This window comes from Rana temporaria, chromosome 3 (genome assembly GCF_905171775.1).
Source record: "Rana temporaria chromosome 3, aRanTem1.1, whole genome shotgun sequence".
Lineage (NCBI taxonomy): Eukaryota > Metazoa > Chordata > Amphibia > Anura > Ranidae > Rana > Rana temporaria.
Window position 1 is genome coordinate 464,036,532 of NC_053491.1, and position 69,245 is coordinate 464,105,776.

Here is a 69,245-nt window from a genome sequence, read left to right on the forward strand (position 1 = left end):
GTCCACATCTTTTTCTTCCCCGGACGCAGCGCTTGAAATTGAATTTGCCGTCATGTGCCGCTCCTGGGACCCGCCCCCTCTGACGCCACAATTAAACTCATTAGAAAGTCATGTGCATCAGAGGGGGCGGGGTCACAGAGCGTCACACGGCGGGGGAATTCAATTTCAAGCGCGCCGTCCGGAGAAGAAGAAGCCGCCGCACTATGCGGACGAGCTTCCAATTGAAGTTCCCGCCGTGTGACGCTCATGTGACCCCTCCCCCCTCTGATGCACATATACCACACGCGGACTTTCATATGAGTTTACCTGTGGTGTCAGAGGGGGGCGGGGTCCCAGGAGCGGCACATGGCGGGGTCTTCAATTTCAAGCGCAGCGCCCAGAAGAACAAGAAGATGTGGACGAGAAGGCCGACGGATGGAGAAGAAGATGGGAGAAGACGTCGGGCAAGATGTGGATGAGAAGACCCAAGAAAGAAGCAGAGGAAGAAACCCGAATGAAAGAAGAAGAACCGCGGAAAGAAGATATTATTAAAAGATTTGTCAAAAACCGGCTACTGTCATTTTTAACACTTTTGACACTTTTTTTTGGTGAAATGGTAGGGGTACAATGTACCCCATTACCATTTCACATAGGGGGGGCCGGGATCTGGGGGTCCCCTTTGTTAAAGGGGTCTTCCAGATTTTGATAAGCCCCCCGCCCGCAGACCCCCACAACCACCGGGCAAGGGTTGTGGGGATGAGGCCCTTGTCCCCATCAACATGGGGACATCCTCCCCATGTTGAGGGCATGTGGCCTGGTTCGGTTCAGGAGAGGGGGGGGCGCACTCTGTCCCCCCCTTTTTTCTGCAGCTGGCCAGGTTAACGTGCTCGGATAAGGGTCTGGTGTGGATTTTTGGGGGAACTCCACAACATTTTTTTTTTAAATTTGGGGTGGAGTTCCCCTTAAAATCCACACCAGACCTGAAGGGTCTGGTATGGATATTTGGGGGAACCCCACGTCATTTTTTTTTTAAATTGACGGCGGGGTTCCCCTTAATATCCATATCAGACCTGAAGGGCCTGTTAATGGAATTTGGGGGGACCCCCAGCTTTTTTATTTTTTATGAATGAATCATCTCTGAATTGCCAGAGCCGACAATTCATTAGAGCCGCAAAGCCGGTTTTAAATGCCTTTTTTTCTTTCAGAAATGACACTTTGTGCAGGGACAGTTCTATGTACGGGAAACATGCGCTTTTTCACATGCTGACTTTACACCCCCCCCTAGGTACGAAATTTAAAGTAATATTACACTTTTATTGTTTCACTTTTAGCATTATTAAATTCACTGCTCCTGAAAAAACGGCAGTTTTTAAAACTTTTTTTTTGCATTGATACATGTTTCCTAGGACAGGACCCAGGTCCCCAAACACTTTTTAGGACAATAAATTGCATATAAGCCTTTAAAATTAACACTTTCGGTTTCTCCCATAGACTTTAACAGGGTGTTCTGCGGCTTTTAGAATTTGCCACGAACACCCCTAATTGTTCGTTGTTCGCCGAACAGGCGAACAGGCAATGTTCGAGTCGAACATGTGTTCGACTCGAACTCGAAGCTCATCCCTATTGAAGATGATCAGGGTCTTTCTGCTGGATCAGGTCCCACTCATCCAGGGTGTGGATCTCGTGGCTCCTGACTGGGAGCTTGGTTGTTGCTCCTGGAGGGGGAATGTTGAAGCGCCTGAAGGCAAAACTGAAGTCACCCCCACGTCTTCCTGATCTAGATCTATATCCTCACCCGGGCGCTCCACTGGTTAGCGAGAGAGAGCATTCAAATGTCCATTAAACTTCCCAGTCTTGTAATGTATTTTGTACTTTAAGTGGGCCAGGTGGGTGACCCATCTCTGTTCTAACACCCCCCCAGTAATTTCTAGTAAGTGAGAGGGTTGTTGTCCGCGTAAACTTAAATTTCCACTCCGCCGAGATACTCAGTAAACTTTTTGTGATAGCCCACACCAGAGCTAAAAGTTCAAGCTTAAAAGAGCTATAATTGTTGGGATTACACTCGCTGGGGCACAGGCTGCAGCTAGCGTTGGCAATCACTATTTTGCATACATTTTGATCTTGAGAAAGGACGGTCTTGCAAACTCCCATCCGTATATACCTGAAAAGGTTTTGAGGACTCAACTGAAACTAGGAGGGGAGCAGATGTGAGATTCTGCTGAACTGCCTGTAGTACCTGACCAGTCCAAGGAAGGGGTGTAACTCTGTGATGGTTTTAGGGAAAGGCCATTCCTGAACCACCTGCCCATTGGCCGTGTCTAGGGAGGCCCCCCAGCCTCCACAACTTCCCCTAGATATTACATTTTCTGTTGTATTAGGCAGCACTTGCTGGGCTTCTTTAGCATACTGGGTCAATTGGGTGAATAATTGATCCAGGTGCTGTATATGGTCCTCAAATGATTTGCAGAAAATAAAGATGTCATCTAGATAGATTAACACAGTCTCAATGTTGTAGTACCCCAAAAACCTCTCTATTAGTAGATGAAAGGTGCTAGGGGTATTGCTTGGCCCAAAGGGCATGCAATTGAATTTAAACAGTCCCAATGGGGTTATAAAAGCAGCTTTCTCCTGGTCCTGTTGTCTCACCTGGGCTTGTCATGTCCAGCATAGAAAAGTATCAAGCCTGGCCCATGATTCAAGCTAGGCCTGTTTGTTTTTGATCTGGAGGCAGGGGAGTGGTTTTAGTGTAGCAGTAGGTTACTGAGATGTACTTCAGCTCCTGGGCACCTCCCCTATTTCCAGTGGAGAATGTTCTGAAAAAAGGGGCAAGGCTGATTGCTGAAGTGACATGGGGTACATGTGAGGAGCTCTGACCAATCCCCATCAAGGATTGGCAGGGGGCAGGCCTACCCATGGTCTGCTAGGGGAGGAGTTGTCAGCTGGGTGAACTGAAGGATAGAGTGCTAGACTGTCGTGCTGGAGGAACACCCCCACCTGGAGGGGTGTGGAATCCAGCGGAGGAGCTCTCTTACACCGTCATGGAGAGGTATCCTGGAAGCACAGTCCAGAATAAGTCCTTCAGGAAGGATCCAGGGCAGGAGTCGGTGAGTAAAAGCACAGTGGAGATCTGGAAGAGGCACACCAGGGTAGCTGGGTGCAGAGCCAGAGGAGAGACTTTGGAGTTTATGTCAAATCGATGCAGCCATGAGGGCAGGCAGGATTTGCACGTCGGGCTTGCTGGGATCAGTAGTCCATCATCAAATATCCTCTTCAAATAATGTTTCTGGCCATTAAAGGGGTACTGCAGGCCTTTGGCCTATCCAGGAACATCAATTGAAACTACTAGGACTTATCCAGAGCGAGGCCTAGTCAGCTAAAGATGGCGGGACAGGAGTAATAATGCTGTGACAGGAAAGTGATGTTCAGGAGGAGAAGTGTCCTGAGGTAAAAGTCTGCAGGGAGAGTGCAGAGGCGGGAAATGTTTTGAGGTGAAGTCAAGATTATTGTCCTCCATTTTGTCCTATCTGAGGAAGTGTAACGCATGAACCGCTAAAACATTTCCGATACTAATTTATCCTATGGGCATCCTATGTCCCTATTTCCCATCCCAGTTAATCCCCTAAAACAAAACAAAAAACAAGCAAAATACTTTTCATTGACTGAAAGAGTGTGTCAAATGGATGTCTGGCAGCAGGGTGATATCAGTGGATGTAGTAACTCATAGCAACCACCCGCTACATAATAATTACATTTTAGGACCAGCTTTCTCCAGATCTATATATTCTTATCTCTGAAAGTTTATTATTTAATCCTTTTTGCTGTGTAAGACTAAATAAATGGTGTATTTTTTCTAGCACCACTGGGCGTGGTGTTATATTGGTTATACAGGCAGGATACATGTATCTATAAACCAGCAAAATGTCTGTATGTATTAAATACATATTAGTCATCTACTGGGAATTATACATATACATGATAATTGATCCTGCTCTCCCCAGATTTGCTCCCTCCAGAACACCGTTTATCACATTAGTGGAGTAGAGGGAAATTATTATTACTGGTCCGCTGTGCAGACCTACAAGATGCAGAAGGTTTATAAGACTCTTTAATAGCTGATGAGGATCCTAGTAATTGCTACTAGAAAAGAGAAGGAAGTAACTGGCACTGTATGCAGCTCCTCACTCAAGGTTTAGAATGCACACACTCTTATCCTGCATTTTCTGCTAATCCTTGGATGTAATGGTTGCATTCATTTTCCTTTTCCAGACTTTTTTCCCCCTTTATCTTTACCTGGTAATCCTGAGAATAACACACTTTCTGTCCTACAGTGGTGTCCTACGGTGGCAATGCTTCACTGTATCTATGGAGGGAGCTGTGGTTGTCAGCCTTTCATTTTCATCTGCATCATACTGTATGGGGGCTAATGGGATTTGTAGTTTAGAGAGGAATGATAAGATTGCTTTTGCTTCCTGATTAGCTCGGGAAGTGACAAGGACATGGCATTTTTGTCAACATCAACATTTGTACTTGCTGAAAATGTTCTTGGCCTGAAAAATAAATATGAATCACATTTGTCAGCCCACGTTTATTAAAAACAAAATTAAAGTTCCATAAAAAGTAGTTCCTCTCGCAGGGGTTTCAACTAAAATGTCAAGCCACCTGGCTCGCTGGTCAGCAGCACTCTTTGTTGCTCTCTTTGTTCTCCTTTCACTTTCCAGTGAGCACAAAATGCCAGCTTGGCTGTATAGGCTTCTGCATTGAGACACCCCATCTCACAGAATCCAAGCTATTTATTTCTCCTCCTCAGTGGTGGCTCATCCATTATGGGCGCAGTCCCCTCTCTCCGTGCCACCCCCTATATGCAATGGAAAGATTCATGCATAGCGTGAACCTATCCACGGCTGCTGCAGCCACCCCCTATTCATGCGTGCGGCCCCTTTCATGGCGCATGAATTACAGCAGCCAGGTTTTTTTTAAGCCCCTAAATAGAGCCAGAGGGTCTAATATGCTTCAAAATAGGGTGGGCTCGGGTCGCGGAGAATGCGCTCCATTCCCACCCAGGTGTGTTACATCAGTTAATAAATCTTCACTGTTGAAACACCGATCCTCAATCCGGCCAATCAGAAGCGGGCTTGAGACCCATTTTCCAATTGGCCAAAAAGAGAAGACTCCCGTCGCCGAGCAGGGGAAGCCGCCAGTGATGGGGTAAGTGCTACCGATCGGGGAGGGGAGGGTTGGAATACTGTTTGCCACCCCCCACCCCAAATCCCCCCCAAAAAATTACACTGACCACCACTGCTCTTACTGCTTCCCTGGTTCCATATTGCACAGGTCCACACTCTCCTTATAGGAGGCCACCTGACTCTTGGCTGGAGCACCTTTGACTCTTGGCTGCAGCCCTGTCTCCAAAATGGGAGCCCTGAGCTAATATTAGGCCGTGCCTATAATGGCCCTGCACACCTGTGTACTTGCACAGGCTACAGGCATCCAGCAAAATCTGGACACTAGATTGAGGGTTCCGTCCCACCCAATATACCTTGGAACCTTTAAGGCTCCAGTCCCCAATCCAGAACTACCAACCCCGGAGAAAACATCCAACATGCCAGAGATTCACAAACTGAAACTTTGAGAATCCTGTGTCAGCTTTAAATCCCTTTCCTAATTTTGAATTGTGGCAGGGCCTCACACTGTCACAATATAGAAAATACAGTAAATACAGTTGTGCTCATATGTTTACATACCCTTGCAGAATTTATGATTTCTTGGCCATTTTTCAGAGAATATGAATGATAACACAAAAACTTTGCTTTCACTCATAGTTAGTGTATGGCTGAAGCCATTTATTACCAATCAACTGTGTTTACTTTTTTTAAATCTTAATGGCAACAGAAACTACCCAAATTACCCTGATCAAAAGTTTACATACCCCAGTTCTTAATATCGTGTATTGCCCCCTTTAACATCAATGACGGCTTGAAGTCTTTTGTGGTATTTGTGGATGAGGCTCCTTATCTTCTCAGATGGTAAAGCTGCCCATTCCTCTTGGCAAAAATCCTCCAGTTCCTGTAAATTCTTGGGCTGTCTTGCATGAACGGCATGTTTGAGATCTCCCCAGAGATTTATTCTGCTGTAGCCAAAGACAGGTCAATTTGGCCTTGTGTTTTGGATCATGGTCATGTTGGAATGTCCAAGTACCTCCCATGTGCAGTATATTTTGATACATACTGCATTCATCTTGCCAACAATTTTGACCAAATTTCCTGTGCCTGTGTAGCTCACACATCCCCAAAACATCAGCGATCCACCTCAGTGTTTCATCAAAGGTCTTGTTGACTCCTCTTCAAATGTAGTGTTTATGGTTGTGGCCAAAAAGCTCAATTTTGGTCACATCACTCCAAATGACTTTGTGCCAGAAGGTTTGTTGCTTGTCTCTGTGCTATTTGGTGTATTGTAAGCAGGATACATTGTGGCATTTGCATAGTAATGACTTTCTTCTATTGACTCGACCATGCAGCCCATCTTTCTTCAAGTGCCTCCTTATTGTGCATCTTGAAACAGCCTTACCACATGTTTTCAGAGAGTCCTGTGGTTCACCTGAAGTTATTTGTGGGTTTTTCTTTGCATCCCAAACAATTTTCCTGGCAGTTGTGGCTGAAATTTTAGTTGGTCTACCTGACCATGGTTAGGTTTCAACAGAACCCCTAATTTTCCACTTCTTGATTAGAGTTTGAACACTGCTGATTGGCATTCTCAATTCCTTGGATATCTTTTTATATCCCTTTCTTGTTTAATACAGTTCAACTACCTTTTCCCGCAGATCCTTTGACAATTCTTTTGCTTTCCCCATGACTCAGAATCCAGAAACGTCAGTGCAGCACAGGATGAAAGATGCAAGGGTCTGTCAGGAGTCCAGAAAGTCATCGACCTTTTATACACACACTAAATACAAGCAAACATATCACAGGTGAGGATGGTTACCTTTAATAGCCATTCAAGCCCCTTTGTGTCAACTTGTGTGCATGTTATCAGGCCAAAACATGATCTCAAACATGCTGTTCATGCAAGACAGCCCAACAATTTACAGGAACTGGAGGATTTTTACCAAGAGGAAGGTGCAGCTTTACCATCTGAGAAGATAAAGAGCCTCATCCACAAATACCACAAAAGACTTCAAGCTGTCATTGATGATAAAGGGGGCAATACACGATATTAAGAACTGGGGTATGTGAACTTTTGATCAGGGTCATTTGGGTAGTTTCTGTTCCCATTATGATTTAAAAAAAGTAAACACAGTTGATTGATAATAAATGACTTCAAACACTAACCATGAGTGAAAGAAACGTTTTTGTGTTATCATTCATATTCTCTGAAAAATGGCCAATAAATGCTGACAGGGTATGTAAACTTATGAGCACAACTGTATATGTAATTTTTTAGTGGAAGGCCATAGTTCTATTTTAAAATGGAGTGTTATGGCACAGTTGTTCTTCTATGTTATATAGATATTTTTCCTTTTTCTCTCCAGGTGTTCACGCTACTATTCAGTGCATAATGACTAATTTGCATGCAGTAGTCGGTGCCATCATTTTATTCCAGCTTATACCCATTATATATGCCATGGATGGAAGGTGCAGACTGGATATTACAGAGATGGAAGGTTTATCACAGCCTGGGGATATCATGATTGGAGCCGTGTTCCCACTTCACTTAGATAAGGTCTACCACCATATCTCCTTCACCGAGAAACCCAACAAAGCCACGTGTACAATGTAATTTACTGTTCTTGTGCTTGAAATATGAAGTACAATAAAAATGATTATTATATTATTATTATACAGGATTTATATAGTGCCAACACTTTGTGCAGTGCTTTACAACATGGGGGCAGAGAACACAGTTTTAATACAATTTAATACAGGAAGAATCAGAGGCTCTTGCTCATTAGAGCTTACAATCTAGGAGGAAGAGAAATGAGAAATAGTTCAGTATTCAATAATATGCTTTGCGTTTAATGGGTTGAAAATAGTTGGTGCTCTTTCACACCGCTCCATTGCAAAAATGTGTCAAAATCCATTTGCAATAATGCCACATTTTTTTCTGTGGTCCGTCAAATTTAACACAATGCATGATGCGTTTTTGATACATTTTGACATATTTTCTGCTCATTTCAATGGAGAGGTGTGTTTTTGGTGCAGTTTTTTTTTCACTGCACCAAACATGCACCAAACAGGCAGCAAGCAGGACTTTTAGGGATGCAACTGAAATGCAACAGACCAGTGTGAAGCGGTCCATAGGGTTTAAAGGGATGTATTTTTCATGCCTTTTTCTTCCACTTTTTTTTAACCACTTAAGGACCGAGCCTCTTTCTGAGAATTTGTGTTTACAAGTTAAAAACTGTTTTTTTTTGCTAGAAAATTACTTAGAACCCCCAAACATTATATATTTTTTTCTAAAACCCTAGAGAATAAAATGGCGACCATTGCAAAACTGTATTGTCACACTGTATTTGCGCAGCGGTCTTACAAGCGCACTTTTTTTGGGAAAAAAAACACTTTTTTGAATAAAAAAAATAAGACAGTAAAGTTATGACTTTGCCTTTAGTTGTGCGATCCACCACCTTATGGTAAAATTGGCACACTTACCAGACAGTGTGGACTCACATACCAATAAGTATTGAGTCAAACGAGTGTTTGTGAGGTATACCACAACATAATCCGGCTGTAGCAGATGGATGGTATGAAGATCACCCCGTCATGGTATGGATCGAGAAGTTTCACTTGAAGCAAACAGACTCCCAATATCAGTAGACATCAATGAGGAAGGCAGCTCCAGGACATATATGTTTGTAAGTGTACTCCTGTTTTTTTATATTAAAATATTTTATGCAGTTCTACACTGTGTGTGGCCGTTTATTCCCTGTATATATGTCCGGGAGTGGCCTTCCTCATTGATGTCTACCAATATTGTGAGTCTGTTTTCTTCAAGTGAAATTTCTCCATCCATATCATGACAGCGTGATCCACTTCATACATCCATCTGCTACAGCCGGATAATGTTGCGGTATACCTCACAAATGCTCGTTTGACTCAATACTTATTGGTATGTGAGTCTACACTCTCTGGTAAGTGTGACAATTTTAACATAAGGTGGTGAATCGCACAACTAAAGGCAGCGTTTTAACTCTACTGTGGTTTCACACAGGTGTCCTTCCTTCTACCTCAATAATTCCATTTCCATGGTGGACAATTTCCCTAATGAGCATGAATTCAGAGTGTCACTGATTATAGTAAGTTTTTTTCACTACTTATCATGGTTTCCAACTTTTGTTGATGGACATTATTATTTGATATATTCAATTTTTAATTATTTATTGGCCTTGTTGCCATTTTGTTTATTTCACCACCTTGTTTTAATATATAATTTGCTTTTATATATAGATATGTATATATACAGTATTGAGCGCGGCACTATTTATTTGTTATATGTTTGCACTAAACGTCTAGTAAGTGTTAGCTGCAGTCTCTGAGTGCAGTTTTTAGCTTTCCTTTATTACATTATACACTGTACAAGCAAATTATTAAGGCTAGCTCACAATTTACAGCATTGTATGAAAGATAACACAAGGTAGTAAGAGTTTAACTGTTTTTCCACCTCTTATTTGTAGTTAAATTAAACCTTGATACTTTGCTTCACTACATTTTGCTTTCTTGTGTTTTTGTGTTTTATGTGTGTCACATTACAGTTTTTGAGGGCTTTTGTAAGATTTTTAATTCTTTCTGTGACCCCCCTCGTTCGGAAGATTTTCTTTCAACCTCAGACCCTGTGACACTAGGGAAAGAAATGGAGGAACGGTGGTTAGTGGGACCACTTACTGTGATTTCATTACACACTGTATGCTTCTTAACAATGTGCACTAAAAGCTAGAGAAAGTCAAATAGAGCTACCTCATTTCCTGGTTGGAGGACATCCAGTAGCATCTAGTTCTTTCCTGCACAGTCTGACTGTCCCTTGCCCACCTTTAAAATTGATCACATTTCAGTTCCTTAAAGGGGTTGTAAAGCTAAACGTTTTTTCACCTTAAAGCGGAGGTTCACCCAAAAATCAACTTTCTGCCATTAGATCCAGCATACTGGATTGCAGTATGATGTTTTTTTTTTTTGTACTTATCGTTTATCAGCCGTTGTTATCCGGCTCCGACTGGGGATTTCTGTGGGGAATAGGCGTTCCTAAGCCAAGCGGATTTGATTGACGGGCTGCTAAAGTGCACCACGCCTTCCGAAAATACCCAAAGTCATACTCGGGTGTTTACGGCGCCTGCGCCTGCCGTGTTGATCTGACTGCGCAGGCGCCGTAAACACTCGAGTGTCACTTTGAGTATTTTCGGAAGGCGTGACGCGCTTTAGCAGCCCGTCAATCAACTCCGCTTGGCTTAGGAACGCCTATACCCGGAAGGAATCCCCGCTCAGAGCCGGATAACAAAGGCTGATAAAACGATAAGTACAAAAAAAAAAAAAACCAGCATACTGCAGATGTCAGCAGTATCCTGGATCTAATGGCAGAAAGTTGATTTTTGGGTGAACCCCCACTTTAATGCATCCTATGCATTAAGGTGAAAAAACATCCGACGGTACCACCCCCCCCCCCCCCGAACCCCTGTTTTACTTAGCTCACCCCTCGAAAGTCCTGCGGTCCTGCGCGCGTCCCCGTGATCCTCTTCGGTTCCCAGCCTGGCCGTTGATTGGCTAGGCTGGATGGATTGATAGCAGCGCAGCCTTTGGCTGGCGCTGCTGTCAATCACATCCGATGACGCGGCGCGCCGGGGGTGGGGCTGAGTGATACAGTCGGTGGCTATGCCCGCCGCTGTATCACGGGAGCGTGCCAGCAAACGTTTTTCACCATGCGAGCTCGCTCGCATGAAGGTGGAAAGCTCTTGCGAGGAGGAGCCGAGACAGCCTACGAGGGATCCCAGAAGACAGGGTTTGGGGACACTCTGTGCAAACAAACTGCACAGTGGAGGTAAGTATAACATGTTTGTTATTTTTCCCCACATTTTTTTTTAACTCTAGTGTTCATTTAAATCATAGAGGCTCAGCATTCACATGTGGGTCTTACCTAAGTCCGGCCATCTGTGGTTCGAATGTTAGACAGATCAGCAGGAACAGGTTGAGATTCAAACCATTAATGGGCAGGCTGAATGTACCAAGTTGATCAATCAACTTGCGTACAACCAGCCTGCCGCATTCTCTTACGATTATCGCTACTGGCTGCTAAAGTCACCAACAATAATCACTGTCTTTTACCCTGCCTGCCCCCCTGCCAGGAGCAGACAATGGCTTGGCAGGAGGGATTCCCCTGTCAGCATTGTCTGTGTTGATGGGGGAATCGTGCAAATTTCTTTCCTACAACCAGTGATGCAGCCTAAGTCAGTCTGCCTGCTAATGTGGCCTGCCAAGGAACACCCTAGAGACTGACATCTTCCATGAACATGAGAACACAACATCATAAAATCTTTTGGGATGTGATCAGACCCAATAACATATAGTGGAGCCCCATTTACTGTTCAGGGACCATAGGATGTTTTATTTATTTTTTGTTATTGTAGCTACTAGTTTTTCCTACAGCATCCTGAGCTGTGCGCAGTAAGTAAATTTCAAACATTGACCCGATCACCAAACCAATTTTAAATTTCTGGAACAAATAAGCTTGTTCTACCTCCTTCCCACATACCTAACTCCACTTTCTTTAAAATGTTATGGTGGGAATAGGAAGTTCTCCTGCTATGACTTTCATTGTTAAGGAAACATTTGACCTAGAATTTATAATGAGAAAAGCTTCTCAATATAAAGGGAATGTACAAAAAAGAGGGTGCTATTCCCCAGTTATAGTTAAAAAATGTGTTCAGGCCACCGAAAATCAAAACGATAAGTGAACAGTTGTTAACCCTAGGAAAATACCACCATTAGCATAGTTGTGGCTATACTTTTTTAATTCTTCTTGATTCTGTAGGTTCCATTTTGAGAGTTATCAGCATCTCCATGCTTTGATATTTGCACTGGGGGAAATTAACAAGGATATCACCGTTCTTCCCAATATCTCCATTGGTTTTCAAACGTATGACTCTTGCACTTTACTTCATCATGACCTAAAAGGAACTTTTCAGATATTGACAGGATCTGGTGGGGTCATCCCAAATTACCGTTGTTTAAGTGGTGTTCCGTTGAGTTCAGTCATTGGACATTCAATTTCCACACACTCAATTTCAATTGCCCATATTCTTGGCCTCTACAGATACACCCAGGTAAGAAGTATCAAAGTATATATTTTAGTGATCCTGGTCTCAGTTGTATATGCTCTAAGATCAATATAGAAATTTCATCATGGGAACTGTCCCAACAGATCAGCCACTTCTCCACCAGTGCCCTTCTGAGTGACCGGACAAAATTCCCCTCGTTCTTCAGAACTGTACCCAGTGACATCTATCAGTCACAAGGTCTAGCTCAGCTAACTATACATTTTAATTGGACTTGGGTGGGACTGTTGGCTGTGGACAACGACTATGGTCAACAGGGGATACAACTCATTAAGAAAGAGCTGCTTAAGGCTGGAGCTTGTGTGGCCTTCTCAGAGACCATTCTTAGAAATCAGGCTGACCGCAATGCTCTGTATATTGTAAATGTCATAAAAAAGTCAACAGCCAACGCCATTATAATCATCTCCAATGATATTGACCTTGTGCCAGTCCTGAATGAGATGCTGAGGCAGAATGTCACAAGTAAAATATTTATAGCTAGTGAAGCTTGGTCCACGTCGACCCTTGGTCCTATGGCAAGATTTTCACAACTTCTGTTAGGAACTGTTGGCTTTGCCCTCTACAGTGGAACAATTCCTGAATTTCAAGCCTTTCTAAACAAGATACATCCTTCAATACCTTTAGGCAAGTGGATGAAAATATTTTGGGAACAAACATTTAGCTGCCAATTTTCCAATGCAATGAACATCAGCGGGTCTTCAGAGACTGCTACTAAAGTATGTACTGGAGAAGAAAACCTGGAAAATGTTCAGAACAGCTTCAATGATGCTTCTGTCTTGAGAGTCACGTATAATGTATACACAGCTGTCCATGCAGTAGGCAAAGCTTTGGAAGATCTGAACAACTGTAGAAGAAGAAAAGGCCCTCAAGAGAGATGTGCTGACATCTGGAATTTCAAACCCTGGCAGGTAACGTGACAGAGAAGAACACTACAGTATGGGGGAAGGGGATTTACTAAAACTGTTGTACACAGAGGGCCAAATCCACAAAGAAGTTACGTCGGCGTATCTATTTATACGCCGCGTAACTTCTAGGATGCCCTGTCGTATCTTTATTTTGTATCCACAAAACAAGATACGACTGAATGGGGGCTAGATCTGACTGACGTACGTCTTAGTACGCCGTCGGATCTTAGGTGCATATTTACGCTGGCCGCTAGGTGGCGCTTCCGTTGTTTTCTGCGTAGAGCATGCAAATTAGCTAGATACGCCGATTCTCAGAACGTACGTCCAGCCAGCGCATTTTTTTACGTCGTTTACGTAAGGCTTTTGTCGGCGTAAAGTTACCCCTGCTCTATGAGGCGTATGCAATGTTAAGTATGGACGTCGGCCCAGCGTAATTTTTTCCGTTCGCCAATAGGGCTTAGCGTAAATTCACATCAAAATGTAGCAGAGCAAAGTAGGATGAAAGTAGGGTAGTAGTGTGAACCCAGCCTGAGGCTGGGTTCACACTACTACCCTACTTTCATCCTACTTTGCTCTGCTACATTGGTCCTACATTTATCCTACATTGGTCCTACATCCATCCTACTTTCATGAACAGGATACTACTTTGGTCTGACTTCAATGATATTCAATGGGTTGAAGTAGGATCAATGTAGGACCAAAAGTAGTACAGGGAGCATTTTCAAAGTCGGACCGACTTCTGTAGGACCAGTTAAGACAGCTCTCATAGGGAAACATTGATTTTCACACGTCATGCTACATGAGGCTCCCAATGTAGGACGGTTTGTCGGACAAGTGTGTGCATCAGTTTTAGTAAATCACCCCCATATGTTGCTATACTAAAATAATTGAGAAAGCAATGCAAAATGTTACTTAAAATAATTGTTGAAAATAAAAAATAAACCTTTAAAAACTATTTCCTTATCTTGAAAATTTTTAAGGCTAGAATTCATCTAAGTGTGTTTACACGACATGTTTTAAATGTTTGTTAGAATGTGGAAGAGTTAAACCTTTTGTCAAGTTTTTATTACTGTCTGTATCTCCACTGGAGACAATCACACTAATTGTCCTGATGACCATTGTCACAGGCAGAAAGTAATGCCGCGTACACACGGTCAGAATTTCCGACAAGAAAAGTTTGTTGTGAGCTTTTCGTCGGAAATTCCGACCATGTGTAGGCTCCATCGGACTTTTGCTGTCAGAATTTTCGACAGGAAAAATTTGAGAGCTGGTTCTCAATTTTTCCAACAAGAAAAGTTCTTGTCGGAAATTCCGATGGTCTGTATGCAATTCCGATGCACAAAAAAACACGGATGCTCGGAATCAATTTGACGCATGCTCAGAAGAATTGAACTTAATTTTTCTCGGCTTGTCGTAGTGTTGTACGTCACCGCTTTCTTGACGGTTGGAATTTTGTGTGACCGTGTGTATGCAACACAAGTTTGAGCCAAAATTCTGTCGGAAAAAAATCCACAGTTTTCCTGTTGGAATTTCCGATTGCGTGTATGTGACATAAGAGAAAATCAAAACATTTTGAGTCTTCAACAAAGCTAGAGCTGAAAAAAATCCCCTGATGGGGATACCTATTTTGTAACAACTCTCTAAAATGTTGATTTTGTTCACTTTAGAGATTTCCATTTTCTAACCTACTGACAGTGCTACCAATAAGCTCTGATATAGTGCAATATGATGTCACAAGGTGGTTCAGCACAGAACCTGATATGGATTATTCCTATGTCTCTCAGCTCCTTAACTATATGAGGAAGGTCCGGATGAAGCTAAGTAATGGGAAGGAACTTTATTTTAATGAGCATGGAGACCCACCTGCAACCTATGACATTGTGAATTGGCAGATGACTCCAGAGGGCATTGTAAAACAGGTCAAGGTTGGTAGTTATGATACCCAAGCATCTTCTGGTGAAGTCTTCATCATCAATTCAAGTACCTTGTTGTGGCCTGGCACAGATCAGCAGGTGAGATCATCATTCAAGTAATAGTAAATATAAATAAATTAGACTTGCTTGTTATACTGGGCATGTTGCCATTAATCCAACCACCCTTCAGTGAGGAAGCCACTGATGACTGAGTCCTGCATGCCACTAATTTTATTCCACACCTCAGCTTTCTTACTGCTCTTTCTTTGGCATTGACATATGGTTTGCAAACAACCCGGTACTAATATCAGCTTGACCCTTAACTAGAAATTTGTCTGTCTGTTGACATCATCTACTCCTAGCTTTTTGACCGTTCGCTTGGGTTTTGACTAACTTAAAGGGGTTGTAAAGGTAAAAAAATAATTCCCTAAATAGCTTCCTTTACCTTAGTGCAGTCCTCCTTCACTTACCTCATCCTTTGATTTTGCTTTTAAATGTCCTTATTTCTTCTGAAAAATCCTCACTTCCTGTTCTTCTGTCTGTAACTCCACACAGTAATGCAAGGCTTTCTCCCTGGTGTGGAGAAAGCCTTTTGTGGGGGGAGGGGGCGAGCAGGCAAGTCAGGACACTCTCTACTTTGCAGATAGAGAAAGGAGCTGTGTGTTAGTGGGAGTTCCGACTCTCCTGCTCCCCCCTCAAGAGGCTTTCTCCACACCAGGGAGAAAGCCTTGCATTACTGTGTGTAGTTACCGACAGAAGAACAGGAAGTGAGGACATTTAAAAGCAAAATCTAAGGATGAGGTAAGTGAAGGAGGACTGCACTAAGGTAAAGGAAGCTATTCAGGGAAAAAAAATTACCTTTACAACCCCTTTAGGCTTACCCAGCAGTGTCTCATTTGATCCATTTTAAGCTATTATGATCATGTTTGAGGAGCACACACATTCCAGAAAAGAAGATGCCAAAAGTAAAGGAAGTGAAGGGATCTAGAGGCTGTCACTCACAACTGTTTAGATTTCTTAGCTAAAACCTATTAACGATTTGTTGTCTGAGCACAATGTGTTATATGATCTTTTGGAGGTAGTGAGAAACATGTGTCAATGCTCCATCCCAAGCCTTGATCATCACAACCAGTGAAGTACACGCATGGGGAATTCTTTTTCATACAAAAAGGAAGAAAAAGTCCCTATTACTTCCTTCCGCTGAGCCCAACTCCAGCCTTTTTTTTAAATTATGGACAGAGTAGTAAAGGGGTAGAACCTCTGTCCATTTTTTACTGTCATCTGTGTCCCCACTGGAGAGAGTCGCCCCTCTATTAGTCCCGGTGTCCCATGTTGCTGAGATAGGAGGCAATGGGAAATCCAAAATATAGAGCCAGTTTCAGAGTAATTAATTTCAGTACAGAAAAATGGATTTTACAACTGTGCATGGCTGAAGCTCAGGGTAGAGTTAATCTTTAAGATTTGCAGAAGCAGAGGAACCTCATTTAAAAATAGTATATCTTGAAAGGATGTTATTTTAGTTAGATAAGTACTGGACAGATTGAAAAGGTCCAGCTAGTGAAGTGTATAGCATTATCTGGTCTACCCAATTAGCCTCAATGCAGATGTAATGTGTATGCCTTATTAATTAACATTATTATTACTAAAAATATCATTACTATTATTATTTCAACCTTTAGGTGCCTTCTTCTGTGTGTAATGTGAGCTGCCTTCCAGGTTACAGGAAGGTGATAACGGAAAGAGAACCTGCATGTTGTTTTCATTGTGTACCATGTCCACTTGGTGAGGTCTCAAATCATCCAGGCAAGTAATATATATTTTTCCTTCATCACTTTTATTAATATAGCACCAGGAAACTCTGTATTAAGGCAATATTGTTTTTGTGGAGATCGTTGTAAGCTCTTCTCTTCTGAAAAACCCTAGATAGCAGCTGAGAAAACTCTGTGTAAAAATCATCATTACCTTTAGAGGTTTGACCTGCAATACCTATGTATAGGATGTCTTTCCATTTACCATGAAAGCATCCCTCCTTTTCCGTCTGGTAGGAATTTTGAAAAGGAGGAATAAGGTCAAAGATAGAAACGGAATTAAATAGGTCGCCTAAAGTAAGCTGAGTAATGGCAATGTAAAAAACTGGAAATATAATGTGCTCAGCTTTAGAAAGAATGAGTTTGAGGAAGTGACATTTATGGTGATATAGTTAACCCTTTTGCTGCCAGCTCCGTACATCGTAGGGACCTGACAGCAGGGGGTTTCACACACAATTCGATGGCTGCAGCCACCGGGATTGTGTGTAAAACTGACAGGCAGACTCCTGTCTGCGCTGCGGCCCAATTGCTTCCACACCCGCCCAATCAAGGCATCCTTGCCATGTATTCTGGTTTCCGCTTGCCCATCTGGGGGCTCAGGACTGATATGGTGGGTGCCGGCGGGTGGAAAGGAAGGAGGAGAGTGGACAACCTTCTGCTCTCCTCCCCTGTTTGTTGCTGACCCAGAAAGAGACATGTATGACATCGCTTCGGGGTCACCCTGTCACTTTCCTTGCCTAGCATAGCCGGGAGGGAATGTATTGCAATGCATTCAGTGGAGTCCCCAAAAGGAGACATGCAGGGTCTTTTAGATCCTGCATGTCTCATTAAAGAGAGTCTGTCACCAAAAAAATCACATGAATTTTACAAAAAAAAATGGGTAAATTATTGTGTTTATTTGCTCTAGAATTCACCTTTGCGGTAATATTGTGTGACATTGTGTGACATAAAAAAATTGAACTACCACTATTTTATTTTCTAGTGTGTTTGCTTTCAGAAAATATATAATGTTATGGGGTTTTGTGTAATCTTAAGCCCTAAAATGTTTTTTTAAACATGTGTGCAAAACATGCAAAAACGGCTCTGGCAGCATAAAGGTAATAGGTACCAGTTTGATATAAAAAGGAAGAGTTTGCACTAACCTAAGTGATAAGGTGACAGTGTGCAGCAGCTCGTAATAGCCTAAATACTTAGGGCCAGATTCACAAAAGAGATACGACGGCGTATCTCCTGATACGCCGTCGTATCTCTGTGTTAGGGCCGTCCTAACTATGCGACTGATTCATAGAATCAGTTACGCATAGCTAGCCCTAAGATCCGACAGGTGTAATTGAATTACACTGTCGGATCTTAAGGATGCAATTCTAGGCCGGCCGCTAGGTGGCGAGGCCATTGCGGTCGGCGTAGAATATGCAAATGAATAGTTACGGCGATTCCCGAACGTCCGCGCTGCCCGTCGATCTAACTTTACGTCGTTTCCGTCGAGTTACGCCGCGTAAAATTAGGGCTGAGCCCTAGTTGTCCTCAGCCATGTTAAGTATGGCCGTCGTTCCTGCGTCGAAATTTAAAAAACAACGTTGTTTGCGTAAGTGGTCCGTGAATGGCACTGGACGCCATTTCCGTTAACGTCAAAACAAATGACGTCCGTGCGACGTCATTTAGCGCAATGCACGTCGGGTAATTTACCCGACGGAGCATGCGCAGTACGTTCGGCGCGGGAACGCGCCTAATTTAAATGGTGCCCACCCCATTTGAATGGGGCGGGCTTGCGCTGAGCGCATTTACGATACACCGCCGCAAGTTTACAGGTAAGAGTTCTGAGAATCAGGCACTTACGCTGTAAACCTGTGGCGGTGTAACGTAAATCACATACGTTACGCTGCCCAGGAGCAACGTAATTCTATGTGAATCTGACCCTAAAAGCTCAAAATGAATGAATAGAAAAGAAAAAAAGAAAAGAAAAAAAAAAGAAAAGAAAAAAGCGTTCATACATCAAAAAATATATATATGTGTGCGAAGGAGGCTATAAAAACTCCATAGTGTACAAAGGAATGAATATATTCATGAATAACCATCAAAGTGAAATTTCCATCCAAGTGAAATGTGAAAAATATATTTAAAATATATATCAACCATATAAATAAATCAATAAATCAATAAGAGTCCATCTTCTGATTTTCTCATATTCCAACACTCTCATAAGTGAATAATATCAAAACCGCTTACCATATACGTGGGATCTCAAATGATAGAGATCGAAACTGCTTGTGCAGCAGCCTGCCGGCAGGAATACGGTCCACCCATGGTCTACTTCAAAGAAAGGATATTTCACCAGCCACAACCAGGCGCTCAGTATCCAAAGAGATCTCTCAGCAGGAATCGTTCTAAGCTTCCGATGTCTCTGAAAGGTCTCTTTAATGGAGGAATGAAGAGGGCGTCATGGTGCAGTATGTCCCAAAAGAAATGTATTTTCAAAAAGGCAGCAAAGGCTTTACATCCATAAAATCACGGTAAGAGAACAAATTAAAACAGCCGCGGTTCAAGTCAGCTGGCTGTTCAGCGTGATGACGTCACAGGCTATGCTACACCCAACGCGTTTCCTCATAGAAAGCATCAACTGGGAACGGAGATCGTGCCTCGACGTTAGCACACCACGCTTAAATACTTGTCAGGCAGGAGAGACACACCGGAAGAGACTTATCTAGCTCTTCTGAATGTAATCACATTTTAATTAGTTAAAATATATAAAAATATATAATATATCTCATAAAAAAATACAATAATATACTACAACATGTTAAAAAATTCTCAATTTAAAAACAATTTGTACAGACCAATATAAACATAAAGAAAAAAATATATAAATCTTGATATATTCAATCAGAAATAAAATTTACCAGTTTGGCAATGTTGATTTGATTTAATAAAACATTTAGAAAAATATGGCTAAACATGATTGACATGCAAAAGCTAAGCTTGTGCCTCTCATTGATATGAAAAGAGATTCCAATGGCCTAGTTCCTAAGCTTCATTGTCAAATAAAAATGTTAATTAATTTACAAATATCTATTTACAGTAAGTTGCACTGTAACCATCCTGTTGAATGAAATATGTAAATCACAAGGATAGAATGTGATATACCCCATAGTTTGCTTTAACAGATGTATTAAATGTAAACCAAATATATTTTTTAAATAACTGATGCATACTGTGTTGACTTTCAGACTCAGTTGACTGCTTCCGTTGTCCATGGAACCAATGGCCAAACACAGAAAGGACAAGATGCCTTCAAAAAAACATAGAGTATCTCTCTTACGAAGAACCACTGGGGTCAACCTTATCTTCTATCAGTGTTGCTTCTTCTTTGATCCCAGTTGCAATCTTAAAGCTTTTAGTCCATCATAAGGCTACCCCTATAGTAAAAGCCAGCAACTACTCCTTAAGTTGCCTTCTTTTGGTTTGTTTATCCTTGTGCTTCCTTTGCCCTTTGGTTTTTATCGGTTATCCCCAACCACTGAAGTGTCTTCTCCGCCAGGTTACATTCGGGATTGTTTTTTCTCTTTGTATTTCTTGTGTTTTATCAAAAACGATAATGGTTGTTTTGGCTTTCTTGGCCACTAGGCCAGGCTGCACACTTCAGAAATTCACCAGCCACCATTTTTCTTACACAATCATTTGTGTAGTCCTCCTCATACAGTTTATGATATGTGCAATCTGGTTGTCCTTTACACCTCCCTTTCCACAGTACAATATAACTACTTACCCTGGGGTCATATTAATTGAGTGCAATGAAGGATCGATCTTTGCTTTTTGGGTAATGTTGGCATATCTTGGTCTGTTAGCCTTCAGCAGTTTTATTGTTGCGTTTCTATCTCGAAGTCTTCCTGACGTCTTTAATGAGGCCTCCTACATTACGTTCAGCATGTTGACCTTCCTAAGTGTCTGGATCTCCTTTATCCCAGCATCCCTCAGTGCTCAAGGCAAATATACTGTGTCCATGGAAATCTTTGCTATGTTATTTTCCAGTTGGGCTCTGGTCATCTTTATGTTCTTTCCTAAATGTTTCATTATGCTTTTCCAACCTTCTATGAACTCCAGAAACTATTTAAAGGAGAAGGGAGTAAATCAAACACATATTGCAAAAAAATTATAAACCGGGCATGTAAATACCGAAAAATGTTCAATGTTGTACTTGGTCTGGCTTTCATAAAAGTCTATGAATGTTTCTGTATATTAGTCCTGCTTTTTCCGCCTATACTAGTCCTACCAGTCCCCACATTGTTCTCTTTGCACCTCCTATGCACTTTCTATTGCACAGTTAGTTGCATCTTATTTCTTTTTATTCTTTATAATGCTTGACATTTTATTTTCCCTAATGAGAATGTAGTCATTTTGTATATATTTTTTTTTTATTCATGTAAAGTGGCCAGCACTAAAATTAAAAAAAAAATTTACTTGATTTTTTCCATTCCTTCACAGATTTCAGGTCTCAGTCTGGCAGTAAACCTGAAGGCAGGCTGATTTTGCTGTGTTGTCCCTCTAGAAGATCTCTCTCTAGGAATCCTTTGTTATGTATTAAATAAAATATATTTTTATCTATTCAGGCTCAGAGGGTAAACAGGCATCCTCAACACAGTTTATAAACTTAAAGTGCAACTATACTCACTAACTTCGATCCAGTGATGCAACATCCTGGAGCCCTCTGCCTGGCCACTGCCATCTTCGGGAGGCCAGATTCCAGGTCTTGATCACTTTAATAGGATGCATTAAGGTGAAAAAACACAAACCTTTATAACCCCTTTAAAGGAACACTAAAGGCAAAGTTTTTTTTTTTTAAATAACAAACATGTTATACTTACCTCCACTGTGCAGCTCGTTTTGCACTGAGTGTCCCCTAACCCTGTCTTCTGGGGTCCCTCGGCGGCTGTCTCGGCTCCTCCTTGCAAAAGCTTTCCACCTTCATGCGAGCGAGCTTGCATGGTGGAAAGCTTTTGCGAGGGCGCTCCCGTGATACAGCGGCGGGCATAGCTGCCGACTGTATCACTCGGCCCCGCCCCTGCCAGCCAATGGCTGCACTGCTATCAATCCGTCAAGCCTAGCCAATCAACGGCCAGGATGGGAACCGAAGAGGATCACGTGGATGCGCACGGGACTTTTGAGGGGTCAGGTAAGTAAAACAGAAGGTTCGGGGGGGGCGGTACCGTCGGATGTTTTTTCACCTTAATGCATAGGATGCATTAAGGTGAAAAAACATTTACCTTTACAACCTCTTTAAGAATGAAAGCAGGAAAAAGGAGCCATTTTTTATAACAGGAAAATGAAATAACATGTTGCAAATTAAAATACATTTTAGATTGTAAGCTCTAACTAGCAAGGCCCTCTGATTCCTCCTTTATTTAATTGCATTGTAACTGTCCTGTCTGCCCTCACATTGTAAATCGCTGAATATTGTTGGCACTATATAAATCCTGTATAATAATAATAATAATGGAACAATTAAATAAATAAATAAATCATCTGTGCTCTATTCTTTAAACAGAACTACTTGAACCTGGTGTGTTAAATGGCATTGTGGGTTAATTATTTAGAATCACAAGGGCACAGTGAGACGTTTTATTACCTTGTTACGCTTATTCCCCAGTCTAGGAAGTCCCCTGTGAGAGTTCTTCAACTAACTAGACAGTTACATTCCCCAATGCGTGTGAACATTTAACAACCGTTCTGCACTCCGATGAGGTTATAAAAGCCCATCTCTGTAACACATTTCAAGGTAACCAATAAGAAAGTAGCAGCAACAAGTAAGTACAAGAGTCACCAACGCTAAATGTTCTCCACATCTGAGCATTAAAGGATATCTGAACCCAGGAACAAAAATGTCATATATTTCAGGTTACCGGTTTTAGTTTTCATTTTTCGGCCTAAAAACATGTTCAACGGGTATAGGAAAATGCCTGTTGATCCTCTCAGAAATCTAGTGTCCTTGTGACTTCCTGTGCACTGAACTGAAATCTCAGATAATGATATAATGTCTGCTTATCCAGCTATCATCTGTGAACTTCAAAACCCCCTCCCCAATATGTAGTGGAGATAAGGAAAATGGAGAGGGGGTTGTAATCCAAAACCAGGGAGAAGCAGATTAGGGAGACAATGCTGTTCCTCCATAGATACAGTGTAGCATGTAAGTTCTATACAATTGGCTAGGATTAGGGACGTTTTAGGCACTTACACACAAAATATTGTAATGTACAAATTTATTATTACAGTTTAATTATGTTTTTAATGAAATTGTATTAATAAATTTGTACTTCTAAAATATTTTGTATGTAAGTGCTTAAAAAGTCCCTAATCCTAGTCAATTGTTTACAAGGGATGTGGCACTCAGACTTATAGAATAATAATGTGCAAGTATTGTCACTCTAGAACAGGGGTGGGCAATTATTTTTTCGATGGGGCCACATGAGAAACTAAAAATATTTTGGAGGGCCGGGCCAAAAGGCTAAACTCAATACTGCATAAAATCAATTGTATTTCTTTATAAAAAGCAGTAAATATCATTGTTGGAAAACTGGTACGAGTTATAGACATGGCACAGGAGGGGGATAGAGGCTGGGGACATGGCACAGGAGGGGGACTGAGGCTGGGGACATGGCACAGGAGGGGGACAGAGGCTGGGGACATGACACAGGAGGGGGACAGAGGCTGGGGACATGGCACAGGAGGGGGACAGAGGCTGGGGACATGGCACAGGAGGGGGACAGACGCTGGGGACATGGCACAGGAGGGGGACAGAGGCTGGGGACATGGCACAAGAGGGGGACAGAGGCTGGGGACATGGCACAGGAGGGGGACAGAGGCTGGGGACATGGCACAGGAGGGGGACAGAGGCTGGGGACATGACACAGGAGGGGGACAGAGGCTGGGGACATGACACAGGAGGGGGACAGACGCTGGGGACATGGCACAGGAGGGGGACAGAGGCTGGGGACATGGCACAGGAGGGGGACAGAGGCTGGGGACATGACACAGGAGGGGGACAGAGGCTGGGGACATGACACAGGAGGGGGACAGAGGCTGGGGACATGACACAGGAGGGGGACAGAGGCTGGGGACATGACACAGGAGGGGGACAGACGCTGGGGACATGACACAGGAGGGCGACAGACGCTGGGGACATGACACAGGAGGGGGACAGAGGCTGGGGACATGACACAGGAGGGGGACAGACGCTGGGGACATGACACAGGAGGGGGACAGAGGCTGGGGACATGACACAGGAGGGGGACAGACGCTGGGGACATGACACAGGAGGGGGACAGAGGCTGGGGACATGGCACAGGAGGGGGACAGAGGCTGGGGACATGGCACAGGAGGGGGACAGACGCTGGGGACATGGCACAGGAGGGGGACAGAGGCTGGGGACATGGCACAAGAGGGGGACAGAGGCTGGGGACATGACACAAGAGGGGGACAGAGGCTGGGGACATGACACAGGAGGGGGACAGAGGCTGGGGACATGACACAGGAGGGGGACAGAGGCTGGGGACATGACACAGGAGGGGGACAGAGGCTGGGGACATGACACAGGAGGGGGACAGACGCTGGGGACATGACACAGGAGGGCGACAGACGCTGGGGACATGACACAGGAGGGGGACAGAGGCTGGGGACATGACACAGGAGGGGGACAGACGCTGGGGACATGACACAGGAGGGGGACAGAGGCTGGGGACATGACACAGGAGGGGGACAGACGCTGGGGACATGACACAGGAGGGGGACAGAGGCTGGGGACATGGCACAGGAGGGGGACAGACGCTGGGGACATGACACAGGAGGGGGACAGACGCTGGGGACATGACACAGGAGGGGGACAGACGCTGGGGACATGACACAGGAGGGGGACAGACGCTGGGGACATGACACAGGAGGGGGACAGACGCTGGGGACATGACACAGGAGGGGGGACAGACGCTGGGGACATGACACAGGAGGGGGACAGAGGCTGGGGACAGGCAGCCACTGTTTAATCAATAACAATTGATTGGCACAGTGGCTGCATGTGATGGCACAGTGGCTGCGTGTGATGGCACAGTGGTTGCGTTTGATGGGCACAGTGGCGACAATTGATGGCACAGTGGCTGCGTGTGATGGGCACAGTGGCTGCGTGTTATTGGCACAGTGGCTGCGTGTGATGGGCACAGTGGCTGCGTGTGATTGGCACAGTGGCTGCGTGTGATTGGCACAGTGGCTGCGTGAGATTGGCACAGTGGCTGCGTGATATTGGCACAGTGGCTGCATGTGATTGGCACAGTGGCTGTGTTTGGGAACAGTGGCAACAATTGATTGCACAGTGGCTGCGTGTGATTGGCACAGTGGCTGCGTGTGATTGGCACAGTGGCTGCGTGTGATTGGCACAGTGGCTGCGTGAGATTGGCACAGTGGCTGCGTGAGATTGGCACAGTGGCTGCATGTGATTGGCACAGTGGCTGTATTTGGGAACAGTGGCAACAATTGATTGCACAGTGGCTGCGTGTGATTGGCACAGTGGCTGCGTTTGATGGGCACAGTGGCTGCGTGTGATTGGCACAGTGGCTGCGTGTGATGGGCAGAGTGGCTGCGTTTGATGGGCAGAGTGGCTGCGTGTTATTGGCACAATGGCTGCGTTTGATGGGCACAGTGGCTGCATGTGATTGGCACAGTGGCTGCGTGTGATTGGCACAGTGGCTGTGTTTGGGAACAGTGGCTGCGTGTGATTGGCACAGTGGCGACAATTTATGGTGGCACAGTGGCTGCGTGTGTTGGCACAAGTGGCTGCGTGTGTTGGCACAAGTGGCTGCGTGTGTTGGCACAAGTGGCTGCGTGTGACCCCTCCCGGCCCTGCCTACTGTTATCACCGCGGCGGGGAACATTAGACAGCGTTCGTTTGAACAGCTGTTTTCCCCGCTGCGCATAGACACTCCCCCTTGGACGGATCTGTCCAATCGCGAGCAAGGGGGAGTGTCTATGTGACTCCCCTTGCTCGCGATTGGACAGATCCGTCCAAGGGGAGTGTCTATGCCATAGACACTCCCCCTTGGATGGATCTGTCCAATCGCGAGCAAGGGGGAGTGTCTATGTGACTCCCCCTTGCTCGCGATTGGACAGATCCGTCCAAGGTGGAGTGTCTATGCGCGGCGGGGAAAACAGCTGTTCAAGCGAACGCTGTCTAATGTTCCCCGCCGCGGTGATTAACGTGGCAGTGGCGGCGGTTTCGGCGGCGGGGGTGGGCCGGATTAAAAGGTCCGCCGGGCCGTATACGGCCCGCGGGCCGTAGTTTGCCCAGGTCTGCTCTAGAACAAGAAGTGAGTTCCTGACAGGATAACTAGGTGTAAATAAAATAAAAAAAAAGTTTAAGAAAGGAAATGAATGCAGCCACAATATTACACCCATGGGTCCTTAGGGAGCTTGGCTCAGTTATAGCTAAGCCGCTATTTCTAATTTTTAAACCTTACTGACTGAAATGGTACCAACTGATTTGCGTAGAGCAATTGTGGTACCAATTTACAAAAAAAAGGAACAATATGTAATCCATAAAACTACAAAGAAGTAAGTCTAACATCAATAGTATGTAAGATATTTGAGGGAATGATAGGGGACTCTGTTTTCTGTGATAAAAGTATCAAAAGTGACAACCAGCATGGATTTATGAAAACCTTTCTTGTCAGGCCAACCCGTTATCATTTAATGAAAAATTGGATGGTAGAAGTAAAGTCTAGTTTTTCTAGATTTTGCTAAGGAATTTGAAACCACGCCTGTACTGAATTGATTGATCTATAAAATAGGGCCTTTGCAGTTAATGAAATAATTTGTGCATGGATAGGAAATTGGTTACATGAACCAGTACAGAGTGGTAAATGACACATTCTCTAATTTGCCTGAAATTGTGAGTGGTATGCCCCAGGGTTCTATCTTGGGGCCAATGCTGTCCAATATGTCTAAAGCAATATGGCAACCTGGAAGCGTTCTGTATATTGACAGTACAGGGAACGCCCACAGAAATTAAATTCTCTGCTTGTGTAATTGGCTCACTGATTTTAATAGAAGTCTACAGTAAGATACAGGTCAGATTAAAAAATCTGCTTCAATAGGATTTAAATTTTTGATTAGCTACTCCCTAAGTCTTGTCTACTAAAGGGATGTACTGTGACAGGTGTAGCTAGCGATCAGTATCACTGTTGCTGGCTGCACTGATCTGGTGACACTGTGACTGGTGTGGTGGAAATCAGGAACACTCATTTCATTTTTGCTGATACTCCCTAAGGCCCCATACACACGACCGGATCTATCCAATGGGATTGATCCGCCGATCAGTTCCAGCGGATAAATCCGGTCGTCTGTACAGCCTAGCGGATATTTATCCGCAGAGATTTCTCGGGCCGATCTATTTCAAGCGGATATAAATTTCTTAGCATGCTAACAAATTTATCCGCTTGAATCGGGTCCAGCGGATTGATCCGGTGGTCTGTACAGACTCACCGGATCAATCCATCCGCTCCCCTCCCTCGCATGCGTCGTAATGATTCGACGCATGCGTGGAAGTACTTACATTCCAGCGTCGCGCACGTCACTGCGTCATCATCGCTGCGACGGCGCGACACGTCACCGCGGATGAATTCCGCGCGGATTTTGATCCGATGGTGAGTACAAGCCATCGGATCCAAATCCGGAGGAGGAATCTCCGCTGGAAATGGTCCGGCGGACCGTTTCCAGCAGAGATCCCCTCGTGTGTATGGGGCCTTAGTCTTGTCTACCAAAGGGATGCAGATATAGAAGCTTTTCTTGATAGAAACACTGAGATTTCTCCAGGTGATTATAATGAGTGAAATTCAGGAATCCAACTGGAAAGGACATAGTAAAACAGTTTTTTCAGAACAGAAAAATTTGAGAATCTGCATCAGTTTCCTAGAATCTTTATAATGTACATTGATCACCCAGAGGACCAGATAGTTGTGTTTGCCTTTCATGTTAGAAAATCCCAGTCCTGTCCTGGTTACTCTTGTACTAAGTACTGCAATATTGAATGGGAAGTGGTGTGCCTTATTCTCCCCATGCCCTGGAAGTTGTGTTGAATTGGTGTTGCCTTCTTCCCCCTATAGCCTGGAAGTTGTGTGTTGAATTGGTGTTGCCTTCCCCCTCCCATACCCTGGAAGTCATGTGTTAAATTGGTGTTGCCTTATTCCCCCCATTTCCTGCAAGTTGTGCATTGAATTAGTGTTGCCTTCTATCCCCCATACCCTGGAAGTTGTGTGTTGAATTGGTGTTTCTTTCTTCCCCCCATACCCTGGTAGTTGTATTGAATTGGTGTTGCCTTCTTCCCCCATACCCTGGAAGTTGTGTATTGAATTGGTATTGCCTTCTTCTCTACATACCCTGGAAGTTGTATTGAATTGGTGTTGCCTTCCTCCCCCCATACCCTGGAGATTGTGTGTTGAATTGGTGTTGCTTTCTTTCCCCATACCGTGGACGTTGTGTTGAATTGGTGTTGCCTTCTTCCCTCCATAATCTGGAAGTTGTATTGAATTGGTGCTGTCTTCTTCCCCCCATACCCTGGAAGTTGTGTGTTGAATTGGTATTACCTTATTCCCCCTATACCTTGAAAGTTGTATTAAATTGGTGTTGCCTTCTTTCCCCCATACCCTGGAAGTTGTGTGTTGAATTAGTGTTGTTTTCTTCCTCCCCCCATACCCTTGAGAATGTTTGTTGAATTGGTGTTGCTTTCTTCCCCCCATTCCCTGGAGATTGTTTGTTGAATTGGTGTTGCTTTCTTTCCCCATACCCTGGACGTTGTGTTGAATTAGTGTTGCCTTCTTCCCTCCATACCCTGGTAGTTGTATTGAATTGGTGTCGTCTTCTTGCCCCCATACCCTGAAAGTTGTGTGTTGAATTGGTATTACCTGATTCCCCCTATACCCTGGAAGTTGTATTGAATTGGTGTTGCTGTCTTTCCTCCATACCCTGGTAGTTGTATTGCGTTGGTGTTGCCTTTTTCCCCCATACCCTGGAAGTTGTGTGTTGAATTGGTATTGCCTACTTCCCTCCATACCCTGAAAGTTGTGTTGAATTGGTGGCACTGAAGCAGCACTTTGGAAAGCTGTACAGCAAGTTTGGTTATTTACTTTATTAAGTCCACTGTACCAACAGTTGGCCATTAGTAGAGATTTGCTGTGAGGTGCATATCAACGTTCTATGATATTCATTACTTTTGGACAAAGATACAAAACTTTATAACATGTTTTTCTTCCAAATAATTTATTTAACAAAACACACACAAGTTTTTAACATATATGCATATCACTTATATTTTTGTCTTTCTTGCAACCCTTTTTAAAGTGGGCCAAATGGAAAAAATGACTGAGTTGATCCTATTCCCATCATGCCTATAAATGCCTAGAATGCCAGAAAACGGAAAATTGTATCATACTTACCAGTAATTTTCCTTTCCTGGTGCCTATCCATGGCAGCATACTAGTGATAGAGCTCCGCCTCGACTCCTCCCTCAGGACTAGTGAATAGAATAAATTAAAGGCATAGCCCATCCCCCAACATTCTCCGTAATATAGAATACCGAGGGTGGGAGCGTATGCTGCCATGGATAGGCACCAGGAAAGGAAAATTACTGGTAAGTATGATACAATTTTCCGTTTTCCTGGTGCCTCCATGGCAGCATACTAGTGATAAATAACTAGCTTGACGCGGGTGGGATAATGCTTAACAATAAGAGTTTTTAATTAGAAGAGGACATAGCAGCCTGAACTGCCCTTCTTCCGAACTCCACCGTTGTAAGAGCTCCTGGGTCAATATGGTAGTGCCTGAGGAACGTGTTACGAGACGACCAGGTGGCTGCCCTGCACACCGTCTCCAGCGATACGTTAGCCCTTGTTGCCCAGGAAGTAGCGACTGCTCTAGTGGAATGAGCATTCACTCGAGATGGAGGCTCCATATTCTTCGCCCTGTAGGACCTCTGTATCAGCTTCACAACCCATGATGCCAGAGTCCTGATGGAGGCTTCCTTGCCCCTGTGTTTACCAAAAGGTATGATGAACAGTCTCTCCGAGATTCTGAAGGAACTGGTGGCCTCTAGATAGGCCTTGAGTGTTCTGGACACATCCAGTTCGTGGCAGGATTCTGAATCAGTATCTGCGAATATTGGTAGAGCCCAAGGTTCCAACAGGTGGCTTGTAGAGGCGACCTTCGGCATGAACCCTCTAAGTGGGCGAAGTTCCACCCTGTCAGGGAAGAAAGAGATGTGGTCTTCCCCAATTCCTAAGGAGTGGAGTTCTGAGATCCTCCTACCGGAGGTGATGGCTAGCAGAAACGTTGTTTTCAACGTTAGGTTCCATAGGGTTATTTGTTCTACTGGAGAAAAAGGTTGGATTGACAGAGCCTCGAGGACCAGAGACAGATCCCATTTAGGGAAGGATCGTCTAGCAGGCGGACGGATCTTCAGGACGCCTTTAAAGAAGATGACTAGTAAAGGATCTTCTGCCCACCTTCTACTGGTTGCGGCTGAGATTGCTGCTACCTGAACCTTGAGGGAGCTTAGACTAAGGCCTAGGTCAAGTCCTGTCTGAAGGAAACCTAATACATGGTTTGTAGAGGGAACGATAGGATCAAAGCCGTTATCGGCTGCGTAGGACAAGAACTTATCCCAGATCTTCGAATATATAGTATTCGTTGTAGGTTTCCTGGCCTTTAGGAGGGTTGAGATGACCCCTGACGAGCAGCCTAGGGACTCGAACCTTCGCCTCTCAACTTCCAGACTCGAAGGTCCAACCTCTGAGGGTTTGGGTGAAGCAGTTTGCCCTGCAGCAGAAGTTGAGGGAATGCTGGAATCTTGACTGGCGGACTCATACTGAGACGCATGGCAAGTGGAAACCAAGGTCTCTTCGGCCAGTACGGGAGTATCGTCAGTTGACCTGAATTTCTGAAGTCTCTTGAATCTGAGCGGCGGAACCTAGAGGGACCGCCTCTGAATCTTCGTGTTCTCCTGTCCTGTGGAAGCATACCAGACTTCCCTCCTGACAGCCTAGAGATTGCGTTATCCATCTTATCTCCAAAAAGCGCCTTCCCATCAAAGGGAATCTTGCACCAGCTCTGTTTGGATGAAAGGTCAGCTGACCAAGGCTTCAGCCATAAGGCCCTCTTTGCCATCACAGAGTGTAACATAGATCTTGCCGAGCATCTAATGGTATCAATGGCAACCACTCCAACAAAATCTGCTGATAGTCTGAGTTCCTCCAAGGCTTTTATTATGTCTTCTGTAGGAACGTTCTGACGCAGAGCAGTCTCAATGTTATCTGTCCATGACCTAATGGCATTAGAGACTGACGTGAGGGCGATGGCCGGTTTACAAGCCGCTCCTGCCGCTAAGTAGCTCCTCTTCAGTTCCAGGTCAATACGCCTGTCTAGGGGATCCTTGAAGGAGGTGGAATCCTCCATTGGTAAGGTCACATTTTTGGCAAGGCGTACTACTGATGCATCCACTACAGGCATGGAGTTTAACGCCTGTGTTCCAGACTCTGGTAAGGGATACAACTTGTTGAGCCGGCTCAAAGAGAACTTTTTATCAGGCTTTGCCCATTCGTTAAGAATGACCTGGCTAATCTCCCCCATTAATGGGAAAAGAATCTGCTTCCTCTTGAGAAAGGGAAAATAGCTTGTCGCCTCTTGAGGGGGATCATCCGCCTCTTTCCAGGAGATTGCTGATTTGACTGCCTGGATAAACGGGTTTACCAGGAAAAAGCTGAACCCTGAGGGCTCTGACTCCTCTGCTGAGTACTCCGAGTCATCTCCGGGTGAGGAGTCTCTGCCTGACCGATCAGTCGGTAGTACAGGTTGCCCGACTGTTGAGGGGCCCGGGAGACTGGATTCCACATTCTGAGCCTGTGGTACCTGCGAGGTCGGCTGAACAGGGACTGAAGCCAGGAGCTTGGAGAAGGAGTCCCTCATAGCTTTGTCCAGCAGTTCTACTGCATGCCGATTTTCCTGCTCGCGGTTGGACGCATAGTCCGTAAAGCAGTCCTTACAAACTACCTTGTCGGGTAGTGGCGTAGCCCCGCATGTCCAACACTTCTTCTTTCTGTGGCTTCTAGAAGATGGGGAGTGATCATGACCCCTGGATCTTGACCTCTGTGATCTATGACATGGAGATCGGGATCTTCGCCTTGATGAGTGGGACCGGTGTCGCGAGGAATCAGATCTGCGGACTGGGCTGTCATTGTCACGAGATCTTGATGACTTTCTGGTCCTCTTGGAGTGGGCAGGGCTACGGTGTAAGGAACTCACGTCAGAAAACAGTGAGGGCACTTTTTTTTTTTTTTTTAAATACTCACGTATTGTTGGTCCATACCTAATGGTGTGAGGATCTTTGTTACGTGGCGAATGACTCATTGCAGAGCTTGGGCGGAAGGATCGGCTGCAAGAAATATAGAGAGGCCGAAAAAATAATAATAAGTGAGAGACTGAACAAACGGAAAGAAAAAAGGCACCTGTCTGCAACCTTCAGACAGGTGCTGATATGCTGGCACCTTCCCCCCCATCTCCTCCCCTCTTACCAACAATTTTTAGGGCTGAAACCTAGCAGGGCTTAGCATCTGGCACTGCAGCAGCAGCCAAGCCCTGTTTCTAGGTCCTTATTTAGGGATTACCTGAAGGAGCCTTCCCCCAGGATCCGCCCCCAGCCAAAAGATTGGAAGCAAGGGCAAAAAAGCCCTGTTTCCAGTATCCAAGATGGCCGCCGCGTCTCGAGACGTCATCGCGCATGCGCAGTGCACGCGCCGCGCATGCGCAGAAGCGCCGGCGCCCATGACACAGGAAGTACTGTATCAGGGCGCCGGGATCCTCAGCAATGTAGGTGCCAATGCACCAATAGTGTGGGCGCCGATCAGCACGGCCCCCCCCGCCATAAACGAGGGACCAGCGGAGCCTAGTAGTACCTGCGGCTCCGCCCCCTGACGCAGGCCAGACCCCCCAGACTGCCATGAAGCCCAGAGCGACAGGGGCACCCACTGACAGACAGAGTCTCTCAGTTTAAAGGTACAGCATTTATCAGAATCACAACCTAGCAGATACAAGGGAAGAAAAACAACAATAGCAAAAGCAGACAAATGGATCCTCCTTTTCTTTTTTTTTCTTTTTTTTTTTAAAAGGAAAACATATATGCAATACAGAGGAAGTAAAAAAGGGAAAGAAATGTCTGGCCTGGGGTAGTGGAGCCGATCCTTCCGCAGCTTACATGTCATTCATAGGTGCTCCTGGCAGTTTGCGTTCCTATGAGGAAACTCTGCGATACGACCCCAACAGATCCACAGAGGGGTCTCCCAGCTTATTAGCGCTAATAGCGACCCAAGAACAGGGACTGCGCGCGGGAAAGGCTAAACCCGGCGGACGCTGCCGACTGCAGAGGTATGGACATACTTCAAACTCTTCACCAGTACAAGAAGGTATGGAGGAAAAAAAAGAAGAATGTTGGGGGATGGGCTATGCCTTTAATTTATTCTATTCACTAGTCCTGAGGGAGGAGTCGAGGCGGAGCTCTATCACTAGTATGCTGCCATGGAGGCACCAGGAAAAGCTCTTAGATCTGACCAAAACTAGCAGCTGTGCATGAGGGAGAGTCACTGATTGGCTGCCTCTTGCTATGCTCTTCCACTTAGCTAATGTGCTCTCTTCCACTTCACCATTGCTTTTTTCACTTTTTCCCCAAAAAACTAATTATTTAGACTTTGGAAGTTCACAGTTTGCAGCTTTGTTGAGGACTAGTAAGGCGTCATATGAAGTATTAAGTCAGTATAGTAGTAATACAAGAAAGACATGCAAGACACATGCAGTTGTCTCTTTAAATAAATATAACTAAAATACCCACAAGAAGGATGTTTGTGGTCAGCAGCCTAGGTAATCTGTAGAACCTAATATTTATTTGTCATACCATTGCACCACCAGCTGCATGGATTGCTGACACAGGACAGGATAGAATTACAAATTAATGCTTTAAAGGACTAATTCTGACCCTACTATGTGTAGGGTATAGTAGAAATTGAGATTAGTTGATTTTCATTTGTCTGCTTTGGTCATCCCGTTTCCCTGAGATGAATTGGTTTTCATTCGTCTACTTTGGTGATCCCATTTCCCTGAGATTGACTGTTTGTAATTCGTCCACTTTGGTAAATCCGTTTTTTTTTTTAATTTACTGTTTTTTTTTTCTTGAATCTACTTTGGTGATCCCATTTCCCTGAGATTCATTGGTTTTCATTGGTATACTTTGGTGATTTTGTTTCCCTGAAATTGATTGATTTTCATTTGTCTGCTTTGGTGATCCCATTTCCCTAAGATTGATTGATTTTCATGCTTCTACTTTGGTGATATCTTTTAACTAAAATGTATTGGGTTTCATGCATCTACTTTGGTGATCCAATTTCTCTGAGATTGATTAGTTTTAATTCATCTACTTTGGTGATCCAATTTCCCTGAGATTAATTAATTTTAATTCGTCCTTTTTGGTGATCCATTTCTCTGAGATTGGTCTTCATTCATCTGCTTTGGTGATTTAATTTTCCTGAAATTGATTGGTTTCCATTTGTCTACTTTGGTCATCCCATTTCCCTGAGATGAATTGGTTTTCATTTGTCTACTTTGGTCATCCCATTTCCCTGAGATTGATTGATTTTCATGCATCTACTTTGGTGATATTTTTTAACTAATATTGATTGGGTTTCATGCATCTACTTTGGAGATCACGTTTCTCTAAGATTGATTGGTTTTAATTCATCCACGTTGGTGATTTTTCTTCATCTACTTTGGTGATCCCATTTGCCTGAGATTGGTTTTAATTTATCCACTTTGGTAATCCCATTTCCCAGAGAATAATTAATTTTAATTTGTCCTTTTTGGTGATCCATTTCTCTGAGATTGGTTTCCATTCATCTGCTTTGGTGATCTAATTTTCCTGAAATTGATTGGTTTTCATTTGTCTACTTTGGTGATCTCATTTCCGGGTAGCTTTATTTTATAGCTCATTGACGGTAGTGGAAATTATCATGCCTTTCTATTGCTATAGCCTTACCTGCCCAAGGTTCCATGTGCTGTGCATTAAGAGCCTGCATGTCATCATTATAAAGAGACAGTTAAGCTCGCCATACGCTAATTGAAATATGTCTGGTCCAACAGGAACCCACCAAATTCTTTTGTGTACTAACCATCGGTTTGGACCTTTCGGGCAGCGGTCCATCGGTTCGATTTTAAAGCAAGTTCTAAAATTTTTGATCGAAGGACAACGGACCGATGGGCCATACACACGGTCGGTTTGGACCGATGAAACTGGACTTCAGGCCGTTTTCATCGGTTTGGACTGACCGTGTGTACGCGGCCTCACTGTTTGACAAGACGGTCAATGTATACTACAATATTTTCTTTTTTCCTTTCCTTTCCATTTGTTTTTAGAATAAGTCTAGATATGTGAAAATACAAATGCAGTCATGAGTCTAATTTATTCACAGATGTTGCCAAAAAGCGTAAAGCAAGATGGACATTTTATATGCGACTATCTGGAAGCTGACTTTATTCCACCTCATTCTGGCATTGTACTTCCATGACAACAGATGCAAACTGGATATGTCAGAGATGAAGGGGACAACAAAGATGGGAGACATCATGGTTGGCTTCATTATACCGTTGTATCTAGACAAGGTCTATGAACAAGTCTCCTTTACAGACAGGCCACCGAAAACTACCTGTGCTCTGTAGGTGGAGTATTACTATTTTAGAATTTCTGGAGTATAATTTGGAAAGTCAAAAGAAAAGATGAATATGGGTCTTCTAGACTTGCTCTACCACAGACATGTCCAAATTATTGGGATCTCTTTGCTAACTGGTGTTCCCTTTTCCAATTAAGAAAACTAGGTTAAGAAAGTAATGTAAGGGTCACTGAGCCTATACCTCTTCAACCCATAAGCAGTGTCAACAAGATAATCAGGATGGGTTTCAGTGTCCCAACAATGGAACGGTGGATGGACATATATCTCACTCCCTATTGTTTTGGTGAGATATATGTTCTTCTATGGCTAGCACAAGCATGGCCACGGATCCTTTATCAATTCTAAATGGAGATAACAAATATAAACATTTCCACAGTCACTACACATGTCTAAACAAATGTTTTACCTGTCTAGAGCTATATGCAGCTTAAAGTTATACGTAACCATAGGACTTCTACCCCTTATTTATAGAAAAATAAACTAACAGCAACAAGCATATTGAATTCAAGGTGTCAACATGATTGCTATCAGAGGACAAATCTGTTGCCATAGGGTCCTATCAGTACTTTGGCATATGTTTAAGTTCAAGTTGTTCTTATAATGTAAAGGTGTTGACAACAGCTACAAAAAAGCAAAACAATGTTTCAAGATAATTTTAAAAGATTTAACAAAAAGTTCCCTAGGTTCCTCAAATCATGCTTTAGTATAAAAAATTTAACCTTCTACATCCTGCACTTTACTACTGACCCATTACCAATGGGCAATATCAAATGAGATGACGTGAAGGGCAGAGCCAGGCTCTCCAACAGAACATTGATTGACATTTGCATAGATGGGCACCCTGGAATTTGGGGGGCCTGGACACTTTTCTTTACTTCTAAAGTTCTGACCCTTAAAGCCCAACTGAATTGTTGCTCTGGCTGCTGTTCACACCATGGCAGATCAGCGTGGGTCTCACTCTCTAGAAGTCTGATACGTCCCATGCCTAGTGCTCCAATTACTGTCACTTACATTCCCAGAGAAGTACCATTGACTGGAACACGGTATAGGTGCAGAAGCTTAATTGTGGTTTTAGATAAAGCTATTGGGGGAATTAAATTCAGAAACCAAATTAATAGCCAATTAGCAACATGCCACCCAAATTTATCCATGGGTATAAGTAGACCCTTGATGGCTGGTACTTAGGTGGCAAAGCTTTTGAGGACATATTCCCTAGGTATCCCCCTATAATTATATCCCACTTCTAGTCCTGATTTTTAGCAAGCAATGTTCTGCACTGTACATCAAGATATGAAATCTATAGGTTAACAAAAAAAATATCCTGACCCAGTTACATTGGTCCAATAAATATAGCTCATGACTAATAAGAGCTTTTTCTTAATTTTCTCCACTTTTCTTTATTTCTCTGTAAAGGTTTCACTTTGAAAATTATCAGCAGTTCCAGGCTTTAATATTTGCTGTAAATGAGATCAATGAGAATCCCAACATCCTTCCAAATGTTACCTTGGGATTTCAGGCCTACGACTCCTGCAGCGATCTTCATCTTGATTTAAAGGGTAGTCTACAAATGCTTACTGGACAGAGTCTGGCCATCCCAAACTATCGATGTAATGAGGCACCCCTAAGTTCTATTATTGGTGCATCTATTTCCACACATTCAATTGCCATGGCTCACATTTTGGGGCTCTATAGATACCCACAGGTAAATATTCTTAAGTTATTCTGAGATTCTTTTTAAGTGGAGTATCCTTATAAAGTTGACTTACTTTACAGGAAAGGTAAATTATTACTGTTATACTCATTTTATAGCACAAGTAAAAGCAAGCTCAATGGCTTAGTTGTCGCACCTTGGCCTTTGTAGAATTAAAATGAAAATGCAAGATCCACTTATTTTACAGCTCCCACCTCCTTCATGTGAAATAAGTGAAACCAATGAAACATTGGAAGAAAAATGTAAAACATATCTTACACATGGCTTTCAATTGCATCCTGTAGGCAAGGATGGCGTCACTGGGTCTTCTTTCTGTACCCTGGGAAAGCTGAGGATTCCAAATCTAACAAGAAGGTGCTGCAGCACTGTGCAGGAGCCCATTCTTGCGTCACTTGGGAGCCTCATCTTTTCTAGGATCCCTCAAGAAGGCCCAGTGGTGATGTTATCATCACCAGCTGCCATAGTAAATATTTTTTTAAATGCTTCTTCGAAAATGTTATTGTATTATTGCATTCACCAAGAATTATTACATAGGAGGGGTGATATGCAAGTCCCAGGGACACTGTGAGTATAGACCTGAGAAAGGGATCCTAGTGACTATTGTTGCTGTTAACCTCTAGTGCACTAGTATTAAGGCTTGCCTGGCATGGAACATTGCTTATGGTGTCCCAGTGCTGTCCACTTTATGTCCTACTGCTTAACCACTTCATCCCCGGACCTTATTGCTGGTCAAAGACCAGGCCACTTTTTGCGATTCGACACTGCGTCGCTTTAACTGACAATTGCGCGAGCTCCCAAACAAAATTGGCGTCCTTTTTTTCCCACAAATAGAGCTTTCTTTTGGTGGTATTTGATCAATTCTGTGGTTTTTAGTTTTTGCGCTATAAACAAAAATAGAGCGACAATTTTGAAAAAAAATAATATTTTTAACTTTTTGCTGTAATAAATATCCCCCAAAAATATATAAAAAAAAAATGTCCTCAGTTTAGGCCGATACGTATTCTTCTACACATTTTTCGTTAAAAAAAATCGCAATAAGCATTTATTGATTGGTTTGCGCAAAAGTTATAGCGTTTATAAAATAGGGATAGTTTTATGGCATTTTTATAAAAACATTTCTTTACTAGTAATGGCGGCGATCAGCGATTTTTATCGGTACTGCGACATTATGGCGGAAACTTCGGACACTTTTGACAAATTTTTGGGACCATTGGCATGTTTATAGCGATCAGTGCTATAAAAATGCATTGATTACTATAAAAATGCCGGTGGCAGGGAAGGGGTTAACATTAGGGGCGAGGAAGGGATTAAGTATGTTCCCTGGGTGTGTTCTAACTGAAGGGGGGGTGGACTGACTTAGGGAAATTACTGATCGCTGTTCATACATTGTATGAACAGACAATCAGGCATTTCTCCCCTTGACAGGACCGGGAGCTGTGTGTTTACACCAGTGTTTCTCAACTCCAGTCCTCAAGGCGCCCCAACAGGTCATGTTTTCAGGCTTTCCATTATTTTGCACAGGTGATTTTTATCAGTTTCACTGCCTTAGTAATTACCACAGCTGTTTCATCTGAAGGAAATCCTGAAAGCATGACCTGTTGGTGTGCCTCAAGGACTGGAGTTGAGAAACCCTGATTTACACACACAGCTCCCGGTTCTCGCTATGTAACGAGTGATCGCAGGTGCCCGGCGTGCTTTTCCAACGGGAAAAAAACATGCATGCTCGGAAACAAATCGACGCATGCTCGGAAGCATAGAACTTCATTTTGTCGGCTCGTTGTAATCTTTTATGTCACTGTGTTCTTGGCAGTTAAAAGTTCACCAGACTTTTGTGTGACCGTGTGTATGCAAGGCAGGCTTGAGAGGAATTCCGTCGGGAAAACCATTGTTTTTTTTCCCGAAGGGAAAACCGTCCGTGTGTAAGGGGCATTATACTGTTATTTTGGTTAAAAATGTATTCTATGCCCCCTGAAGATGTAAACCAACGAAACGTACGTCGGCGGCGGTACCTGGTCAAGTGTTTGCCTGACGCCATCTCCGATGCTGTGGTTGTCATTGAAGGCCGGTGGAGGCTTTCTGTATTTTTTCCTGTCATATGCTTTATCTGACTCTCTTTTCATCCAAAGAGGTCAGGTATTTCTGGTAAGCGCATTCATATTTTGAGCACTTTGGGTGATGCCCAAGTTGTCAAGAGAACCTGTTAAGCCCTGTACACACGATCGGTTTGTCTGCTGATAACAGACCGATGGACCGTTTTCATCGGACAAACTGATCGTGTGTGAGCCCCATCGATTTGTTTTCCATCGGTGAAAAAAATAGAACATGTTTTAAAATTTTACTATGTATAAAAAAACGATAGAAAAAAAACAATCGTCTGTGTGGAACTCCATCGGAGAAAAATCTATGCATGCTCAGAATCAAGTCGACGCATGCTCGGAAGCATTGAACTTAATTTTTCTCAGCACGTCGTAGTGTTTTACGTCACCGCGTTGGACACGGTCGGATTTTTGACTGATGGTGTGTAGGCAAGACTGATGAAAGTCAGCTTCATCGGATATCCGACGAAAAAATCTGATGAAATCCGGATTAGATTCCATCAGATATCCGATCATGTGTACAGGGCATAACTGTTGGATCTATTGCAACATATATATTGGGACTATTGATTTTGTTTATTCCTCACCAAGAGTGGGGAATTATTATGATAATGGTCTTGTCATAACACTTTAATGTTTACATACAGGTATTTAATTTGCACTTTGTATTTGTAGATCGATATCTATTAATTATTGCACTTTAGTCTAGCGCTATATATATTTTTGCACAATAGCAAATAATTATTACACTTCATTTTCAGAGGAGAAGCTTTATAGATAATAATTATACATAGTAATATTTTGGCGCGAAATAACTTTTCCTTACATGTATTCTATGCAAACAAAATAAAAAAGCTATCTATGATATTTCCCCAGGTAAGCCATTTTTCTACAAGTCCACTTCTGAGTGACCGGACCAAGTTTCCATCTTTTTTCCGAACTGTACCTAGTGACATGTTTCAGTCTAAAGGTCTGTCAGAGCTGGTGCTCCACTTTGGTTGGACATGGATTGGCTTGTTGGCCTTGGATAATGACTATGGTCAGCAGGGAATTCAACTGGTACGAAAGGGAATCCTTGAGGCAGGAGCATGCGTGGCCTTCATGAAAAACATTCAAATTGATAGACCAGATCGCAATGCTCCTAGCATTGTTGTGGATATGAAAAAGTCCACTGCCAAAGTTATTGTTGTCTTTTCTGATGCTATTAACTTACTTCCCATTGTGGATGAAATGATAAAACAAAATGTCGCTAACAAAATGTTTGTAGCCAGTGAAGCATGGGCCACCTCCAGCCTTTTCTCCACATATCCATATTCAAGTTTACTTTCTGGTACCATTGGGATAGCCCTTTACAGTGGAACTATTCCAGGGTTTAGGGATTTCCTCAACAAGAACCATCCCTACATGGATCCACAGGACTATTGGGTGAAAGACTTTTGGGAGAAAGTATTTAACTGCAAATTGGTGACTCAGAAGAACAGAACAGATTCTTTAGTCACTGTGAAAAATAAATGCACAGGAAATGAAAATCTGGAGGAGATTCATAATAGTTACAATGATGTCTCTGGCCTGCGGGTGACCTACAATGTCTACACTGCCGTCCATGTTATTGTCAGAGCCTTGGAAGATCTCAGAAGCTGCAACACAACAAAAGGATCATTCTCTCCTAACATTTGTGAAGATGTTAGGAATTTCAACCCATGGCAGGTATCTTTGAACCTGATTCATGTTAAGAATTGACCTTCTGATCCATTAATGATTAGCTTGTCTTTAAAGCCCAACTCTGGGCTCTGCCCCGCTTCACCATCCCTACATCCCACCCCACTCCAAGGGACCTTCCTAAGGGTGTTATTCTATTTATTTATTTTACTTACCTTTTACAAAGTCATCAAGCCAGTGACATGATCTCGCAGAGTCCTCTATCTTGTTGCCTGTTCTAAGGCTGGGTGGTCCTTAAAGGGTCACTAAAGGCAAAAAAAAAATGTTTTTTTTAAAAATAACAAACATGTTATACTTACCTCCACTGTGCAGCTCGTTTTGCACAGAGTGTCCCCTAACCCTGTCTTCTGGGCTCCCTCGGCGGCTGTCTCGGCTTCTCCTCGCAAAAGCTTTCTACCTTCATGCGAGCGAGCGAGCAATGTTAGAAAGCTTTTGCGAGCGCGCTTTCGTGATACAGCGGCGGGCATAGCCGCTGACTGTATCACTCGACCCTGCCCCCCCGGCGCATCATGTCATCCGCTGTGATTGACAGCAGCGCCTGCCAATGGCTGCACTGCTATCAATCTGCCCAGCCTAGCCAAACTGGGAAACTGAAGAAGATCACATGAAGCGCCCGGGACATTCGAAGGGTCAGGTAAGTAAAACGTGGGCTCGGGGGGGGGGGGGGGGCGGTACCATCAGATGTTTTTCCACCTTACTGCATAGGATGCATTAAGGTGAAAAAACATTTACCTTTACAACCCCTTTAATTATACACATAACAGTGCAGACATAGTGACATCAGCACCGCTCTTGGCCCTACACAGTGAATAAAAAGCCCCATGGTAACACCCCCTCAGGTGGAGGACCTATGATGTTCTGTACTCACAGCATGACCTCAGTAGGGATGAACTTCAGGTTTGAGTCGATGGAGATTTGACCAGAACTTTAATGCCGTATACACACGGTCGGAATTTACGACAACAAATGTTTGATGGGAGCTTGGTGTCGGAAATTCCGACCGTGTGTATGCTCCATCGGACATTTGCTGTCGGAATTTCCGACAACATTGGACCTGATCCTATGATTCAAACAGCTCCACAAGGACATAGGGATCAGTCCGGATCACCAATAGCAATGTTATCATTAGTCTAGCACTGTTAGGCCTCATTTGGATAATGACCAGATACTTGTACCAGATACAAGTCCAAAGGAGAAAGAAGATTTGCTGTCCAAGGCCCTCGACTTTGGAACACTTTGCCAACCTCCATTCGGTTGGAGGAGAACCACTTGGCCTTTAGGAGAAAGATCAAAACCCACCTCTTCTGAGCTCAAGGGAGAAGTGGTCAAACAAGCGCCCAGAGGCGATTCAGTTCGCATGTGTAGCGCTATATAAGTTTTTCACTCACTCACTCACTCATTTAGGATGGGCCAGGTTCACTTTAATCTGAATTTTTCATTTAACTGTCTAGACATTTGGAAATCCAAATGAAAAAGGCTTCTGTAATGTTAATGAATTTATAATGCATAGATATAAAATGAAGTGCACAACAAAATGAATTAATATCCTGAACAAGTCTATAGATTGTTTTTTTTGTTCCCTAACTTGCAGCTTCTGCGCTATGTGAAGAAAGTGACGGTGAAGCTGAGTACCGGGAGAGAGCTTTACTTTGACCAAAATGGTGACCCACCAGCAGCCTATGACATTGTGAACTGGCAGCTGAGCCCAGAGGGCACCATAAGCCACATGAAGATCGGCAGTTATGACTCCACCCAAGATAAGCCATTTACCATTGATTCAAAATCCATGGTACAGACTGTTAGGAATCCACAGATTTAGAACCAGCGAGGAGGGTAAATTGTGGGTCAAATGCACCTGCAACTGATCCTGAATGATCTGAGAAGTGTTTCAAATTGATGTTAAAAGCATTGTGCATTTACCAAACAATGCTCAGTGACATTGGCCCTTAAATTTACAATGTCGCCTTTTAAGGAAATACAATTAAAAGTTCCCTTATATTGAAGATTGCTTATACTCCCCTGTCCCACCAACATTTCTGGAATCTGAATAATCACCACCTAAATAGTCATCATATCCTACATACTTCTAGGTGCGTTGGATGCCTGGTTCCCCATGGCCATTCTCCATTAGACATGTGCATTTGTTTTCGCCCGAATGCATTTTAGTGCGAATTTCGGGAATTTTCGCGTTTCGCGAAATCCAAAAGATCCGACATAAAAAATGCTTTATTTTCGTTTCATTGCGACAACAGTTCTATATAGATAGAAGATTCGACATGACAGTGACAATAGGGATCTGTGTCTATCGAACCTATGGTTGAATGTGCCTAACCTAACTCTATTAGTCCAAGATTATTCGACATAGAGAGAAAAGATTTGACATGAAGATTCGACAAATTAGTCGCCGCGAGTGGACATTTATGGTCAAATGCTCTGTCCATAGGCTATAGAAGAATTCTGATGTTGGTTGAAGAGTAATAATAATTATTAAATATAATTATTACTAGTCAAACAACATTAGAATTCTACTATAGCTTGTGGGCGGAGCATTCGACCGGAAATGTACGATTGCGGCGTCATACAGTTTAGCTGCTTCGTCAAATCTTCTTAGAACATTCGACAGACACCATAAGCCTACAATTTACAGAGTCGACCTTAATTCGGATTTTCAGATGAATGCATTTTTTAACGAAACAAAATAAATAAATAAATAATTGGGCGCAACTAAATAAATGTATTTTTTGGACGAAAACGAATTTCCAAAACAAAATATTTCAGTGTGCAAGTGTCTATTCTCCATCCTTACATCGCTACAATATGAAGTAGTGACATGAGGGCCAACAGATGGTGGGGGAAACAGATATTTAACATGCCCAGTAACATGGGATATAAAGATTTTTGGCCAGCCATAGCCCTATAGTATAGTAAATCACTATTTACTGCGCTGTCCTTATAGGGCTATCAATAACACAGTGTTACTGCCATACACATCCTTATTACTTATGCATTCATGTGAAAAACAACACACAAAATAAAAAGTCCAAATAAATTCCAGAGAATGTCTTTTGCAATGTGTCTTGTGTTTAACCACTTAACCCCCGAACCATATTGCTGGTCAAAGACCAGGCCACTTTTTGCGATTCGGCACTGCATCGCTTTAACTGACAATTGCACGGTCGTCTGACGTGGTTTACAAACAAAATTGGCGTCCTTTTTTTTCCCACAAATAGAGCTTTCTTTTGGTGGTATTTGATCACCTCTGCGGTATTTAGTTTTTGCACTATAAACAAAAATAGAGCGACAATTTTGAAAAAAATGAATATTTTTTACTTTTTGCTATAATAAATATCCCCCCCAAAAAGAAAAAAAAATATATATATATATATATATATATATATATATATATATATATATATATATATATATATATATATATATATATATAAAATCCTCAGTTTAGGCTGATACGTATTCTTCTACATATTTTTCGTAAAAAAAATCGCAATAAGCGTTTATTGATTGGTTTGCGCAGAAGTTATAGCGTTTACAAAATAGGGGATAATTTTATGGCATTTTTCTTATTTATTTATTTTACTAGTAATTTGTCGGCGATCAGAGATTTTTATCGGTACTGCGACATTATGGCGGACACTTTTGACACATTTTTGGGACCATTGGCATTTTTATAGCGATCAGTGCTATAAAAATGCATTGATTACTATAAAAATGCCACTGGCAGTAAAGGGGTTAACACTAGGGGACGAGGAAGGAGTTAATCATGTTCCCTGGGTGTGTTCTAACTGAAGGGGGGGGTGGACTGACATGGGGAAATGACAAATCGCTGGGTCAGCTGTGTATAACTGCGGCGGCTGGTCGGAAAGCAGTTAAAGCACTCCGAAATACAGTGCCTTGAAAAAGTATTCCCATCCCTTGAAATTTTCCACATTTTGTCATGTTACAACCAAAAACGTAAATGTATTTTATTGGGATTTTATGTGATAGACCAACACAAAGTAGCACATAATTGTGAAATGGAAGGAAAATGATAAATGGTTTTAAAAATTTTTTTTACAAATAAATTTGTGAAAAGTGTGGCGTGTATTTGTATTCATCCCCCTTTACTCTGATACCCCTAACTAAAATCTAATGGAACCAATTGCCTTCAGAAGTCACCTAATTAGTTAATAGAGTCCACCTGTGGGTAATTTAATCTCAGTATACTGTAAATACAGCAGTTCTATGAAGCCTTCAAAGGTTTGTTAGAAAAGCTTAGTGAACAAACAGCATCATGAAGGCCAAGGAACACACCAGACAGGTCAGGGATAAAGTTGTGGAGAAGTATAAAGCAGGGTTAGGTTATAAATAAATATCCCAAGCTTTGAACATCTCACGGAGCTCTGTTCAATCCATCATCCGAAAATGGAAAGAGTATGGCACAACTGCAAACCTACCAAGACATGGCCGTCCACCTAAACTGACAGGCCGGGCAAGTAGAGCATTAAGCAAAGAAACAGCCAAGAGGCCCATGGTAACTCTGGAGGAGCTGCAGAGATCCACAGCTCAGGTGGGAGAATCTTTCCACAGGACAACTATTAGTCGTGTTCTCCACAAATCTGCCCTTTATGGAAGAGTGGCAAGAAGAAAGCCATAAGAAGTCCTGTTTGCAGTTTGCGGCACTATTTTTTTCACTGATACCAATGGTGGGGCACTACTCTTCCAATAGACTATTCCTCCCACTGACACCAACAATAGGGCACTATACTTTCCACTAACACAAACAAAGGGTCATATTTTAATTTGTTACATTTCATTAGTTCAAATACGACATTCATTTTTTCAAAGCTTCGGATAAATTCATATTCGTTACGTACTCTAACAGCTAAATTTGAAAGGAAATTCCAATACCTATAATTTAATAGTAAGTAATAGTTAAGTTATTATTAGTTAATTATTATTTAAGATTTACAAATTTGGAGTTTTAAAATTTTTAAAATTTTGTTCTTATTTTCGGATTTTAGAATTTCCGAATTTCTGAATTTGCAAATTTCTGACATTTCAGATTTTAGAATTTACGAATTTACAAATTTTCGAATATTCAAATTTACAAATATTCAAACTTACGAATTTACAAATTTTTGAATATTCAAATCTACGAAATTACAAATATTCATATATTTTTTTTAATTTGTTACATACTCTAAGCAGCTCAATCATTGGCTGGTGTAATATAGTAAGTAATAGTTAAGTTATTATTAGTTAGTTATTATTTCAGATTTACAAATTTTTGGATTTCCGTTCTTATTTTCAGATGTTCGAATTTCCGAATTTCCGAATTTGCAAATTTCAGAAATTTCAAATTTACGAATTTACGAATTTTCGAATATTCAAATTTACGAATTTTTGAATATTCGGATTTACGAATAATAAAATGTACGAATTTACACATTTTTGAATATTCTGAAAAATTTGTTAAACAGGTTTTCGTAAATTCGGCTATTTCTGCATTAACGAACTTGTCGAAGATCGTTAAAAAACTAACTAGCGGACAGCAAGTGGTTAACCTCTGGTGCAACTGCACTTTGCAAATTAGTAAATCAACCCTATAGTGTCCTGATTGGCCCAGGTTTTTCTTTCCCCAACCAGTTCTGCATGATGCAGGAATTAAAAGGAGGCTGATGTCAATATAGAGTCGGGTACTTGCCAGCTTTATGTCAAATACATTTAGTTTTTTTTTCTAATAATATAATATAATAATATAAATCTTGCATCAGTGTTTATTTTTATATCTATCTGGATATCAGTTTTAAATACAGCATTATATTTATATAAAAGAGTATACATTTGTTCTTTCTCCAGGTACCTACCTCAGCCTGCAGTGATAGCTGTCCATCAGGATTCAGGAAGGTCTCTATAGAAGGACAACCAATCTGTTGCTTCCAGTGTGTGCCCTGCCCACAGGGAGAGATCTCCAACCAGACTGGCAAGTAAAGACCTGAGCTCATAGACCAGTGATGGTGAACCTTGACATCCCAGATGCTCAACTACACTGCAGAGTGCATGAGCATCATGGGAAATGTAGTTCCAAAACATCTGTGGTGCCAAGGTTCACCATCACTATCATAGACCATCTAACCTTTCCATTTCCAACCCGGAAGCTGAAAGTTACACTTTCTGCTCTTGAGAGTGGAGTTATAGGAGACCTATCAAGCCTCAATCAATAGGAGAGCAGCAAGTGTTGACTACTTTTTTTTAAAGCAGAACTCTACCCATAATAACTTGATTAAAAAAAAGGTCTTTAGCATAGTTTCAGTTTCTGGAGACTGCCATTTTGCTGAAGCCCAGAGCCACTGAGCAGCAGAAAATTTTTAAGGCTGTCAGCAGATCGGCCTCTACAAATTTGGCACAGTGCCTCAAAATAGAGAGCAATTGACCATGTGCCGAACAGAGTGTAAAAGCCTGATTCACATCTATGCAGGTTGCAGTTTGCATCTTCCAGGTGCATTTTGCGTTTTTCCAATACACATTTTTGATCCATTGAAGTCTATGGAACCAAAAACCAGAAAAAAGTCCCAGGCCCTTTCCATAAAATGCACAGATGTGAACGACATCCATAGGAAACCATGATAAATGGACTGAAGTGTGTTCCTGAAAAACTGAAAACGCACTAAAAAAAATGCATAGGTGTGAACCAGGCCTTAATGGATATTAAACAGTATAGGCACTTATTTTTAATGCTTTACACAGCTGAGGAAGTTGATATAACGTAACGCGTCCGGTGGTTTAGGAGCCTGAAACATCACGTCGCTCATCTGCTGTTCATTCCTAAAGATTGTTACTTCATGCCGTTTTTTGTCTGGCCAAATGTGAGTAGCCTGACTTTTGCTTCTTTTAAAGAATAAATCCACACATTGCAACAGTGAGCACTTAGTCTGTGATTATCTCTTTACATGCACCTGTCCTTTGCGGTTTGGTTGTCTTATGAGGATCTAATACATCAGCCTGGTTCCTGTTCATGACCTGCCTATTTGATTTGCTTTATTGGCCATCTGTTAACTCAGTGGTCCATATATGAAGGTGAGAGTAGCCATCTACAACGGTGGAGGGATCACTTCAAAATTTTGGTGGATTGTCACGTGGTGGAGATTTATTTTCGTTTAATTCACTCATCTTCTGACACTTATGGACTTTTGGACTGTTTGTTTGAATTGTATTTAATTTTTAATATTTTTCTATTTTATTTTTTACACAGCTAGACCCGCAAAAGACCTGCCAGCCTGAAGTGATCTAGCAGGACTTAAGACTTTGGCGCTGGCTGCATGCAAATATGCAGCCATAAGAGCGCATATTTGCGTGAATTGCGGTCAATATAGCTGTGCTAAGAGCACACGTCCTGCATGTTCCCGGAACAGTTACTGGTGCCTAACTGAAAGCTCCCAATAACTGCTGGCGATCATAAGTTTTTGGAATCACGTGACAGCCAATCATGGTGGTTACGTGGTCTTAAGCCCGGCCGCCCCACCTCTCAGCATCCTTAACTTCTTAAAAGGCTGCTTTATATATGTGTGGGCGCGGTTTCTGTTCACCGGTTCAGTTGTGTTTCAGGTCCGAATTTTTGCCTGACTTTGCACCTGGACTGGGCCCAAAAACGCACAGGACTCTTTTGGAACCCACAATGCAGTCCCCCTAGACATGTGTGAACTGGCTCCATTGAGAACCGGTTACACTCACATGTCATGCAAATTGGATGCAAACCCGGCAAATGTGAACCGGTTACACTCACATGTCATGCAAATTGGATGCAAACCCAGCAAATGTGAACCGGTTGCACTCACATGTCATGCAAATTGGATGCAAACCCGGCAAATGTGAACCATGTGCAATTTCTTTCATTCCAAATTCTCATTTTTTTTACGAATTTCATTAAATTTGTTAATTCAGAAATATCCAAATTAACAAAAGCACATTTAATGAATTTTTCTGAATATTCATAAATTCAAATATTTGAAAATTCGGAATTTCGTAAATTCAGAAATTGGAAATGCGAAGATCCAAAAATTCTAAAATCTGAAATAATAACATTAATAATATTTAACTATTACTAACTATTAAATAATATGAAAGTTCAAAGGGTGAGGTGCACAAAACATGTATACCATTCAATTTTGTGGTATTTTTTTGCATTTTCAATACATTTTTATGTGCAGCAATCTTCCAACCATTAAATTATTGGTATTAGAATTTCCTTTCAAATTTGGCTGTTAGTGAATGTAACGAATACAAATTTATCCGAAGTTACGAATTATGGGGCAGATCCACAAAAGAATTACGCCGGCGTATCTATTGATACGCCGGCATAATTTTAAATTCCCCGCGTCGTATCTTTGTTTTGTATCCACAAAACAAGATACGACGCCATCTCGGGTCGATCTGACAGGCGTACGTCTTAGTACGTCGTCGGATCTAAGCTGCAATTTTTCGGCGGCCGCTAGGTGGCGTTTCCGTCGAAATCCGCGTCGAGTATGCAAATTAGCTAGTTGAGATCCACGAACGTACGTCCGCCCGGCGCATTTTTTTACATCGTTTGCGTTCGGCTTTTTCCGGTGTATAGTAAAAGCTGCTGTTATGAGGCGTACTCAATGTTAAGTATGGACGTCCTTCCCGCGTAGAAATTTGAAATTTTTACGTTGTTTGCGTAAGTCGTTCGCGAATAGGGATTTGCGTAGAATGACGTCACCGTCGGAAGCATTGGCTTGTTCCGGGTTAATTTCGAGCATGCGCACTGGGATACCCCCACGGACGGCGCATGCGCAATTAAAAAAAAAACGTTGTTTACGTCGGGTCACAACGTATTTGCATAAAACACGCCCCCATCACAGCCATTTGAATTCCGCGCCATTACACCGCCAAAGATACACTACGCGCCGCTGTACGAGGATCTGCCCCTATCTGAATAAACAAATGCTGTATCTAAACTAATAGAAGGTAACAAATTAATAATAATAATAGTGTTTTATTATTATTATTATTATTATTATTATTATTATTATTATTATTATTATTTATAATTACTTCATTCCGTTACATTTGTTTAGATGCGACATTCGTTTTTTTGGACAATTTGTAACTTTGGATACATTTTCATTTGTTACATTCACTAATAGCCAAATTTGAAAGGAAATTCCAATATTTATAATTTATTAGTTAGTTATTATTAGTTAGTTATTATTATTGAATTTTCAGATTTTCGTTCTTTTGAATTTTCAGATTTTTGAATTTTGTGATTTTCAAATTTCAGAAAGTTTGAATTTCCGAATTTTTGAATTTCTGGATCTTTAAAATTGCAGATTTTCAAATTTACGATTTTTTGAATTTTCTAATTTATTATTAGTAAGTTAGTTATTCTTTAGAATTTTTGGATTTTCTTTCTTATTTCTGAATTTTCAAATTTACGAATTTATGAATTGCGATGTCCTCCGGCACCCGCTGATTGCAGAGAAGACACACAGGACAGAGCTCTGCCTTTAAACAAGAGCTCCAACGCTACAGCAGAGATGTGATGGATTTTGTTAAAGAATGCATTAGAATGAATTAAGGTAAAAAACCTTCTGCCTTTAGAACTACTTTAATTTACTAAAGGCAAATAGGCTGTTCACTTTTCCAGGGAAGTTGAACTTTGCAAGTGAATTTTACATAGAACGTGTGAAGGTGGTGAAGTTTAATTTCACCAAAAATACTCATTTACAAGCAAGGAAAACAAAACAAAAACAGAATTTTTGCTTGCACATGATTGGATGATAGAAGCCAGCCGAGCTCCACCTCATTTACTAAGCTCTGAGTCAAATTCTCTTGTAAAGTTCAACTTCCCTGAGGGGCGTGGCCTGGAGCAGCATGTGAGCGGACGTCTTTCCTAGCAGCTCCGAGATCCCTCTGAACAATCCTGCGCCATCATGTGATCCTGCCCTTCTAATCCGGCTATAAACTTTGCTATTCCCTTGGGGAAGCCCCTGGGATACTTCTGGGAGGAATCTGGTGGATGGGAAGGCGAAAGAAACAGCCCGCGGTCAGGATGAATGTCACCACGCGTTCCGGCCATGATGGCCGCCGCAGCGTCGCGCCACTCTCCTCCTTGGCATCTACGCCGGAGCTCTTTGCTGAGGACCCTGAGACATCTCCCCCACCTTCTCCTGGGACCTCCACTACACCAGCACTGCCTGCTCCTGGGTCGCCCAGCGAGGACGGCCTGGAGGAAGGCCCGGAACCGGAGCCCACGCTGCTGGCGGTCCTCAAACTAATGAAGGTAAACCATTCTGATACTATGGGGAAGATGGAGGAGCTTAAGCTGGACATTACTATAATGCGCCAGGACATGCACAAAATGCGGGACCGGGTCACGGAAACGGAGCGCCGCATCAGTGATCTGGAGGACACTGTAGGCCCAATCCATCCTACTGTGAAGGCCCAGGGCACACAAATTCGATCACTGGAAGATAAAATGGACGATTTGGAGAACCGCTTGCGCAGGAATATTCCTGCGCCTGGTGGGCCTTCCTGAACGGGTTGAGGGATCTGACCCGGTGGCTTTCCTGGAGAGCTGGTTCGTCCAGGAGTTTGGAGGGGACTGCCTATCCCCCTGCTTTGTCCTGGAGCGGGCCCATAGGGTGCCTGGCAGGCCGCTGCCTGCTGGAGGCCCCCCTCGCACTATGATAATGCGCCTCCTGAACTACAGGGAGCGGGACTCTATCCTGCGTGCTGCCCGAATTAAGGGGAGCCTCAAGATTAACAACGCCTCTGTGTCCCTCTTCCCTGACTACTCCCCTGCTGTCCGCGCCTCGAGAGCCAAGTACCAGCATGTCAAGCAGAAACTGAGGGAGAAGACCATCCAGTATTCTATGCTGTTTCCTGCGACGCTGAGGGTGGTGCATCAGGGCCAGGTGCATTTTTTCCAAACCCCTGCTAATGCTTTGTCCTGGTTTGAATCCCTGCACCAGCCTGGCCGTGGATCTGACAGGGCGTCCGACGCTTGATTCCTCTATTTTGTTCATTTTTGTTTTTCATTTATTCCTGCATCCGGTTTCTTTTTCAGTTGAAGTGCTTCTGGGGCAGGAGGTTCTAGCTAATTGCTGTGGCAAGAGGACATAGGTCTCTATAGGAAGAATGTGCTGCTATAATTTTGCCAATAACTATTTTTTTCTTCTTCACTTCATTTCCATTAGTTTAATGGACGTTGACTGTTCCAATTTTGCCTGCTGGCTTGCTAGCGGTGGGCCATGTACCTAGCAAATACATGTAGTTCAGGGTCAAAGCCAGCCCCTCGTTTTTGGGTTCTGGCAGGGGTTAAAGGTACTGGGCTGTTGCCTAGACTGTGTGTGTTTTGGGGTCTGATTGTTTGCTTGTATACGGTGATGAGTGTGGTGTGCCTGTGTGTGTGTCTGTGTGTGTGTGTTCGTGGCCCTCTCTCTGCCCCCACTTATGCCCTGTCTGGGATGCTGCTAAATGACTTGCTTTGTGTTTCAGTATGTTTAAAGCTTTAACATGTCTGTGGTAAAGTGTATCTCCTGGAATGTCAGGGGGTTAAACTCCAAATTTAAGAGAGCTTTATTATTTAACTTCCTCAAAGTACACAATCCCCATTTATTATGTCTGCAGGAAACGCATCTTTTGGGGTCAAAGGTAATGGCACTAAAGAAGTGTTGGGTTATGTATGGTTACCATTCCACCTATTCTAGTTATGCAAGGGGGGTGTCCGTGTTGGTGCGGAAAGGTCTCCCTTTTTCTTGTGAGCGGGTGGTGTTGGACCCTAAGGGTCGGTATGTGTTTCTCCAATGCACGGTGCACGCCACGCCACTGTTGTTGGTGGTGGTATATGCCCCCCCCCCCTGTCACGGCGGACATTTTCACGGATTTAAGTGTGCAATTTGCCACTTTCCCTGTGATGGCCGCCCTTATAGTGGGGGACTTCAACTCGGTGCTCGACCCTGCTTTGGACCGATTGAGGCCCATCCAGTATGAATCTAGGTTGTTTAGTCAGTGGTGTACCTCCTTTGGCTATGTAGATCTCTGGAGGCTTAGCCATTCTGGGACTCGGGACTATACATGCCAGTCAAGGACGTACCGTACTCTTTCCAGGTTGGACTATGCTTTGGGGACTCCAGATTTGGTCCCCATTATACAGTCGGTTTCCCACATACCTCAGACACTATCTGATCATTCTGCCCTGGCGGTGGACATGGTGGTAGGACACAGGCCCTCCTTTCGGGTGTGGCGGCTCAGTCCTTTCTGGATCTCCACTCCTGAATTTCAGGAGCCGGTCCGGCAGGCTATGTCCCACTATTGGGGGGACAATGCTGGCTCGGCCTCATTTGGCCCCACTTGGGATGCCTTTAAGGCGTCAGTGCGGGGCTCGTATATTTCTAATATAGCTCGGCACAGGAGATCCTCCCGGGCTGCTCTTTTGGCCTTGGAATCCTCCCTGGAGAACGCCAGGGCCCGATATTCTGCGCTCCCCACCCCGGACTCTCATGGGGCCCTGGTGGGGGCGCACAGGGCCTTGGACCTTCACAGGGTGGATGCAACGCGGAAACAGCAGTTGTCTCTGTCAGCCAGGTTGCTTGAACATAGTGGAAAGAATGGTAAGATGTTGGCATTTCTGTCACGCACGGAGTATGTGGATCGGACGATACCCCACATTCGGCTGCTGGACGGCTCTGTCACGTCGGACCCCTTAGCCATAAATCATGCTTTTAGAACCTTTTATGAGAACCTATACACTGCCCCACTGAGACATTGGGATTCCTTGAATCCCTTCAGTTTCCAGTCCTGGAAGAATCGCATACTACACTCCTGGACAAACCCCTTACGGTAGAAGAGGTCACTGAGGCTGTTTATTCACTTCCTCCCAATAAGGCCCCTGGGTTAGATGGCTTGCCCGCCGAATGGTACAAAAACTATGCGGAAGAGCTGGCACAGAGGTTACACTCCTTGTTTGGGCGGGCTCTGCAGGAGGGTGAGCTTCCCTCCTCCATGAGCGAGGCCCTTATTGTGGTGCTCCCTAAGCCCGACAAGGATAAGTTGTTGTGCGGGTCGTACCGCCCCATATCTCTATTAAATAGTGACGTAAAAGTGCTCGCCAAAATTCTGGCCCTAAGACTACAGAAGGTTATTCTGCACCTCATTCACAGGGACCAGGTTCATGCCCGGAAGGAGTACGTACGACAACATCCGGCGACTATACTTGCACATCCATAGGGCGGAGGCCTTCAAACGGGGTGGCCTGGTGCTGTCTCTGGACGTGTTAAAAGCCTTTGACACAGTCAATTGGTCATTTTTATGGGAGGTCATGCATCGCATGGGCTTCAGCACTCAATTTATTAAGTGGGTCCGCTTGCTTTATACCAGCCCTAGGGCCAGGGTTAGCACTAATAAAGATGTTTCTGATGTTTTTGCTTTGCAGAGGGGTACCAGGCAGGGCTGCCCGCTCTCGCCGCTCCTGTTCGCGTTGGCCATTGAGCCCTTGGCTCTGGCGGTGCGACAGACGGCGGAGGTGGGTGGCATCTGTTTTGGTTCTCTTTCTGAAAAGATTTCTTTATATGCAGATGACGCCCTAATTTACCTGGATGGCACTGAGCGGTCCTTTGTCTCTCTGATGGGAGTGGTGGAGGGGTACGGGAGGGTCTCTGGGTTGAGGGTGGGCTGGGAAAAGTCGGTGGCGTTCCCTATAGGTCCTGCACTTGATTATTCATACCTCTCTAGGTCTAAATTGTCCATTCATCCTACTTTCAAGTATTTGGGGATATATATTAACGCAGACCTGTCTTCTTTTGAAGCTCTCAATATTGCCCCTATTGTGACACATATGGAGACCAGGCTTAAAACCTGGGCTTCTCTACCGCTAAATCTCATAGGCCGTGTAAATATTTTTAAGATGATCTACCTACCCAAATTTTTATATGTATTCCGGGCATCCCCAATTTTTTTGTTAAAGAAGCTTTTTAAGAAAATTAATTCGATTCTGTTTGGCTTTCTCTGGCAGGGGTCGAGCCCACGTATTGCTAGGGCCTCTCTCCAGGCTGCGAAGTTGGATGGGGGTCTGGCATGCCCTAACTTGAGACAGTACTTTATAGCGTCTCAGCTTACGTATGTCTAAGATTGGTTCTTGGAGGCCTCCCCGTCCTGTTCCACCGCTCTACTGACCGCTCAGGTGGGCTCCAGGGACATGTTGGTTGATGACCTACTCAGGTCAAAGGCCGGTAAATGCTCCCGTAACTCCCCGATAGAGGTTAGCTGGTCGGCTTGGCACGAGGGTAACGGGGTGCTTACAGATTCGGGCGGGGTGTCCCCCAGGGCCCCCCTGTGGCAAAATGCTAATTTCCCTGAGCTCCTGGGTCATCCGGACTCGGGGTGGTGGACACGGATGGGTGTCACGCGTGTATCCCACATTTTTGTTCATGGCCAGTTTATTTCTTTTGAGGAACTAAGGGCACGTAATGGTGTACTACAGCAGAGCTGTCTGTTCAGATATATGTCTCTCCGCCACGTGATACGGACTCAATTTGGGGGTCTGACCCAGGAGCTCACGGAATCGCCTCTAGAGGCGCTCTTGTCATACTCAGATATCGAGAAACTGGTTACAACGTTTTACACTCGCCTCCAGGCGGCGGGGGTTAAACCCTTTCAGATCGCTAGACGGAAGTGGGAGGTGGACATTCTGGGGCTGTCTGAGGAGGGGTGGGAGGAGGCCTCGGAGGTGTGCTTCCTTGATCTTGTGGGGTCGAGTGATCAGTACGTACAATTCAAATGTATCCATCAGCTTCACTATACTCCTGCCAGATTGGCCCGCATGGGTCTGATGTCTAGTGCTTCCTGTCCCAGGTGTGACTCCACTGAGGCTGATTACTTACACATGTTTTGGTCATGCCCTGCTGTTGTACCGTACTGGAGGGACTTGTTCTCTTTTTTTAAGGACAATCTACATGTATCGGTTCCTCTTACTCCGGAGACTGGATTGCTGGGGGTGCTTAATGACTCTATACCTACAACTCATGCTCGAATTCTGATACGAATTGTTTTGTTCTATGCCAGGAAGTTGATATTATTGCATTGGAAGAGCACTTCTGCACCGGATATCCAAATGCTATACCGTATGGTTAATAAGGTTTTACCCATGTTTAAGTGTGTATATAAGGGCAGGGCTTGTCACAAAAAGTTCAGCAAGATCTGGCAACCCTGGCTGGATATAGCGGACTCCTTCTGGAAGGACACCCCGCTATCCCAGCCATAAATGGCTGTGGGTGGGGGGGCCATGGGTGGCTCTGATGGTCGCAGGGTGGTGGGAGAGAGGCAGTGTGTGGTCTGGATGTGGGGGGAGGGGGGGGGTGGGTAGGGAGGTCTGTATGGGGTGAGGTTGTGAATGGGTGTGTGTGGATGTGTGTGATTGGTGGGGTACGCTCGGTTGGGTTTCTAACCGTTATTTCCACTGTTTGTCGTTTTCTTACGACCAAAAGCCAAATTTGGCCCTATTAGGGTGCCCCGTAGAGTATTCTCCCTCCGTTGAGGGGATGGGGTGCTTAAGCTCAGGGTGGGGTAAAGGTTTATTGTTTAGGACTGTTTGACCTGTGTGTCATTCTATGGCGATACTGTACAACAAATGTGCATTATAATTTTGTTGATTGTGCCTGCAGAAAATCAATAAAACATTTTCAAAAAAAAAAAAAAAAAAAGTTCAACTTCCCTTGAAAGTTGAACAATCCTATTTGCCTTCAGTAAATCGACCCCCAAGTATGAAGAAGGTGACAGGGGAGAAATGTATTTTTCTATAGTCCTTCTAAAGCCTCGTACACACGACCGAGTTTCTCGGCAAAAACCAGCAAGAAACTTGCTGGGAGATATTTTTTGCCGAGGAAACCGGTCGTGTGTACATTTTCGTCGAGGAAACTGTTGAGAAACTCGATGAGCCAAAAAGAGAGCATTTTCTCTATTTCCTTGACGGGAATGGAGAAACTTGGCTTGTCGAGTTTCTCGACGGCTTCACAAGGAACTCGATGAGGAACTCGATGTGTTTCACCCGTCGAGTTTCTCGGTCGTGTGTACGAGGCTTTAGGCCTAATCCTTTCATTGATTAGAAAATCGTTTGTTTTTCAAAAAAATTTCCAACATGTTCGATTATTAAAATTCAATTACTGCACGAAAATCAGCTGTTGCTGCAGCCCACTAATGGTGCGAAGTACGAATGAAAATTCTTAGATAAGATTTACGAAATTAAATTCTTTCGAAATTCGACCCATATATGGCATGCCTTAGCAACAAACTTTTTTTTTCTTCCTTACAGATTCTCTTGATTGTTTAAAATGTCCATGGGACCAATGGCCAAATTCTAATAGGTCAACATGTCTCTTGAAGAACATAGAGTATCTTTCATATGAAGATCCATTGGGAGCTGCATTTGCATTTATCAGTGTCGGGTCCTTCCTGGTTCCTGTTGGTATTTTGCGTCTTTTCAGCCTACATAAGACCTCCCCCATTATTAAGGCAAACAACTACTTTCTAAGTTGTCTTCTTCTAGCATCTCTCTCCCTTTGCTTTCTCTGCTCTTTGGCCTTTATTGGTTATCCAAGAAATGACAGCTGCTTCATGAGACAGACTACCTTTGGTATGGTCTTTACCCTCTGCATTTCGTGTATCCTGGCAAAAACTATAACAGTTATTTTTGCTTTTGCTGCCACCAAACCAGCCAGTAGACTGAGTAAGTGGACCAAGCCTCAAGTGACGTACATCATAGTTTTTCTCTGCTCACTCATACAGTTCATATTGTGTGTCTCTTGGCTAGCCCTTAGCCCACCATACTCTCAGTACAACCTTCAAGAAAAACCTGGAGCAATTATTGTTGAATGTAATCAAAACTCTTCTGTTGCCTTTTGGACCATGCTAGGTTACCTTTTTCTCTTGGCCACCAAGAGTTTTATTGTTGCTTTCTTGGCCAGGAGCCTCCCGAACACTTTCAATGAAGCCAAGTTAATTACCTTCAGCATGTTGGCCTTCCTTAGTGTCTGGATCTCCTTCATTCCAGCCTATCTCAGTTCTTCAGGGAAATATACTGTTAGTTTAGAAATCTTTGCCATCCAGTCATCAACTTGGGCACTAATTATCTGTATCTTTTTACCAAAATGTTATATCATATTGTGGAGACCAGCCTTGAATTCCAGAGAATGTGTTATCGGCAAAGGAAGAAAGAGAGATGTATAGGAGGGGTATATACAAACTGGCATTCAGCTTACTATTTTCAAACTGATTTACAAAAATCCAAATTGGCTAAGACTAATTTTTAAGGTTTATCTTTGTAATTGTTTATTCTCACCTGCATGTACAGTATAGTGATTTAAACTTGTGTTTTTGTATGCATTTGAAAGCAACCCTGGTGTGACATCACCACAAAAAGAAACTGAGAATATATCGCCTATCTTTTTCTGCATGTGAATAAAAAAAAATCAACTCAATCCAAATCAAGCTTTCTAAAGACACTCAGATATCTACTGTATATAAAGTTTTATTAGAATTGTCAGACCGTTTATAATATATTAATGAAACAGTATTGTATTTATGAAATTATGCAAATCTTGGTTTTGGGAGATTTACCCTTTTCCATAAATACCAACAAGAAAAGGTTAGTTTAAGACAAGCTATTTTTAAGACAAGTGACACAAATTATATGCTTAAAAATATATATTTATTAAAGTGGTTGTAAACCCACTATTTGGACTTTTACCTACAGGTAAGCCTATAATAAGGCTTACCTGTAGGTAAGGAGAATATCTCCTAAACCTGCACGGTTTAGGAGATATTCCCCCCGCAATGCGGGCGGCGCATGCGCAGGGGGGAATCCACGGCTGAAGGACCGGCATCCGCCGGACCCTGCCGCTTTTAAATCTCCCGCGCGCACGCGCGGGAGTGACGTCATCGTCGCTCCAGCCAATCACAGCGCTGGAGCGGCGATACCCGGAAGACACGCCGGAGCAAGATGACATCCTGCTCGGCGTGGACCAGGTAAGTGGTACACACCTCGTTCCGAGGTAAGTATTTCATAATAGGCTAGTATGCGGTGCATACTAGCCTATTATGCCTTTTGCATTGCAGGTTTGGGGGAAAAAAAAAAAAGTTTATGCGGTTTACAACCGCTTTAACTAAAAATACAGTGCAAATTACCATCAGGTATATTTTGTGATAATACAAATACAAATGCATATACTGTATCAAAGATAAATGATGATACAGATAATATACACATTCTCTTATAACAAAATACCACATGTCAATTCTTGAATGATACTTGTACATTTATACGGACTTGTGTAAACAATTGTGTTTACCTTAATCATAGTGTGATATCTTCTCAAAACAAACAGACCTTTTAATTACACTCTAAAATGCACAAAAAAATGTTATATTGTGCACTAGACATGTGCACACTGAAATATTTTGATTTGTAATTTCGTTTTCGTCTGAAAAATAAATGTATTTAGTTACTCCCGAAATTCGTTTTTATTTATTTAGTTTTTCGTAAAAAAAACTGCATTCGCCCGAAAATCCAAATTAAGGTCGAATCTGTCATTGAAGGCTTATGATGTCTGTCGAATGTTCTAATAAAAAAAAAGAAGATTCTACAGAATCTTTAAAAAAAAAAAATGTGACTCTTCATGTCTCTCTATGTCGAATTTTCATGTCTCTCTATGTCGAATCTTCATGTCTCTCTATGTCGATTCTGTCATTGAAGGCTTATGGTGTCTGTCGAATGTTCTAAGAAAAAAAAAAAAAAAAGAAGAATTTAACTCCTTATGTCTCTCTATGTCGAATCTTCATGTCTCTCTATGTCGAATCTTTTCTCTCTATGTCGACTCTTCTTCATGTCTCTATAATGTCAAATCTTTTCTCTCTATGTCGAATCTTTTCTCTTTATGTAGAATAATATTGGACTAATAGAGTTAAGGTTAGGCACTAGGGATGAGCTTTGAGTTCAAGTCAAACTCATGTTCGACTCGAACATTGCCTGTTCGCCTGTTCGGCGAACAACGAACAATTAGGGGTGTTTGCGGCAAATTCGAAAAGCCGCGGAACACCCTGTTAAAGTCTATGGGAGAAATCTAAAGTGTTAATTTTAAAGGCTAATATGCAAGTTATTGTCCTAAAAAGTGTTTGGGGACCTGGGTCCTGTCCCAGGGGACATGTATCAATGCAAAAAAAGTTTTAAAAACTGACGTTTTTTCAGGAGCAGTGAATTTAATAATTCTAAAAGTGAAACAATAAAAGTGTAATATTACTTTAAATTTCGTACCTAGGGGGGGTGTAAAGTCAGCATGTGAAAAAGCGCATGTTTCCCGTACATAGAACTGTCCCTGCACAAAGTGTCATTTCTGAAAGAAAAAAAGCCATTTAAAACCGGCTTTGCGGCTCTAATGAATTGTCGGCTCTGGCAATTCAGAGATGATTCAATGGTGTGTACGCGGCATAAAATTAGGGTTGGAGGATAGATTGAAGGTTGTATATATATATATATATATATATATATATATATATATATATATATATAAAAATATAGAGAGAGCAAAGGTGTCAGATCTTCTACAGACTTTTTTTTTACTGAAGATAAGTTGATGTTTGGAATAGACTTCCAACAGAGGCAGTGAGCCAGACCACAGCAAGCAGGTTCAAACATGCTTGAGACAAACAAAGATCTATACTAAAACTCTGCAGATTAGAAGGCCACTGTAGGCAAAGTGACGTACCTGTACATTGCTGCCTACTTCCGGATTTAGGGTGTGCACATGCCTCCGCCGGCACCCACTGTGATTGTACACAGCGAGAGCCTATCAAGTCCATGCCAAAGATTCAATGATCGGCTGTGTTCAATCACAGCCCAGAGCTCTGTGTTGACATTAAACACAAAGCTCTGTACAGAGGGAACAATCTCTGTGTTTCTTATCTCTTCAAAGCAGGGATAAGAAACTTAGAGATATAGTAATAAGGTAGCGCACATTACACATATTTAACCCCTTGATTGCCCTGGTTGTTAACCCCTTCCCAGATAGTGTCATTAGTAAAGTGACAGTGTATAGTATTATCAGTATACTATCAATGTCACTGGTAATGTCAGTGGCAGTTAGTCAGTTGCCCCCAGCACCTGTTAGTGATCAATTTGCCTACCGCACTATCGCTGAGCAATTATACGTTTTTGATCACATTAAAGTGGTTGTAAACCCATGGGGGGAAAAAAAACACTTACAAGACAAAGGCATAATGAGCTAGTATGCATAGCATACACATGTAAAGGTCAGCTAAAGCAATACCATGAAGGAAGAGCTGAGCACACACACTTGCTGGACTACAATCTGTATGCCACCATGCCAGGGGCATCCATGCCCCTATCTATAATAGTGACTTTAGTAACCCAGGGTACACCCTCTTCTGAGGGAACAGCAGTCAGGAGACGCCTCGCAGAATGCATATTTGCACAGTAAATGCACATTAATGATGTCACAATGAGAATGCATGAATGCACGCCACTGTGGTCCCTAGCACAGACACATCACATGCACATCGAATTGGATTAGATCCAAGTCCCCCCCCCTTTGGTACTTGGGAGCAGCAACGCCACGCCACGGCTCCAATTATGTCACTGTGCATTCATACACCATTCAGGAACCTGGGATCACTTCTCCCTGGTCCTGGGGATCCCTACTCCACCAAAACGGGTGACACCCTTATTTTATCAGGAATGCCACCCCCCCCCCCCCCACATTCACACATCATTCACACACATAAATCAAATCATAAGTACAGAATACCAAATGAAATAATAAAAAAAAAACATAAAAAAAAAAAAAAAAAGTATCCCTGCTAATTAATTATCGGCGGCGATTGCTACGCCTTGGCTGGCCACGGGCACGGCCACGGGATGTCCATTGGGGGGGTGTGAGCTGGGGAAGGAGGATCCTCCTGGGGGGGAGGGGAAGGAGGAGCCTCCTGGGGGGGTGAGCAGGGGAAGGAGGAGCCTCCTGGGGGGGTGAGCAGGGGAAGGAGGAGCCTCCTGGGGGGGTGAGCAGGGGAAGGAGGAGCCTCCCCTGCTGGCCTGCCCTCCAAGGCCACTGCAATTCCAGTGAGACAGGCAGTGAGGGCAGCCGCATTGGCCTGGCCAGACCTAGTATTGTCCTGCACAGCCTGGGTCAGGGCAGCCACCTCCCGGGCCACGCCTGTTGTGGCAATCTGTAGGTCGTTCATGCATGTAATGACCGCCACTGAGTTGGTGGCCACATCACTGACTGCCTCCATCATTACACCCAGGCTGTGCTCCATCTGGGTAATTTTTTGTAGCATTTTAGCCAGAGTGCGGGTCTGCCGGGCATTGTCCCTCAGCAGACTGACCGGCAGACACTCGGCCACCCCCCTGGTGTCCTGGGTCGCCATCCTGCCTGCCCCTGAGGCTTGTGGCCTGGGAGGAGGGGATAGAGTGACCCTTGTGGGTGGAGGCCTGTTGGGGGAGAAGTGGGAGGGGCTACCCCTGATGGTGGCCTGACTGGTGCCAGCCTCTGGGGTAGCCTCAGGGGAAGACTCAAAGGTCATCATATCAGAGGCCAACAGGACTTCCCGGACAATCTGAATATTTTCTTCCTCCTCCCCCTCATCCTCCTCCCCCTCATCCTCCTCCCCCTCAACCTCCTCCCCCTCAACCTCCTCATGAGGGGAGGTTTGGCCACTCCCCTCCCCTGGGGAATCCTGCCCTTCTTGGGAGTCATCAGCAGCCTGTCTTGGGGGTGGTGCAGCAGCCTGGCCTGATGGGCCTGCAACCTCCTGGGCTGATGGGCCTGCAACCTCCTGGCCATCTGTGGAGGACACAAAACAATCACAGGTTTGAGGATCCACACACTTGGCACATCTTCCCTTCCCCCACCCACACATGCTAATCACCAGAGAGAAAAACCAAAAACTTACCTGTCCTCATAGGAACATCTGACTGATAGCCAGGCAGGCCCACCACCTGCTGTGGGTGGAAACACTGGGCCACTGCCCATTCCTCCTCTGTCAGTCTGACTGGGCAGGGTCCCCCTCCTCCAGTGCCCCTGGTATGGGCGTCCATCTTTGCCATCTTATTGCGGACGACGCTCCTAAGGTCGTTAATCTTTTTCTGTATGCCAGCGGGGGTCCTGGTCTCCCCCCCGCCGCATTGACCTGATCCATTATCCGTTTAAGGAGCTCCTTCCTCCTGGCTGGGGTGGTGTTCTGGCTCTCAGGGCCATGCAGATATCACCCATATCGCACAATGCCCCGAGCAAGAATTCGCTTCTCTCCCAGGGTGAAATTAAGCTTCCTGCGCTTGGGGGCCATCACAGACACCACCCAGCACCAAGAAACTCACCCAAAAAACAATCACCAATACACACCCAACAAACAGACAAAAATACACACCCAAAAAACAGACAAAAATATACACCCAAAAAACAGACAAAAATATACACCCAAAAAACAGACAAAAATATACACCCAAAAAACAATCAAAAATCTAAACACACAAGCAGACAGCTACTATAAATTCAAAATAAAACACGAACAAAAAACAAACAAAATACAAGCACAAAAAAACAATCAGCAAAAACAATAACAAACAAATTCACAAAATACACTTATCAAAAACAAACACCAACTAGACTCTCCAACTCCTCAAACACTTTTCTCACAAACACAACTTACCAACACACCAACAAACGTTAAGAGCAGAAGCAAATTTCTCATGGAAGGGAAACACTGGGATATACTTTTGCAAGGGAAGTGTGTTTGACTGGGGCTTTTTATACACAGGGCGATCCTCAAACTAAGTACGCTTGGCCTTTTACCTGTCTCACTGATTGCGCCGAGCAAAGTTCTGCACATGCGCAGTGAGCAGCAGATTCGTGCGCGCATGCGCAGTACGGCCGGCCCTTCATTTGCATGGGGTCACGGCTCATTACAATGAAGCACGCCCACTTCCTTCCCACTTGCAATAACCCCGCCTTCCGCCTCGGAATTTAAGTTACGCTGGCGCAATTTTGTGCGCAAATGCGCTATGGATACGGGACTTACGACACCAACTTAGGGCGCCGTAACTTAAATGACATAAGTTTTGAGTAACTTAATTTGCGCCGCTGGCTGTGGATTTGGCCCTATGTCTCTATACCCTGTAAACAGTCATTTCAGCAAAAAAAAGTTTTTCCTTTAGAACTCCTTTAATGTAGCACAGTGCAAAATAGCAAAATAAATAAATGACCCGGTCATGAAGGGGGTAAAACCCTCCGGAGTTCAAGTGGTTAAACCATAATGTGAGAAGCTCACAGTAACTACGCAATAAATAATTTCAGTACAGGAGAGGAGCCTAAATAACCGTACAAGACTAAAATGAGGGTTGGAGGATAGATTGAAGGTTGTGAAGACAATGTGAGTGGAGAGAAACAACTGGATAAGACGGCACACAGAGGTTTCAGCAGCCACTCATTCCTTACAGAGAGGCAGACCTTCGGGATCACTCCATATATATATATAGAGCAAAGGTGTCAGATCTTCTACAGACACAGAGAGGCATGATGAGGTAGGACTTCTTATTTCAAATCAGACAAATGTATAGGGAGGGATGAGATTTTACATTGAATCTGCCAGAATAGGATACAAATAGCTAGTTTGCTTAAAAGATCCAAATTCAAGGCCAGCGATGGTTATCCTTGCTTTTCACTATTAAGAGCTAGTTTTCACTTATTACTTTCTCTTTTATGTTTTCAACATTTTTTTATGTTTTAATTTATTTTTTGGATGCACTTATTATGTGTTTGATAGAAAAGGGGACTATCTGCATTGAAATGAATGCTGAATCAATGTTGTAAACCAGGATAGAAATACTGAAAAAGTGCTCTGCAGGATATACATAAAATCAAACGACTGTGGATATATTATCTGTGCCTGTGGTTTAAGTATACGTTCACCTAAACATTAAGATTTTATATACGTTGTCAAATGATTTCATTTATTTTATATTATTTATTACATTTTTATTATGTGTTTACTATTTTGTTTATATTTTAAAATATTTAAAAGTTTAATATTTATTATTTAATTTTATCATTTATTTATTGTTATTTTTATAATTGTATTATTATTCATTTTAAAATTATAATATTTTAAAATCTGCAGCTTTTATTACCCAGTTCAGCTCTCATCCCTTTGCACACCTCCTATGGAGCAGAGCAATTTTGACATTTCTGCTCTCATTATTATTATTATTATTATTATACAGGATTTATATAGTGCCAAAAGTTTGCGTAACGCTATACAACATGAGGGCAGACAGGACAGTTACAATACAATTAAATTAAATACAGGAGGAATCAGAGGGCCCTGCTTGTTATTGCTTACAATCTAAGAGGAAGGGGGGTTATGGATTTGTTTATTTGAATATATTTGTATAATAATGTCTTTATTCATTGATTATTTTTTAGGACAAAAGGCTTTCTTTTGGTGATATTGGGCCAGATTCAGGTACAAGTGCGGCGGCGTAACGTATCGTAGATACGTTACACCGCCGCAAGTTTTCATCGCAAGTGCCTGATTCACAAAGCACTTGCGATGAAAACTACGCCGGCGGCCTCCAGCGTAAGACAGCGTAATTTAAATGGGCGTGTGCCATTTAAATTAGGCGCGCTCCCGCGCTGGACCTACTGCGCTTGCTCCGTTTCGTAACTCCCGCCGTGCTTTGCGCGAAGTGACATCATTTTTTCGAACGGCGACACGCGTAGCGTAATTCCGTATTCCCGGACGTGTTACGCAAACGACGTGAAATTTTAAATTTCGACGCGGGAACGACGGCCATACTTTAGACAGCAATACATTTGCTGACTAAAGTTAGGGCACCAAAAACGACGACTAACTTTGCGACGGGAAACTAGACTAGCAGCGACGTAGTGAACGCAAAAAACTATCGTGGATCGCCGTAACTCCTAATTTGCATACCCGACGCTGGTTTACGACGCAAACTCCCCCCAGCGGCGGCCGCGGTACTGCATCCTAAGATCCGACAGTGTAAAACAATTACACCTGTCGGATCTTAGGGATATCTATGCGTAACTGATTCTATGAATCAGTCGCATAGATACTCTGAGAGATACGACGGCGTATCTGAGATACTCCGTCGTATCTCCTTTGTGAATCTGGCCCATAGTCTTTAAAAAAGTTTTTATATTTTATTGAAATTCGACAAAAAAAGAAAAAACAAACTAAAAACACTTTTAGGCCCCTCTTTAACACGGGCGTTCTATTTGTTTCATCAGTTCAGTCACATTTATTCAAAGAAAAAACGGATTCAGTTTACATCAGTTGTATATAAGTTTTTTTACATCCACTACCATTGCAAAAACGGATGCTAAATGGACCGTTTGTCCGCTTACATCGGTTTTTCGTCCATTGCGTGTTTTTTGTTTAACGGAAGAGAAATAGGGCTTTTATCCGTTCCAAAAAGCAGATTTTTTATATATATATATATATATTCTGGGCCAGATCCACGTAGCCCGGCGTAATTTTAGGCAGGCGTAGAGTATCGTAGTTACGCTACGCCGCCGCTACTTTGAGAGGCAAGTGCTGTATTCACAAAGCACTTGCCTCTAAAGTTACGGCGGCGTAGCGTAAATCTCCCGGCGTAAGGGCGCGGAATTCAAATGATGAACAGGGGGGCGTGTTTTATGTAAAATAAGCTTGACCCCATGTAAATGACGCTTTTTTCGTAGGGCGCATGCGCGCGCATGCTCAGTATCACGTCGAATTTTCAAATTAAATTACGCCCGCTCAATGCCTAGACAACGTGAACGTAATTTACGCAAAGCCCTATTCACGCGTTTTACGCAAACGACGTACACGGCGGAAAATTCTACGCTGTCCCGACGTCCATACTTAACATTGCGTACGCCTCATAGAGCAGGGGTAATGTTACGCCGAAAAAAGCCTTACTTAAAGGACGTAAAAAAATGCGCCGGGTGGACGTACGTTTGTGGATTGCCGTATCTAGCTCATTTGCATACTCGACACGGAAATCAACGGAAGCGCCACCTAGCGGCCAGCGCAAATATGCACCTTAGATCCGACGGCGTACTAAGACATACGTCAGTCGGATCTAGCCCAGCTTCAGGTGTATCTTGTTTTGTGGATACAAAACAAAGATACGCCGGAGCATCCTAGAAGTTAAGCGGCGTATCAATAGATACGCCGACGTTACTGCTTCGTGGATCTGGGCCTCTATGTTTTATTTTATTTTAAACAATTTTTTTAACAAACAAACATTAATTTAATTGCATACGCATCACAAATATAACATGTCACAGATCAATTCTATTATAGATAAATATACAAATCCTTCAAAATTATTCTTTTATAAATCTATTGATGATATAGACTTTGACCTCTGGCGTCCTGGCTGTTTACCCAAAAAATGAAAACAGAAAAAAAAAAATATATAAAAATAAAACAGAAAAAAAGTTCTTCTCTCTTTTCTTTCCCCCCCAAAAAGCAGATGTTGACAGAAGCAAATATAAGTATATGGATGATCAACCATTTACTTCCGTTTTTCCACAGAGATGCATTGAGGCCCGTTTTTCATCCGTCAACAGAATGCCTGTGTGAAAGCGGCCTCATTTTACTTTGATCAGTTTTATTTAAAAAAATAGTGCTACTGTTGATAAAAAATATTTTAAAATAATTCATAGATCGATAAAAAAATTGTCTATCATTTCTACCATTTATATTAACACTAAAATGAAGGTTCTAGTGCAAAGCATTGCCAGATGTATTAGACATTAAATAAATACTTTTTTCCTCAAATTTTGCTCTTTTTTTTAATGTGGCGCAAAATTATTTAAAATTAATAAACTAAGTTAATAATAATAAAAAATTAAGTTTAAATATGAATGGTTAGAACTAGGGTTGTCCCGATACCGATACCATCGGTATCGGGACTGATATTGAGCATTTGCGGGAGTACTTGTACTCCCGCAAATGCCCCCGATGCCAGATCCGATACTACCCCCCGCCGCCGCCGCATACCGCAATGCCCCCGCCACCTAGTTAATTAGCGTGCGGGGAACATTACAGCTTTCATTTGAATAGCTGTCTGTTCCCGCTGCGCCGCGTATAGACACTCCCCCTTGCTCGGGATTGGACGGGTGATCTGCACTTTGATAGACAGATCACCCATCCAATCCCGAGCAAGGGGGAGTGTCTATACGCGGCGCGGCAGGGAACAGACAGCTATTCAAATGAAAGCTGTAATGTACCCCGCACGCTGATTAACTAGGCAGCGGCATCTAGGTATGGGGAGACATGGCTGCATATGTGGGGGGACATGGCTGCATATGTGGGGGGACATGGCTGCATATGTGGGGGACATGGCTGCATATGTGGGGGACATGGCTGCATATGTGGGGGACATGGCTGCATCTGTGGGGGGACATGGCTGCATTTGGGGACACATTTAAAAAAAAGTATCGGTATTCGGTATCGGCGAGTACTTGAAAAAAAGTATCGGTACTTGTACTCGGTCCTAAAAAAGTGGTATCGGGACAACCCTAGTTAGAACAATTATATGAAAATACATGAAATATAGTTATAGGAAGTAGGTGAAGAAGGAGTTAATTAGAGCTGATTAAGGTGAACTAAAGGGTTAATAAAGGTTTAAATAGGAACAAATTGTATTTAAAAAAAAAAATCTTAAATTTGTCAGGTTGCTATAACTGACATCATCTGCAGATTGAAAGCTCATCCCTTTGATGTGCGGATGGATAAAAAAAAATACAAAGGTTACAATAATATGTACAATGTATCTCCGTGGAGTTGTACATGTAGACAGGAAGTGGCAGAAAAAAAGCTGAAGGAGATAGACGTATGAGTGCTACCAGCATTTCTGCAGAGGTTAAGGGGTGGGGGGTCAGCCTGTCAGTGCTCAGACCATACACCACACACTGCAT

The 69,245-nt window shown here is 43.2% G+C and overlaps 2 protein-coding genes across 2 annotated transcripts; both read left to right on the forward strand.

Annotated features, from left to right (window-relative positions):
• The first annotated feature begins 19,160 nt into the window (after positions 1–19,160).
• LOC120930605 (vomeronasal type-2 receptor 26-like) lies at positions 19,161–21,291 on the forward strand. The gene is made up of 2 exons (XM_040341779.1): positions 19,161–19,362; positions 20,140–21,291. The coding sequence occupies exons 1-2, from the start codon at positions 19,161–19,163 to the stop codon at positions 21,066–21,068; spliced, it is 1,131 nt and encodes a 376-aa protein (XP_040197713.1). The 3' UTR covers positions 21,069–21,291.
• Positions 21,292–35,473: 14,182 nt separating this feature from the next.
• Positions 35,474–58,613, forward strand: LOC120930606 (extracellular calcium-sensing receptor-like). The gene is made up of 6 exons (XM_040341780.1): positions 35,474–35,691; positions 37,120–37,408; positions 40,390–41,220; positions 42,824–43,021; positions 47,065–47,212; positions 57,557–58,613. Exons 1-6 carry the CDS (start codon positions 35,474–35,476, stop codon positions 58,468–58,470), a joined length of 2,598 nt encoding a protein of 865 aa, XP_040197714.1. The 3' UTR covers positions 58,471–58,613.
• The last annotated feature ends 10,632 nt before the right edge of the window (positions 58,614–69,245 follow it).

Excerpts from the sequence above, each read along its gene's own strand:
- LOC120930605 (XM_040341779.1), top strand. The coding sequence starts at position 19,161 with ATGATAGAGATCGAAACTGCTTGTGCAGCAGCCTGCCGGCAGGAATAC. Across the intron at positions 19,363-20,139 it reads GAAGAGGGCGTCATGGTGCA|ACTCAGTTGACTGCTTCCGT; the intron begins GTATGTCCCAAA and ends GTTGACTTTCAG.
- LOC120930606 (XM_040341780.1), top strand. The coding sequence starts at position 35,474 with ATGGACATTTTATATGCGACTATCTGGAAGCTGACTTTATTCCACCTC. Across the intron at positions 37,409-40,389 it reads GGCTCTATAGATACCCACAG|GTAAGCCATTTTTCTACAAG; the intron begins GTAAATATTCTT and ends ATATTTCCCCAG. Across the intron at positions 47,213-57,556 it reads AGAGATCTCCAACCAGACTG|ATTCTCTTGATTGTTTAAAA; the intron begins GCAAGTAAAGAC and ends TCTTCCTTACAG.